Source organism: Suricata suricatta, chromosome 12 (genome assembly GCF_006229205.1).
Source record: "Suricata suricatta isolate VVHF042 chromosome 12, meerkat_22Aug2017_6uvM2_HiC, whole genome shotgun sequence".
NCBI lineage: Eukaryota > Metazoa > Chordata > Mammalia > Carnivora > Herpestidae > Suricata > Suricata suricatta.
Window position 1 is genome coordinate 3569067 of NC_043711.1, and position 69687 is coordinate 3638753.

The following is a 69687-nucleotide window of genomic DNA, read 5'->3' on the forward strand; positions in this document are numbered from 1 at the left end:
ACCTCTGCTCCTGACTTTGCCCTCTGACCTTCCAGTATCTCTCTTATAAGGACCCTTATAAAGTCGTCTTGCCATGCTGTCATTCCCATCCAGGAGCTGCGGGCACTGCCCTCTGAAGGCGGGAGAAGGCGGACTCCGGAGACAGGAGGTCACAAATCCCCCTGCAGTGCACAGGAGTTCAGCTTCTCCACATCCTGGCCGGGCTGGTTACTGTCTGTCGTTTTCCGTTCTGGCCATGATGCTCGGCGCGGGATGCTCTCTCATTGTGCTTTCGGTTTTTGATTCTCTGAGGACTAATGATGCTGTGTACCTTTCATGTTTTTGCCATTTGTGTGCCTTCTCTGGGGAAAGGTCTGTTCGAACCTCTTGCTTATTTTTAAGTTGGGTGATTTGCCTTGTTATTGAGTCCCTGTATATTCGAGATACAAGTCCCTTACTAGATACAATTTGCAAATATTATTCCATTCTGTACATTGTCTTTTCACCTTGTTTTTTAAAGTTTGTTTGTTTTGAGAGAGAGAGAGAGAGAGAGAGTGCACATGCAATTGGAGGAGAGGAAGAGAGAGAATCCCGAGCAGGCTCTGCACTGTCAGCATGGACCCGGGCTCAGGGTTCAATCTCACAAACCGTGAGATCATGACCTGAGCCAAAATCAAGAGTCAGATACTCAACTGAACACCCAGTGCCTGGCTTTTCACCTTCGTGAAGGCACCCTTTAAAGCAGAAAAATATTTAATTTTGATGAAGTCCAATTCATCGACTTTTGTTTGTTTGTGCTTTTGATGTCATATATAAAGAAAACCACCACCTGATCCAAGATCGCGAAGACTTACCCCTGTTTTTATAGCTTCAGCTTTCACATTTAGGTCTAGGATCTATTTTGAGTTAATCTTTTGTGTGTGGTGTGAGGTAGGGGTCCAGCGTCATTCTTTTCCTGCACGTGGATGTCCAGTATCTCAACTCCATTTGCTGAATAGATTACTCTTTCCTCCACTGAGTTGTCTGGTCCTTTTTGACAATCGATTGACCACAAATGTCAATATTCCCTGTTTGCTACCATTGATCTGTATGTCCATCTTTGTGCCGGGAGCAGACCATCTCTATTACCCCAGATTTGCTGGACACACAAAAAGTGTGATTTCCATATGATTTTTTGGGATTAGCTTGTCGATTTCTAAAAAAGAAAATATAGGGGTGCCTGGGTGGCTCAGTCAGTTGGGTGTCCGACTTCGGCTCAGGTCATGATCTCACGGTTCGTGGGTTTGAGCCCCACGTCAGGCCCTGTGCTGACAGCTCGGAGCCTGGAGCCTGCTTCAGATTCTGTGTCTCCCTGTCTCTCTGACCCTCCCCTGCTCCCACTGTCTCTCTCTGTCTCTCAAAAATAAATAAAAACATTTAAAAAAAGAAAATATAAAAGTCAGCTGAGATTTGATAGGCGCTGTGTTGAATCTATAGATCAATTTGAAAGTATTAAGAATAGTACATCTTTTTTTAAAAAAACCAATAGTATATCTTCTGGTGCTGAACGCAGAATAACTTCATTCAGATCTTTCATTTCTCTTTCTTTTTTTTTTTTAGAGAGGAGAGTGTGCGCACACACACACGTATGCACACACACGCAGATGTGAGAATGGGGCGGGAGCAGAAGGAGAATCTCAACAAGGCTCCGCGCCCACCACCAGGCTTGCTCTCACGACGAGGAGATCATGACCGGAGCCAAAATCAAGAGTCGGACGCTTACCCGACTGAGCCATACAAGCATCCCTCTCCTTTCTTTTCTTCCTCCACAATATTTCGTAGCTCGCAGAGTTTATGTTTTGCTCTAAGAATTTACTCCTAAGAATTTTACTCTTTTGGATGCTACTGTAAAGGTAATTGCTTTCTTAATTTTATTTTCAGGATACTCACTCCTGATGTATAGAAACCTCTGGCTGTTTGTGCAGTGACTTTGCCTCCTGCAGGGCTGCTGAGTTCACTGATTATCTCTGGCATTTGTGCGCGTGCGTGTGTATCCTTTAGGATTCCCTGTATATGAGACCTTGTCATCTGCAAAAAGAGATAGTTTTACTTCTTCCTTTCATTCTGAAGAGCTTTTATTTCCTTCCCTTCCCAATTTCCCTGGATAGAAACTTCAATTCAAGGTTGAATAGAAATAGAGTGGACAGCCTCGTCTCGTCTGTGATCCTAGCGGGAAAGCATTCATCAGAGGTGAGGTTCGCTGTGAGCTCTCTTTCAAAATAGATGCTCTTCTTCGGGGTTAGAAGTTCCCTTCTAGTCCCTTCTCTTTATTGAGGGTTCACATCATGAAAAGGTGGGTTTTGGCAAATGCTTTTTTTATACCTCTTGAGACGACAGTGTGGTTTTTGTCTTCGGTTCAACGGGCATGGAATATTAAAGTTCTATGAAATTTAATACACACATATATTCAGTCAGCTAGTCTGGATACAGAGCAAACCTTCCCCGTCCCCTCCCCCTCCTCCCAACGCCCCTCACGCCTCACCCCAACAGTTCCAGAAACCAGAAGTCCGAAATCACCCTGACCAGGCCCAAACCGAGGTGTTGGGAAGGCTATACTCCTTCCAACGCACCTGGGGACACGCTGCTCTGTTTTGAGAAAGAGAGAGAGACCCAGAGCACGAGTGGGGGAGGGGCAGAGAGAGAGGGAGACACAGAATCCTAGGCAGAATCCAGGGTCCAGGCTGTCAGCACAGAGCCTGACGCGGGGCTCGAACTCACAAGCCACAAGGTCATGACCTGAGCCAGAGTCTGATGCTCAACCCACTGAGTTCTCCAAGCGCCCCCGCAGGGAGGTCTTCACCCCAGCACCTCAAAGTGCTGGAAGACTGGGATTGGAAAGAAGCAAAGTGAGGCCACACAGGTGGCTGGCATCCTTAGAAGAGGAAGTCAGGACACGGACAAGCGGGGACACGAGCGAACACAGCCACCTACCCGCCAGGGAGAAACCACACCTGTCCACACACAACCCTGACCCGAGGCTGCCGAGCGCGTCCCTGGGGTCCAGTCACCCGGGCTGTGGCGTGGTGTTCCGGCTTCCACAGCTGCTCGCAGTCCTCGGCTGGTGGCCACATCGCCCCGACCTCTGCCTCGATGGGCACACGTATAGTCAAGTCTCTCCCTCTGCGCTCTGACAGGGCCGCCTGGGAGCGCCTCAGCTGCCCGGATTCCAGGATCCGCTCCTCAGCTCAAGGGCCTTCCTTGAATCCGTCTGCAAAGACCTCCTGTTTGTGGGCCATCAACACAGGAGCCAACACCTACGGGTTCCAGGGATTAGGTCCGGAGTATCTTCGGGGACACCGTTGCTGCGCCTCCCACAGTGTCATCTATGCGGAAAACCAACGTGTCGTCTTTTGTGTCGCCTCCTGGCACTCGGCACAAAGCCCCTGAGAGTCACCCACGTTGCGGCTCGAGTGACTGTCCTTCACGTCACTGAATTCTGTCCCATTGTGTGGCCGGGCCACACCTTGTTTAGCCGTTCATCCTCCCCAAGACGGTTTGCTCCTTTCTGGTTTGGGGCGGCCGGGCAGGAAGATGCTGCCAACGTACGGCCTCTGTAGGAACACGAGTCTCCATCTCCCCTGGGTAGTTCGTCTCGAGCTCAGGTGCCGGGCCGGGGCCCCGCGGGAAACGTGGGTTCACCCTGACAGGAAACAGTGGTTTTCCAGAGCGGCTAAGCCACCTTACCCCGCGGCCCGCACCGCGTGAGCGTTCGGGTGCCGCCGAATCCTTGCCAACACTTAGGATTGTCCTGTTTCCCGTCTACCACTCGAATACGTAGCATTTCATGATGGCTTTCGTTTGAGTTTTGCTAATGGCTAATGACGCTGAACATGTTGTCACGTTTTTACTTGCGATCTACATATCCTTTGGCGAAGAGTTTGAGTCGCTCACCACCTCCCTTTTGCTACTTTTTATTCTGAGAAAACTGTACAACAGACAGTTATAAAAAATAATATAGGAACACATGGGAGCAAATACTCATGACTTTGGGTGCAGCAATGATATGATACTCAGAGAACAGTGACCAAAGGGGGTAAAAAAAGAGAAACCAATTGGATCCCAAATTAAAATTTGTGTGCCCAAATTAAAGTGGGGTGCCTGGGTGGTTCAGTCAGTTAAGCATCCGGCTTCAGCTCAGGTCATGATCTCAGGGTTCGTGGGTTCGAGCCCCACGTGGGGCTCTGTGCTGACAGCTCAGAGCCTGGAACCTATTTTGGATTCTGTGTCTCCCTCTCTCTCTGACCCTGCCCTGCTCGCTGTCTCTCTCTCTAAAATAAATAAAAACATTTTAAAACGCTGTATAAATGATCTCTATAGTAACCTTTTGACCCCCTAGCTTCACTCAGCACGATTCCCTTGAGGTCCACCCAGATCATCACACTTGTGATGAGTTCCTTCCTTTTCTTTACTGAGGAGTATTCCTGGGGGCCAGGGACCCCAGGGGACTTCACCTATTGAAGGACATCCGGGTTTTTCCCAGGGTTGGGCTATTTCAAGTGAGGCGACGCCGAACATTCCTGGACAGATTTTTGTATCAACACAAATTTTCACTTCTCAGGGATAAACGCCCCCGAGGGGCACCGTCGGGCCACACAGCAGGCACGCGCCTCGTCTTGTAAAACAACACAAAGCTCCGCCCGACTCCGCTGCAGAGAAACATTTGACATTCCCGCCGGTGGCGCGGTTTCTCGGCACCCTCGCCAGCGCTCGGCATTATCACGACTTCTTGTTTCCCCCATTCTGACCGGTGCGCAGGGCTATGCCGGCTGCCGTTTGCGAGTGCGTTTCCCTCGCGGCTCATGACGTCGGCATCTTCCGTGCACCTACTTGCCATCGGCGGGTCTCCTTCGGCGGAAATGTCTGCTCCTGTCGCTGTTGATTTTCTAGCCGGGTTGATTTTCTTACAGTTGCGTTTTGAGGGTCCTTTTCTCTATTTTAGAAACCTTTCCTCTGTCGGGTATTTGCAAGTGTCTTCTCCCCTCCGCAGCCTGTCTTCCTGTCGTTTCCACGGTCTCTTCCTCAGAGCCAAGGTTATTAATTTTGAAGGATTCGAACATCAATGCTTCCGTTTAGAGATCGCCCTTGGGTGCGCCGTGCCTGTGATCGCTCCCTAACTCCGGCTGCTGAAGCCCCTCTCTTGTTCTCTTCTAAACGTTGAATGGGTTTACACTGTGCAGGTAGATCTGGGATCCAGGTTGAGTTATATTCTGAGCGTGACGTCAAGCCTGGGAGCGTTTTATGCCTGGTGAACACAGGGGGCCACTGGGAGTTCTTGAGTGAGAGGAGGTATTGAAGGGAAGAGGACAGAAGGGGTCAATTAGCTCATGACAGCCTTGCTCTGGGCCTCAGTTTCCCCCCTCAGCCAACAAACGGACCAGAGGACAGATCATTGTAATTAAATGAGGCCATGTCCCCCCATATTTGACCCCAAGCTCCCCCGGCCCCTGAAGCAGACTCAGGTCATACTCCAGCGCCCCCAGAACGTGTGTGAGCCTGGCACCCAGTGCTCAGGGTTTAAGTGTGACTGGGGGGGGGGGGGGATGTGACTCAGTGGGACAGGGCAGGACTCTGAAATACCATGGCTCCTTTCTTCCCGGATGGCAAACGCAGATCATTTTTCAATTCAGTCATTCTCCTTCATACATAAAATTTGCCAAGAGCCACTTTCCCGAAAATCTAAATTGAAAGTAAATAGCACGGGGACAATTCTCAGCGATAAAATCGCCGATTCCGGAGCTTCTTGGGATAGTATTTATTCTCCCCTCTCACTAATGGCTCCAGCCGCCTCCCCAGGTTATTAAAGTAATGCGTTTGCTTAACCTGACTAGGGCCACATCCCACCCGGGGCTGACTGGACCCCGTGTGGAGCCCCCCGCCACTCCCTTCCACTGGACAATTATATTATGCACTGCTGCTTTGCAATTACTATAAATCAGAAAGAGCTTGGGCCCGGATTTGTTTTTCTCTATTGAAAATGTTTAAACTTCATGCATTGCAAATGTCACCGCCCCAGACTGGATGGAACTCCTTCTTCGAGACTCCAGACTCAGAAGGTTGGTTCTCAAGGGACTTTTCTGGGGCTGGTGCTAGGATCACCCCCATTCTCCGGACGGGCACACGGCGGCGCAGGAAGGACCCCACGCCGCTGGCAGGGCTCTGCTGCAAAACCGCCCTGAGAAACTTTGCGTGCGCACCAGCGGAGTCACACTTCCGGTGGGGACATCGGAAAGTACAAAGCAGTCTTCAGGAAACCCTGGCATCGCCGGCCATCTCCAAGTTAACAACCTCCAAAGTTGGGGGTCATGTCCATCCAGGTCTGTTTCTCTCTGCATCTACATTCGCTCACGAACCAGACATTGAGGGGTTCTCACTGTGTGCCTGGCCCTGTTCTGGGTGCTGGGGGTCCAACGAGAAATAAAACAGGCTTCTGTGAAGATCGCACCAGACAAAGGGCACGGCACATGCAAAGGCCCTGAGGCAGGTCGGTGCCTGGATGTTGGAGGACCAGGGGGAGGCGAGAGCAGAGGGCAGGCAGGGGTACTGGGGTGAGAGATGAAGGCAAGGAGATCTGTGGGGAGCAAGCAAGGCGGAATCACGGGGGAAATGAGTGAAAATGTAATTCCTAAAGGCGTCTAAGGTTTGCTGCGTGTCTCCGGGATCCAGGCTGAGCAGCTACCTGGCCAGGGCTGCCTTCAGCTAAGAAGGGGGGTGCGGAAGAGCACGTCTGGGGGGCGTGGTCAGGCCCAGGGCAGCCCTGTTGAATGCAGGACCCCCAGGACCCCCCCATGCAGACACCGCAGGGCGGCCCTGAGCTCAGGGAAGGCCGGGCCTGGAGACGGGACTGTCTGCGTCGTTGGGGCGTCAGCGGTCAGAGTCCAGAGAGTGGAGCGTGCTGGGGCCGAACGTGGAGGTGCGGGAGGGGCCGGCAGTGCAGGGTCCCTGACTCCGCCCAAGGGGGTGAGGAGGGTGCCGCCACCACTGGCCTCGACCAGAGGGGGCTTCAGGGATGGAAACGAGAAGGTGAGAGAAGCGCCTAGGGAGGCGGAGTGGAGGTGAGAGAGAGAAAGAGGTGGAGACAGCGGGTGGAGACAACTGTTTCACGGAGTTCTGCGTGGGAGCCGGAGGGCACGAGAGATGACAGAGACCCTGAGAGACAAGAAAGGCACCGCCGAGCCAGAGGCGCTGTAGGAGAGGGGACCCTTTCTGGAACCACATCCTTGAGTGGCGCCCCATGACCCTGATGCTGGGTCCATCCGCCTCTGCAGTCCTGTCTAAAAAATGGGCAGAGCGTAGGGTCCCCACCAGGGCGCCGGTCCCGCACGGCCCAGGCCAGGCCACACGCCCCTGTCCCCGAAGTGCACCCCGGAGGTGAGGGCCCCTGCCTCGGCTGGGGCCGGGTACAGCTGCCCCCCCCACCCCCAGGGGGGAAGCATCAGCCTGTCCCCGAGGAAAAACACGGAGAAACGCGGTGAGATCCCAGTGAGAAAGGGCCCCACAAGTCAAAGCGCTTTTTCAAAAATAAATAGCCTGATTAGCATAAGGTATGCAAATGTATGCTAATGTGACAACTATTAAAAGATTCCAAATGTCATCGAGGGAAAAACACACCGGTCCAGGGGGCCGGGAGGGGGGGCCGGGAGGAGGGGCCGCAGCCCGGACTCCGGAGAAAGGTCGAGGCGCTGGGCCCCATCATCAGACGGGTTATTTACTCCAGGTCCCATCCCGGGCAGATCCTGAGCTCTCTCGCCTCCTGGGTACGCGGTGCCCAGCAGGTGGGCATTTGTCCAGGGCGCACGACCATCCTACTGTCCGGGAGCAGAAAGCCAACAGAGGTGATAAGCCACACCAGCTTTCTGGGGAAGACTTTAGAACCAGAGTATCCCCCACAACCAAAGCCACCCCCAAATCTCCCAAGGGCCCGGACCCGTAAGAGTCGTTTGTTCTCCATCCAGACCCTCCTTCACTTCAGGAGAACATTTCCATCCCCTCCTTTTACTCTGAGCCCAGCAGACAAAGCAAAACCCCGAGAGGGGAAGGACCTATGTCCAGGGTCACCCGCCCGTGCCAGCTCACCTGATTGACAAAACTATCCCATGACACGAGGGGTACTGGAAAGCATTTTCAGGTGAGGAAACAGCATCAGAGAGGCACAGCGGTTTTCCCCAGGCCACACAGCAGCTGTGAGATTCTCCAAGCCTCAGAGTCCCAGGGTGGAGTACGTTTCCCCCCACCTTTCTGCCACCTCTGCTAATGTTTCCCAAATATTTCCCTCCAAATGGACCCACTTCTTAACGTCTGAGATCTATTTAAAAAGAAATGGCTTATCATGACTGTAAATGAAAAGCCAGCATCGAGGACCATAAGTAGATGCTAACTCCATAAAAACGAAATCATAGTATTAATTTCTGACGGAGAGATGGTTGTCTCTGAGGTTCTGAGCTGGGGTGTGCGCTCTCTTTGTCCAAAAGGGAGAGTCCCAGGTGTCCAAAAGGGAGAGTCCCAGGTGCTCAAGACTGATTAGCACCCAACTAGGACCTTCTTCTCAAAGAAGTGACAGGAAGAACTCTTTCCCGATGAGAGTCAGGGAATAAAGGGCTTTTGGTGTCACCTAAAACGATCTCCCGGTCACCAGGCTGGTATCCATCTCCCAGACAGACAACGGTCCTGATACCGAGAATTCTAGAATAACGGCCGGGGATCTATTTGGAGGTTCATGCTATTAGCTTCTACGGCTGTATCACTGCAGCCCAAAGATGGAGAAGGGATGGTTTCACTCATAAACACGCCCACCCACCCACCATCTACCCACTGTCCATTTCTCCACTCACCCAGCCACCCATCCCCCATCCCCCTCAGCCACCTTACACCCATCCAGCCACCCATCCCTTCAGCACCCATTCGTCCTCCACCCTCCATCCTCCCACTCAGCACCTGCCGAAGTACATAACCAGCCCCTACTGTACACCAGGCACTGTTCTAGGATATGTGGACACAATCGTGACAAAGACAAATCGCATTCTTACCCGATAGGAGCTTCGCCACTCCTGAGGACATCTGAGCACCATTAGGAGATGGATTAGAACATCTCAGCGGATACTTTAGAGGCAAGGGTCACGCCAGTGGACGTATGTGGCCCTTCCCCACCTGCCGGCTTCGCCCCACGTCCGGGAGGCGGCAGCGCCCTGGTTTCGCCGCCGCCCGTGGGTTCTGCCACGCGTTCCCGGCGGCCAGAGCCTCCGCTCAAGCCGCGTCCGCTTCCTTCCACGCACGCGGCCACGACCGCCTTCCCAGCACCCTTTGCAGTTGGGGCAGACACGTGACTGAATTGAGCCAATGGACTGTGGGGGGAGGGACGAGTCATCCCTTCCAGTCCTGGCCAAGCCCTGTCTGAATCAAAGACGTAGGAGGAGCAACGAGTCAGAGGCGGCGAGTTCCTGAGTCACCGGGCGGAGCAGAGCTGCCTCCTCCGCAGGAGCATCTGTTGGCGCCTCGCGTGCGCAACAAACGTGTGGCGTCAAGTCACCGAGCTTCGTCGCTTTGTCACGGTGCAGTGTTACCGCGAGCAAGCGATGTCTTCCCGCTTTCCAAGCCTGTGGCTTCGCTGGCCCGCCCCCAGCTAGAGGCGTGGCTTCCGTGACTTCAACCAATCACCGAATCCTATTCCTACTGGCCTCGCGATTGGGGCAGCTGTGGTCACGTGGCCGAAGGAGGCGGGTGGAGAGGGTCGATGGTTTCCAGGGACCGGCAAGTCCAGGGACACAGGCGTCTGGAGCCGGGCACGAAGACAGAGAACGGGGTTTCTAATATTTGCTCCTGGGAAAGAAAAAAAGAACTTCTTTTATTATTATTACTGTTAATTGATGGGTTATTATTTTTTAATGTTCTGGCCTTTTTTCAGACTGGTCCAAATTCGGAAATTTGTTTCTGCAGCTCTGAGCACCGTGGCGATGCCCTGACCTCCGTGTCCCACCACATTTGCCCACCAGTTTCCCTGGGACACCTTCTCTTGGCCGTTCGCCAGGGTCAAGCTGACCAGTCCCCAATGCATCCACCCCTCTTCCTGACCCTTCTCTCCTCCATAACTCTCCATGGCTTCCCGTTGTCCTCAAGAAAAAAATCTAAATTATCTTGTGAAATGCCTCCTAGCCTCGCTACTCCGCTCTTCCTCGGCCCACCCCTCCTTCTTAGTCATCTAACTCATGTTTAAATGTCATCCTTTCAGAAAGCTCCGCCTAACCCCCTTACCCGGTGCTGGGGGAGCTGCCGTAGCGGCCTGAGCTTTGACCATCACAGGCCTGCCACTGCCTGGGTCGCGTCCCTGAGTTCCAGGAGACAAGGGCTGGGACTGTCCTGTTCGCCACTGTCTCCGGTCCTCGGCCCAGCGCCTGGCCCCCAGGAGAGACTTGAAGAATCTTCCGGAATGGATGAAAGGCGATTGGAACTGGAGAAGGCCGCGGTGCGCAGCGGGCGCTGTGGGTGCCGCACCCCTCACACCGGGGCCCCCGCCGGCGGCATCATCTGCAGCCGCCTGCCATTCGCTGGCTGAGGCTTTCTCAACCGGGGTGCCGCGCGGGCAGGAAGGGCCAGGGAGCTTTCCATCCGGTGGCCGGTGGTGGACAGGTGCCGGGGCGTAGGCACCCCCCGAAGGGCAGCTCGAGCGCCCGCCTCACTGGCTCCCAGGGGCTCCAGGGCACTGAGCCCCCGGGCAGCCCCTTCCCTGCCTTCTCTCCTCCTGGTGCCTCCTGGGATCGCTTCCCGCGGGTGCCCTTTGCCCCGGATCCTCCCCTCGGGACCCGCTTTCAGGAGGCCCCGCCTCTCAGCTGCAGTGAAAATCGCTGAGCCCCAACTCCCTGGCGGCACTTGCCGGGAGAACTTTGAGGTGCTTCGGGGGCGGGGGCCCCAGAACAACAAAGCCCCTGCTTCTTGCTCCCTGTCAGCCACGGACCATGCTGTCTGCGCACACAGACTGCGACATTTGTGGTTGTGTTTAATTGCGGGTTGTTTTTTTTTTTCCCAGAAGGAGATGCTCTCCTGCAGCGTGTGTGTGAGTGTGCGCTTAATGACTCTCATTTTGAGATCGGGCCAGATAGCTTTGTGAAGAAAGTCTGCCCAGGGCCTGGAACATATAGAATATTCTCCCAGCTTCATGGCCTTCCCACCGCCTGCCCATCCATCACAGAAGCACCGCGGAATGAAAAACAAGCGCATTGATTGGATCTGTTTCTAATCGACAGCCTAAGATACTGTTTGAAATCTGCTATTAGTTGGAAGAAGTTGGAAGAGACTGTGTCTCATTTCTCAAGGGCGTGGGGGGCCGTGGGAGGAGAGAATCGGGCCAACGTTCAGCGAGCATGTACTGGGCACCCACTGGGTGCCATGTCTCCAGCTGGCTGATGGGGACACAGCGGTGACCACCCCGCCCTCCTCTTGGGGGATACAGTCAGGTCCCCTGTGACCCGCGATCAGGGTCATGACGGAAGGTGCTTGGGCAGCTCTGGGGGTCACAGAGAACGTGCCTGATCCAGCTGGGAGATCAGGGAGGGTTTCCAAGAGTCCAAAAAAAACTGAGAGTGGAAGGCAGAAGAGGAACCAGATGTCAAACCAGGATGTGACAAGGGAAGAGGGCTTTGGGGAGGGCGGACAGCATGTGCAAAGGCCCGGGGGCAAGCGAGGGTAATTTGGTGTTGTGGGAGGGTTAGGAGTGAGACATTGGCAGCCCCTTGAAGGCACATGGGAGGGTGTTTGGAATTTCCCGTAAATGGTAGGCAGCTGTGGAAGAATCTAGGACAGGGGAGTGAGTGACGTTTGTTAAAAATCATCTTGGCATAGAATTATCTTAAGACTTAGCAATTCTGCTCTTAATCATATCCCCAAAAGAAGTGAAAGCAAGGCCTCGAATAAATATTTGGAACCCGTACGTACAACAGCACTGTTCACATTAGCCAAGAGGCAGAAGCAATCCAAGGGTCCTCTCTGAAGTGTCGATGGATGAGTGGATCAAGATGTGGTCCACCCAGACCGTGGGATTATCATTTAACCCAAACAAAAGTGAGGCACTGATATGTAAAACACGGAACAACCTTGAACACATTATGCTCAGTGAAATACGCCTTCCCCCCCCCCCCGCCCCCCGCAAAAGGGCAAAATTTGTGTGATTTCACACTGCAGAGTTACTGCTTAATGGGTACAGAGCGTCTGTTCCGGGTGATAAAAATTTTTTGGAAATAGTGGCGACGGTTATACAACATTGTAAGTGTACTTAATGCCACCGAATTGCGCACTGAAAAATGGCGAAGATGGTTGAGTTTTATGCGATGTATATTTTACCACATTTTTAAAAAAAGAGCTACAGTTAAAAAAGAAGAAGAAGAAGAAAAATCATTTTGGCTGCTGTGGGAGATCCGGGATGGATCAGCAGTGGTTCGGAGCCAGACCAGAGTGGAGACCGGGGAGCGGGTGAGAAGTGGGTGGCTGGGGGCGTGTTCTGGAAGCGGGGGCCGACAGGAGGCCGCGAGGAGGTGTGATGCCAGCTTCCTCAGGGCCCCACCTCCAGAGGTGGCCTTCGCAGGCAGGGGGGCCCAGGCACCCACCTTCCCTGCAGGATCCTTCCACGGCCTCTCCCCTCCAAAGGCCACCCTCTGCGGCCCACCCCGGGGACCCCATGCAAGGAACCCCAGACGGAGATCAACGCCACTTCTACCGCGCAGAAACCAGAGACGCCGGTGAGAAACTCCATCTCTCTCCTCCCACCTTCGCTTACAAGGTGCAGATGTAATACCTGCTTTTAAATTCAATTAAGTCAGATTCAGTTCTGCTCTTGGAATCCATCACCCAGCTGGAGACGGCAGGGGGAAAAAAAGACAGGAAAAAAAAACCACACACACAAAACACAACACAGACCTATTTAGAGATTTCCCTCTAAATGGATTTTAATTCTCTCGATTTATCAGAGGCCAGAGGAGCTGCTGACAGCCCGCGTTCATTGTCTGCGGAACCGGGTTTCAGCCACAGGGAGGGGTGTGGAGCAGCTGACATTCTGACAGTCACTTCCGGGAGGTGGGGGGAGGGGGCGGGACCTGGGGTCACCCAGACCAGGGCTCCAATCCCAGCTTTGCTGCTCACTCACTGGCTGTGTGACCTCGAGCCTCAGTGTACGCATCTGAGACATGGGAGCAGTCGTGCTGGTCTCCAGGGACAGCTGGTGAGTAACGGACTGTCACAGGAGATTTGGGGCAGGCCCTTTGTGGGATGCCTGGCACGTTCTGGATGTTCAGTAAGTGCAAGGGTGATGACGATGACAATGATGACGCAGAAGGCTGTCATTAACTGACACTGCTTTCCAAGTAGAGCCGCAGACCCGTGCTAGGTCGCCGCAGGGGAGACACAAAAGAAAGGTCAGGCTGAGTCCTGATTTCCAAGGCCACCAAGAGGCTTGGCGGGGGGAAGGGAAGGAGGGGGGAGGGGGCGGGTGGCAGGGTGGACTGGCTCAAGCAAAGGAGTGGAAATTCAATCCCAACCAGAATGGACTGGGGACACGGCGCTGAACAGGTTATTGGGTCCAGAGAGGTTGGCCCAAATCTTGGACACAGAATCCGACAGCGTGAGCTCCCCTTTCAGAAGCCCCGTCCGGGTCTCCATCAAGAGTTATCCATTCTGTGGTTCTGGGTCACCAGGGAAGGCGCGGACACACCCGTGATGCCAGCCACCAACGGGAGACTGCTCCACGACCCGCCCTCTGTCCTGGGAAGCCCACATCCGGCCTCGGGCCTCGCCAGCGGGAAGAAAGTTCTGTCGCTCCCACAGCATTGCACACCTGAGTGGGGGGCGGGGGGCAGGGCCTCGTGAGCAGGAAGAAGCCTGGAAACCAGCATCACTAGCTCAACCTTCGGCCCCCCCATTTTCACAGATGGGGAAACAAACTCAGGAAAAAGCAAGGGCCATCCTGAGGCCTCAGAACTGACACCTATGCCCAGGAGACCTGGGTCCTAACACAATTAGGTCGAGATACACTGCATTCTCTGACCTAGAGTAGGCATCCGTGCTGGGCCTCGGGTGTGGCCATTTGTCCCTCACAGGCCCCTCAAGGGTCCTTCAAGGTCCCCTGTGCTGAAAGTCCCCTGCAGGCCTTTGTCTTCCTAAGAGCCAGGTGAGCAAGAACGGGAACTTGTTGGACCAGCATCGATAAGTTTTTGGACAAGAGGCGCCCTGACTACAATAAGGGCCTCCGCTCTCCTGGGCCCATGTCCCCAAGGCCTCCGCTGGCCATACGTGGCTTCTCAGGAGGGCTGCTTCGTCCACAGGGGGCCTCCCCAGACCCGGGGCCCACAGCCCCTCCCCTGGCCTGGACGGCCCCCTGAGGAGGGGAGGGCGCGGAAAGGTACTCTGTGACCAGGATCCGGAGAGGAAAAGCAAAAGCAAAAGACAAAATACAGTTACCCTCAAGGGGGCCCACCGGGAGCGGCACAAAGTGGACTTCAGAGGGCTAGAATATTCCATACCATTATCTAGCGTTGCCTACGCAGGTCTCTACCTGAGTCATGATACCTCTGGCCGCACACTTGACTTGCGCTGTAGGAGGTACAGGTTGTACGTGGACAAAAAGGAGGCAAAAGGACTCCGAAAGATTGGCTAAGACGACAGCCAAAGAAAGCAAATGGGTGAGAGGCCCAGAGACAGACACAGCGGGACAGGTGAAGACGTCAGAGATGGAAACAAATGGAAAGAGACCTAAGTGGTCTGAGGAAATTGAGAAATAGAGACAGACAGACCAGAAAAAGACTGATGCAAAGAGAAGGGGGGGGGCGGGGAAATAGAATAATGTTTCAGGGCAGAAAGGTGGGAAGGATGAGGAAGTAGGGAGGAAAACAGAGAGGGAAGGCCAAAGCCAAGGACAGAAAGAGGAAGAAACAGGCAAAAGGCCTGAGAGAGGGGGAGGGTGGCCGGGAAGCCTTCACACGCCGCCAACATGTCCTTAATTGTAATTACACGGGAACATTCAGTTTGTAGATGCGGCAGAAATGAAAACGCGCCCAGCCCATTAATCTAATGGCTGTTAGTCAATCACTCTTCAAAAGGGGCTCAGCAGAGGCTGCGTGGGGGGTGCCCGAGGGAGCAGATCGGAGGAGACGTTTTTAAACTAATGATGCCCTAAGGGAGAGGCTGAGGCAGCTCAGGGGAGAAAGTCAGAGCCTTGCAGGGAGCTACCCCCCTGGAGGTCTGGCCGGCCTGGGCTGCCGGAGTTCTAATCCGCAAGGCTGGGTTAGGGGAGATACAATGTATCCACTGGAGGGATCAAGTTAGGTTTTTTTTTTTAATGTTTTATTTATTTTTGATAAAGAAGAGACAGAGCATGAGGGGGGAGGGGCAGAGAGAGAAGGAGACACAGAACCGGAAGCAGGCTCCAGGCTCTGAGCTAGCTGTCAGCACAGAGCCTGACGCGGGGCTCGAACCCACGAATGTGAGATCTGACCTGAGCTGAAGTCGGAGACTTAACCGACTGAGCCACCCAGGCGCCCCTCAAGTTAGGTTTTTAACTTGGGGGAGGGGCGGGGGGGGGCGAGGAAGGCTTCCCTGAGCAGCGGCTGCCTAAAATGAGGCAGGCAAGGGATGCCCGGGTGGCTCAGTCGGTTAAGTGTCTGACTTCAGATCAGGTCATGATCTCGCAGTTTGTGGGTTTGAGCCCCACATCAGAATTTGTGCTGACAGCTGGGAGCCTGGAGCCTGCTTCGGATTCTGTCTCCCTCTCTCTCTGCCCCTCCCCTGCTCACACTTTGTCTCAAAGATAAATAAACATTAAAAAAATAAATGAGGCAGGCAAGGGATAAAAGAAGGGAGAAGGGCCTTCCAAGTCGAGCGAAGAGCTTGCGTAAAGGTTGCGAAGGAAATACACAGACAACCTTAAGTGTGAGCTGCAAAGCCAGACCACACAGGACCTTTGATGGCATAGTGAGACCTTGTTCCCACGGGGATGGGGTCAAGAGCAGGTTTATAGTTTTAGAAGACGCCCCTGCCGATCGATGGAGACAGATTTGGGGGTGGGTCCTAAGATCTTTTACTAACTCAAAACGCGTGAGCTTGGGGCGCCGTGGGGAGCTCAGTTGGTTAGCCACCCAGCTTCGGCTCAGGTCATGATCTCATGGTTTGTGAGTTCAAGCCCCATGTCGGGCTCTGTGCTGATCGCTTGCAGCCTGGAGCCTGGTTCAGTTCTGTGTCTCCCTCTCTCTCTGCTCCTCCCCCACTCATGCTGTGTTTCTTCCTGTCTCTCAAAAATAAATAAACATTAAAAAAAAAAACCAGCACCCGACTTTTGATTTCTGCTCAGGTCACGATCTCCCGGTTTGTTTGTGAGATCGAGCCCTGCATCGGGCTCTGTGCTGACGAGCCTACTTGGGATTCTCTCTCTCTCTCAAAATAAATAAACTTTTTTTAAAAAGGAGTGAGCTTCCAGTCCCAAAAGTGTGCAAGCAAAAGCCAAGTAAGCCCTCCAGGGGACATGGTGGGGACTTGGGTGTTAGGTGCAGGCTGGAATTCAGAATTAGGGTTCTCAGGCAGGCAGGTGGGAGGACCCTGTAGATAGGGGTGCACTGTGTTACTCATCTGAGTTGGGGGGGCCCACCTGGACCCACAGTGAGGAGCAGGGGGTGTGAATGAGTCAAAGAAGCCTGGGCGGGAGGCTTGAGTCAGTGCCCAGTGTACACCCCTCCCCGCCACTCGCAGGGGTGACTCACTCATTCATTTGGTCTGGGCTGTGGAGGCCTCGGGGGAAGTGGGGGAGGAAGAGGCCACCCAATCATCCGGTCACTACTCACTCCTGCTCGCTGAGTACCCCCTGTGGGCCAGGTCATGAGCTGGAACCAAATTTCTGCCTCCCTGCAACACACCACCTCTGGAAAGAAATCTCTTGGGTCCGAAACATACCTTCACCCAGACCACTTATCACAGGGACCCACGCAGGCCCCTCCACCCTTGCCTGCCCCCATGCCCTCCCCAAAGCGGCCACCAGAGGGCGTCCCTGAGCATCCGAGTCACCTCCTGCCCTCCTCCATCCACAGCCCTCCAGGGCTCCCACATCCCTCTAGTAAAAGCCCAAGTGCTCCCAGTGGCTCCCAAGGCCCTATATGCCCTGCGCCGGCCCCCTCCCCACCCTTCCCTCCTCCCTGTCTCCTCTTGGCTCACTCTGTTCCAGCCACACCGGCCCCTTCGCTGTTCCAGCATCGTGCCAGGCTCTGTCCTGCCTCAGGGCCTTTGCACAGGCTGGTTCCCTCTGCCCAGAATGCTATTCCTCCAGATCTTCTCGTAGCTTCTTTGTATTCAGCTGGAGCATCACCTCTTCAGGGGGGCCCTTCTCGACTGTTGGGCTAACGTCTCTCCTTCCATTTCTCCCTTGCTTTCATGTCCCACGCAGCACTCCGGTTCTCTTAAATGAGTGCGTACCCGTGGACCTTTGTTTCCCCCACTTAAAGTCCAGGAACTGAGCTGAGGACTGCCGTGGTCCCCCGTACCCGCACTGCTCCGCACAAAGTAGCCAGTACGTGTCTGTCAGCCGGCTGAAGGAATCTTTGCAGCACCTCCCTGGCGGTGGGGGCTTTTGTCAACCTCATTTCACACAGGCGGGGCCTGAGGCTCCGGGAGGAGCAGCCCGCGACCTGGGGGCGCTCCAAGGCTAAGGCTGGTGGCTCCTAATCTAGTGGCGAGGACCCTGCCATTCCCCTTTCCTGCTTTCTGTCTAAAAATCGGCCCTGGGATGGCCAGGCGAGGGGCGACATCGAGTAAAGGGCAAAGTGCTTCTTATAAAGACACATTCCCAGCCCAGCAGATACGGCAAATTCCTCACCCCCGCGCCCCCGCGCCCCTCCTCCCCTTCCCTCGCCTCCCCTCTGTCCCCTGAGTCCCTCCCCGAAGTCCCCAGCACCCTCCCGCAGGTCTCTAAGCGCGGAGCCCGGCGCCCGCCCACCGGGAGCGCTCAGCCAATGGCCGTGCTGCCTGATGAAGTAATGCGCCCCCTCCGCGTTCCCATTGGCTGGGCTGGTAGCCGGTCTCTCTGCGCCGCGTGTGGGGCGCGGGAAGGGGTCCTCGCAGCCTCGCGCGCGCCCCAGGGTGGCACCTGAGCACCTGCCCCCTCTCCTGACTGTGGGACACCTGCCTGCCCCAGCATGCTTGTCCTAGAGACCCCCGCGCGCCACCTCCTGCCCACAGGGGCACCCCGGCCCTTCTGTCCTAGCAGGAAGCCTGGGAGACCCCCAGCCCAGCCGACCCCAACCCCCCTCCAGCAATCCAAAGACCCCAGAAGTTCTGATCGACCTTTCTGGATAATTGCACACGAATTCAGCGTCTGCTGTATATGCCAGCCCGGGCCCCCCCCCCCCCCGGGGACAGAGTGGTGACGAAATGACACCCGGGTCCCCGTCCCCAGGGGGTCTCACAGAGTCGTGGGGGAGAGGGACACAGCACCACAGTCGCCCCTGCAGCCCCTTCCGAGCCAGTGCGGCTGCGCACCGAGGGCGGAAAGGGTAGGCCCCTGGGCCGAGCCGTCCACTGCGGCCAAGGGGTTGGCAGGGAGGCCAGAGGCGGGAGGAGGGGGGAGGCAGGAGGGGCTTTCCTCTTAATTATCTTGTTCTCTTGTTTATTTCCTGGGAGCTCGGCTCGTCAGGGGCTGCGCCTTGTTCACTGCAAACATTCGACAAACATTTTTTATCTGGTCCCTCCCAACACACACACGGTTCTTTTGTGTACTTTCTCCTTTCTCCGTCTGCCTCTTGAACAAGCCTCATGGCCTTTTTTTTTTTAAATTGTAGCCGTTCTCGAGATTAGATTTCATCTGCCGTTTTTCTTAACTTTCTTAGTGGGGCGTAGGCTTCATGCCACAAACGCACACGCCTTTTCACCGAAGCACAGAACTGGCCGCCAGCGTCCAGTGGGGGACGTGAGTTTTGCAAGTGCAAGGTCCGACCCTGTTACTATTGGGAATTTTGATACTTTGTTCATCCTGGATATTTTTTGCATTAATTTTGATTTTCAAAAATTTCTGCATTCTTTAAAAAAAGTGGGGGAAGGGGGCGCCTGATGGCTTCGTCGGTTAAGCATCTGGCATCAGCTCAGGTCATGATCTCACCGTTTGGGAGTTCGAGCCCCTTGTCAGGCTCTGTGCTGACAGCTCACAGCCTGAAGCCTGGAGCCTGCTGCAGAGTCTGCGTCTCCCTCTCTCTCTGCCCCTCCCCAGCTCACACTCTCTCTCTCTCCCTCAAAAATAAACATTAAAAAAATTAAAAAATATATTTGCAGTCAAATATTCCTTAATTTGACTGCTGAGTTTTGTGGTGCTTTCTGGAATTTGGTCACCGAGAATGGTGCCTCCCCCCGCCTCCCCCTAGTTCTGACTCTGTAGAGAACATTCCACCTCCCAGTGGGCTGGGGTGGGAGGTGGGCCCCCCCCTGCCTGCCCCCCTCCCAGGGAACTCTGGCTTCATCATCACAGATTTCTCTGCCTATTTGGGGGCTCCTTCCACTCCACGTCCTGCTTTCGAGGTGCCCGCGACTTGCCCCACGTCAGAGCAGCCCCTTCCCTTCCGTGGCTGGCTCCGCAGTGTGGACGGACAGAGCCGGTTTGTTGATCCAGCCGCCGGCTCATGGCCATTTGGGTTGTTTCCTGTTTGCCTGTTCCGAGTAAAGCTGCTCCGAACGTTGTCACACACGTCTCTGGGTGGACATATGTCTTCATTTCTCTCGGGCAGACACTCGGGAGGGGGCTGGGTCATGTGGTAGGTGTGTGTTTAACTTTTGAAGAAACTGCCACAGTCTCTCGGAGCGGCGGTACCGTGTTGCCTTCCCGCCGGCGGCAGCCCAGACAGTGCCTGCAAGCCTGGGTTTGGCATGTTCGTATTTTTTTTTTATTTTTTCGTTATTTACTTATTTTGAGAGAGAGAGTGTGTGTGAGCAAGAGGGGGAGGGGCAGAGAGGAGGGAGAGAATCCCAAGCAGGCTCCACGCTGGCTGTCGGCACAGAGCCCATCGCGGGGCTCAGACTCACCAACCGTGAGATCATAACCTGAGCGGAAGTCAGGAGTCAGGTGCTTAACCGACGGGGCCACCCAGGTGCCCCAGGGCGTTCATGTTTTGGAGCCTTTCCCGAGGTGTCATCTGACAGCTCCATGAGTTCTGACAAATACACACACCGTGTAACCTCTGCTTCCGGGGACGGTCAGCATTTGCATCACCCCGGAACATTCCAGGACAGGTGTTCTAATTTGCAAAGGGAAAGCCCGAGGGAAAAAAAGATCTCCTTTTGTCTCTTGTTTTCCTGTGCTTCGTGCTTTGTTTCAAAGTTCCACCCGCCGGCCTTGGAATGAACAACTCACCCCATCACGGCTTTCTTGGGGAGCAGGGTGCCCATAGTGTGAATTCTTGTGGGTGGTCTCTGGTCTATTTAATGCTTACTTTTAAAATTTGACAGATAGCGATTGAGTACTTACTGCGGCCAGGTGACAGTCCAAGCACTTTATAGCAATTAAATATCAAGGAAGGTATACATTATCATCCCCATTTTACAGACGGGAAGACTGAGGTACTCCAAGAGGGTGTCTCCTGCCCTTGGCCAAAGTCGCAAAGTGGGCAGAGCGAGGATGTGAGCCAGGCCGTGTGTGCCCCGTGATCTTGACCTTCGCAGGCCCCTGTCCTGTGGCTCCCAGGCCCGTGACGGCACTCCCTAGACATTGGCCACGGGCCCACACTCCCTGGCCCACAATCCCAACAGCGAAAAAGCTCCAAAAAGAGGACTGCCTGGGGAGCCCGGCTGGCTGAGCCTCGGACTTGATCTCGGCTCCCGTCCTGATCTCCCGGGTGTGAGTTCAAGCCTTGCACTGGGGTCCGTGCGGGGCATGGAGCCTACTTAAAAAAATAATAATGGGCGCCTGGGGGGCTCACTCGGCTGAGCGTCCGGCTTTGGCTCGGGTCATGATCTCACGGTTCGTGGGTTCGAGCCCCGCGTCGGGCTCTGTGCTGACCGCTCGGAGCCTGGAGCCTGCTTCCGATTCTGTGTCTCCCTCTCTCTCTGCCCCTCCCCTGCTCGCTCTCTGTCTCTCTCTAAAATAAAGAGAGATAATAGTCATAGTGATCAGTGAGCTTTCCTTATCTCATTCATTGTGAATATTCCCATTATATTGCTACCGTGTTTGACCCGGAGGGGGAGGGGGCGCCCCAGCCCTGCGGGGGAGGGGGGTCTTGCACAGTGTATGTTGCGTGTCTGTTATCACTGCCCTCAAATCTAGGATCTTCTGAATTCCAAGACGTATCCGGTCCCAAGGGTTTCAGATAAGCTCCATTATTATTTACTGTTAAATAAAATGCTTTGAACCTACTGCATGCCGCCAACTCCTAGGCGGTGGGGACACCGCAGCGACCAAAGCAGGCCCGGCCCCCGCAGGGCAGAAGAAGGCGGGCGCCACACCGGGCACCCTCCTCCTCCATGTATCAGCCAATCCTGTCACCTCTACCTGCAAAGTTTATCCTAAATCTGCCCTCTTCTTCCCCCACCCCCAAACTCCACCTGGTCCAGCCTCCAGAGCGACTAATCCTGCCGCAGGGCCTTTGCACTGGTTGTTCCCGCCTCCTGCGTATTCGTCCCCCAGCGCTACCAGCTGCATTTATTTCCTTTGCTTTAAAAAGTGTATGTCAAGGATGTCGGCTTCGAGAAAGCAGTGACTTGGGTTTCCTTCGGTGACCGTTGGGTCCCCAGCTACCGGCACAGTGCCCGGCACCCGGCAAGGGCTCAATAAAAATTCCTCCCACAACACAAGGCGTGGGTTCCCGGAACCCCAGGAAACAGCCTGCTTGTGTTCCCAAGTCCTGGACAGGAGCGTTTAGCCGTGGACACAGATAGAGATATTAGTGGGAAAAAAGCCTCCAAATTTTGGTTGCCTCCCTCTGCCTTTAATTATTTTGTCGACAAGGCTCACAATTCAGCAAGTCAAGGTGGCATTTGAGAGGGACGGTTCCCTTTAGCGTCGCTGACAGCTAATTTGTGGGAAGTTTAATTACAGGCGGCGTTAATTAACTGACAGAATGCTGGGCGAGGAAGGCAGCCATCTGTTCCTGAAAACGTCCTCCCCTTCTGGGCCCGGCTGGGAGGCTGGGAGGGGTGGGCATGGGAGAGGACAGGGCGGAGAGAAGAGGCGGGGACAGAGGAACCGGCAGAAAGGAGGACCGGTGATGAATCACAGGCTTCTCACCCCTCCTCCCGATGCCCCTGGGGTGAGGTCTCAGCGCTCCGCCTCCCTGTGGCCTCCACCATTTTGCAGTGGCCTCCAGTAGCCACTGGGAGTGGCAGTAAGTTCCTTGGAATCTGCTTCTTACTGGTTGTATCATGAGGAGCAGAGGGTGTGGAGTATGGAGGTGAAGGGCATGCCGTCCTCAGCTCACACTGGAGAGGACTGGCGCCCGCCACCAGAGGTCGGGAAGGGAAGACAGGACCGAGCCCGGGGTAAACGATGCCCCAAGAAACCTGGCCCAGGAGAAGCAGATCCCTCTGCCCCTCACGCTACCGGTCACGCCTTCAACCGTTCCCCACGAGGATGGCACGCAGGTGATGCCAACAGGCCTCCCAAGATGGGCTTTGGTGGCTCAAAACCAAGCCCAGCTTGGTCCCTTCTGAGCCGTTTGCCCCGCGGCCAGCCACTTACCTCTTGGAGCCTCAGTTTCCTCATCTGAAAAATGGGATTGATTGTAAGGGGACCTACTTCCATTTGTCTTTCGAGAAGAGTCGAAGCCAGGCGCTTTCAGGCCGCTGAAGAGAGCTGTTATAACCTTGAAGTGTCATTACGTGTAATGACTAAAGTGCGCATGCGTGTTGAGGCACGGGGGGTGGGGGGGGGTTGTCCCATCAGGTTAAGAGCCTTTGTGCCTTTTAGGGCTCTGGGTCCTCGAATACGCTGTTCCCTCCCCCTAGAACACCCTTCCTCCCCTGCCCGACTGCTTCCATTCTGTGCGTTCGGTCTTGAGGGAGTTGCCCCGTGTGGTAGACTCAAGTGTCCCTCTGGGTCCTCACCCCCCCCCCCCGCCCCGCGTCCCTCAGACGCAGCCTTGGTCCCCCGGCCACTGCCTTGTCACGGTCCGTCCCCGTCACCGGGCTGGGAGCCCCAGGCGGGCGGGCGCTGGGTCCGGCTTGGTCCCTGCGGCGTCCAGGGTGCCCGGCAAGGGCTCAGACGGGCAGGTGGCCAACGCGTGTTGTTGTCCAGACAGGTGAAGGCTATACCCGCGGAGGGGGGCGCAGCAGACGCAGCATCCAGAGTGACAGCCCTTTAAACCTGGGGAGGACCGTCTCAGGCGTGGCAGAGAGCTGCCGGGCGTGCAGCCCAGCGCTCCCCGAGTCCTCGTCCATGGGCTCAGTCTCTCCCTCTGGAAAATGGGCATCTGCACAGGAACCCGGCTCAAGGTGCAGGGAGTGAGTGCGGAAAGACCGTGGCCCCCCGCAGGCACCCCCGGTGGCCCCCGCTGTCCGGAGTCCGGCCCATCCCCGGAGCTGCTCCCCGTCCTCCGAGCCTCAGTCTCCCCACCTGGCCACACCCCTGCCCTGGACAACACAGATGGAGCACCGTCTCGGAGCAGGAGCCAGGGCAGTGCCGACCGGGCTGGCGCAGGCCGGCCTTGCTTGCCCGCCGGACCTTGGCAAGGCCCGGCCTCCCTGAAGAGGGCTGGAGAAGGGCCCGGGCCTGGCTGTCGGGGGAAGGGAAGAGGCCCCTCCCCAGCCCAGGCAGGTTCCGATCTGGGCAAGGACTCCAAGTCCACTAATTAAGCACCTTCTGGATGCCAGGCCAAGTCCCTGCCCCCACTGTTCTGGCTGCCAGGGTCACTTTGCCTTCTCATGGTGCTAAGTCCTGCTCTTTCTGCCCTCGGTGGAGAAGACACCACCACCAGGGAGCCCCCCATTCTCCGGGCTGGCCCAAGCACCTCCCTTCCGGCTGACACGGTGCTGAGTTCACTCAGTATTACCGCCGGGCTGTGGGAGGGTCACTTAGTCAGTTGACAAACACAGTTGGAGCACTTAGTGTCGGGCACGGTGCTCAGGCACCATCCATGCTTAGAGAACCCTGCGGGGCCATTGCTACCACTGTCCCCGCTTGACAGACGGGAAGACTGAGAATCAGGAGGGGTTAGTAGGGGAAGCCAGGTGCCCTGAGCAGTGTAGCCTCTGTTTGTGGCATTGGGCAGAGCCAGGCGCAAGCAGCCCACCCCCGCGCATGCGCGCTGCGGAGCCAGGACCAAGACCCTGTTCTTTTGCCGTCATCGATCCAGAAAGGGAGAGAGGCTTCCGGTCGGAGGGTCCCAGCTGCGTCAGGAGGGGCGGAAACCCTCTCGTGTGCGTCGTGCGGGAAGCCTCGGAGCGCGCACGCGCACACACACACACACACACACACACACACACACACACACTCACACTCACACTCACACACGCTCGCCTGTGGACCAGACTCCCGGAGCCAGATCCCACCATCACTCCTACGCCACCCGACCCCAAGCACGCGGCGTGGCGTCTCCGGGCCGCCGCTGCTGCGCCTGGAAAGCGGAGGCCTAGAAGCGGCGCCAGGATTTTCTCCGAGCGGTTGTACTCAGCGCCTCAGAATGAACACCACCTTCCTTCTCCGAATTCACGAGGTCCTGCGCGAGCGCCCCTTTCCTCCCTCACGCCTCCTCGTCTCACCCTTGCTCCCCCTGCTCCGGCCACAAGGGCCTCCTTGCTGCCGCTCCTCCAACACGCCAGGTCTGGTGCCGCCCCAGGGCCTTTGCACGGGCTGTGCCCTCTGCCTGGACCACTCTTGCTGCGCACGCACCTGCGCCCCGCCATTCCAGTGTCAGCAGAGTCAGATCGAAAGTTCCCTCCCCGGCCTCCGGATCACGCCTGGCACACAGCCAAGAACCGCCCTGCACTCATTGCCCAGGGGCCCCTGGCTACGGCGGGACCCCTCTGATGGGGTGGGGAGCACCTTCCCTGCTGGCCTGAAATCTCAGCCACGCCTGGGCTGCCCTCTGAATCCAGCTGCAAAGTCATGGGAGATGGGGCACTGGGACACATGATCGGCAGCACCCCAGGGACACCGCTCTGCAAAACCCCGGCTGGAGGGGTCATCGCGGGGTCGGGACCCAATGGCTTCGACGAGTAAATTGCAAGGCAAACGTAAGGGAGAGATGGAGGGGCTGTCTGTTAACTGGGGCGCCCGGCTGGCTCAGTCCATGCAGGGGGCGACTCTCGATCTCGGGGCTGTGAGTTCGAGCCCCACGTGGGGGCAGAGATCACGTAAAGATAGAACCTGTAAAACAAAGACCTAGGAGACCACCTACCACTCTAGGCCGTGAGCGAGACAAGCTAGCGGGTGTCTCCTGGACGCTGTTAGGGAATTGTTCTTCTGAACGGTACTGAAGTGCGTGGGGTTTAAAGAAAATTATTTTAGAGAGAGTGCGCGAGTGGGGAGAGGGGCCGAGGGAGAGGGAGAGAGAGAATCTCAAGCACAGGGCTGGGCACAGGGGTCGATCCCATGATCCTGGGACCAATGACCTGAGCCAAAACCAAGAGTCAGATGTTCAACCCGCTGAGCCACCCGGCGCCCCTGTGGGATTTTTTCCCGAGTCTTATCTCAGAGCAGGGGCTGTCCCCCAGTCACCGTGGGGAGTGACAGCCGGGTCACCATGGAGCGTCCTGGGCGCTGGGGGGGCAGGGAAGCGGTCTGAACAGCATCCCAGCCCCACTCAATGCCAGGAGCCCAGCCAAGCGTGCCAGCCACGGATGTCCGGGGACACCATTGCCCAGAGGTCCCCTGGGGACACACTCCCCACCCCAGCTGAGAACGCTGCTTTCCAAACAGCACTGTTTGCAGATGAAAACCACCTGGCACCTGCACCAAAACGACGAGGGAAGGGGCCGAGTGCCAGGGCGCAGGAGTGGAGAGCGGCCAGAGGTGGAGACTTGCTGACTCTGGGTAATGGGTACATGGGGGGAGGTCATTATTCTGTTCTCGCTTCTCGGTGTGTTTGACTTTCTCCACCAAGGAAATCTGCCACGACGGGGAAGCAGCGAGCTCACATGGCCCGAGGCGGAGACTGCTCCTGGTGGCACCCAGCGGGCATCGAGCGTATCCCTGAAGGCCGGTGTCAGGAGCGGCTGACCTGCCCAGGCGGCCTTGCTGGCAGATGACACTGAGGCCAGGAGCCCCCAGGGTTCTAGATGCCGCTGGCCTCTGTGACATCCTCCAGGTACATCTTGCCCCCAGGAGCCTAGGGCTGTGGCCTGGACAGAATTCCTGGGTCTCTGATCCGGGGGCCTGAGCGGCCTTGGAGAAAGCCTGTGGCAGGCTCAGAGTGTCCGCAGGTCCTGGACCCCTAAGCGTGGGCCCAGCACCCGTAAGCCTGCTCTAGACCATCATCTTCCGAGCCTCCCAGAGACCCACCAAGGAAGGTGCCAAGGTCACCCCCTTTTCAGATACCCAGAAGGATCCAGACTTGTTCAGGACACCCTTCCCCATGAGGTAGGTTCTGAAAGCCCAAATTCCAAACTTTCTCCCTCTCTCCCCCTCTGTTTTCTCTGCTCCAGCCACAGGGGCCTCCTTGCTGCCGTGTCCTGCCCCAGGGCCTTTGCACAGGCCGTGCCCGCTGCCTACAGTGCCCTTTCTCCTGGGGCTGGCTCCTTCTCAGGACTTAGGTCTGAGTCCATAAGTCCTTAGAGTTTAACTAGATGTGTTGGGGGGAGGGGGAGGTGCCTGGGGCAGGGTGGGGTAGGTCGGAGTGGGTGGTCCCTGACCCGCTGCCAGGAATGCCTTCGGTCCTGAGCAGCTTTATTCTCCCACCTCTGTGTCTGGCTCCAGCCTGGCCCCCAGTTGTGTCCCCATCCTCAGCCACAGCCCTGGTGTCAGCCCCCTGTCACCCCTACTGCTCACCCCCCAAGCCTCCCCCTGCCCCCCAGAGTCAGCTTCCCACTGGGCTAGGCAGATTGCCCGTTCTGCCGTTCGCAAGCTGTGTGACACCAGGTAAAGCACTCAACCTCTCTGGGCCCCAGGTTCCAGATCTGTAAACCGAGCACAGTGACGGGAGATGTGTCATAAGACGGTGGTGCGCGTGGCGCAGGAGATAAGGCACGCTCAGCGCTCGGCACCGGGTCCGGCCTCATCCCTCCCCCAGGCCTGACCTGCCTCTGCCTTTGAAATCTTTCTAGTCAGGGGTCTTTCTAAAACCCCAGTCCTCTGGTCTCCCCGTGCCCCCCACGGCCCTCCAGATGAAGTCCACGCTCCCCTCTGGGGCCCACAAGTCCCCTCTGTCCCCGGCCACTCACCACGGTCAGGACCCTGCCAATCTCTTAAGCCCGATGCTCTCGGACGCTCCAAATGCATCGTGACTCCTTGACCTCTAACGCTTTGCAAACGCCGCGTGCGATGCCCTGAAGGCCACACTGTCCCCCGTGGGGTCCCTCGGCCGCCCCATGCCTCCCAGGGCAGCCGTCAGCCAGCGACGGAGGAGCGACGGGGACACACCGGGAGGAGCCATGTGGCAACGGAGGCAGACCCTGAGCAGCGTGTCCACAGCCAGGAGTGACAGGCCTCGGCAGAAGCCGGGCGGCGGGGGTAGGGGAGGCCGCCCTGCCAACCCCAGACCCGGGAGAGCATGGGCTCCTGCTGCTGCAGGACCCCCCCAGCCCCGGCCGGGGGGTGGGGGTGGCAGGTGGTTACAGCGGCCCCGGGAGAGGAGCGGGCCCTGGAGTCCCTGTCCCTGCAAGGCAAGGTGACGTCGCTGAGAGGGGAGGGTGAGTGAGGATGCACTGTCAGAGGACAGAGAACAGCACGCAGGGGATGTGCAGAGAGGGAGAAGGTCCTGAGGGGAGGGAGGGGTGAGGGAGGAGGGAAAGGGAGGGAGAGGGAGGGGGGAAGGGGAGCTGAGTGTCTGGGAAGAGGGTCTGCCCCAGGGACAGGAGAGGGTGGGCAAGGCCACAGAGGAAGATGGGAGCCATAGAAAGCTGGAGAGGGAGGGCAGGGTCACACACGCCGCCTTTTCCGTTCCCACTCCCTCTGCTTCTGCGCTGCTTGGCTCTGGTGTGATGGGAACGAAGTCACTTATTGCTCCTGAAATAAAAAGCAATTTGTGTTTCTGCAAGAGGCCTCTGGCTGGAGGGCGGCCTGGAGGGGGAGCGGGAGGCTGGGGGGCCGCGGAGGGGACGGAGACGCAGGGAAGGGACTCGGAGGGGACAGCAGCCCGGAATGCGGGAGTGAAGCCGAGAGCAGGTGCTTGGGCCGAGTGACGTCACCGCCCCTGGGATCGCTCCCAGAAGTCCCCTGGTGCCCCCGCCTGTCACGTCATTCAAGCAGCCGCTGAGTTCCCTAAGGGACAGGGCCTTGTCCCCACTGGGATTTTAAAACATCGTTTTGTTTTCTGAGTCTTTGCATTTTGCAAATCGCGTCTCTCTGTGGCAAGAAATTGGGGCTTTTTGTGACTCTCACAGTTTCTAAAGAAAGACAACGGGAGTCGAATTCAGGGAACCTGTAGAAGCGGACGGACGGTGATGCGGGAAAGATGGAGAAAGCGGGTCTCCAAAGACCGCGGTGGGTGATCGGGCGTCTCAGATTCCCAGCGCCTCTTGTGACCAAGTGCCGCAAGCTGGGTGGCCGAGGACATCAGGAGTTAATTTTTTCAAAGTTCTGGAGACCAGAAGTCCAAGATCAAAGGGTCAGCAGCGGGGCCCTCCTCCGGCTTCTGGAACCTGCTGGGCCCATGTGCAGACATACCAGCAAATTAACACCCCTGGGGGCGGCCCGAGACCCGGGACCACGAGCCAAACAGCCCATCTCTCCCACTTCTCAACGGAAATGACTCTGGGGTGCACAACCGTCACCGCCTCCAGGAGGACCTCTGTGGGACGAGCTCCAGCTGCCCCCGTGACAACGTGCTCACCGCCGGCGCTCCCTTCCCCAGATGCCCTCCCTGTCCTGTCTCCCTCCCTCCCCTTCCAGAGTTTTCTGAAATCACTGCCAAAATAAATAATCTCTACCCACATTCTTGTCTCGGGGGCTGCCTCTGGGGAAGCCGAAACTAAGACTTGTCTAAGAGGGGCAACAGCTACGAAAGCAGAACAATGAGACCAAGACAGGTCCTGAAATCAGCATCTGAACACCTGGATCTAGCTGAGCCTGAAGGCTGTCAACACCTGTCCCCGTTAGATGAACAAATACGTTCCCCCCCCTTTTTTTTTGCTTAAGAGGGGCTTTCTATCCCCAAAGAACTAACCTCACAGGGGAGTAGGGAGGCTTCCAGAACCTGAGTCTTTCTGAGTCTTGCTGTGTTTCACCCACGTTTCCCTCCCACATGTATGTAGGTAGGGGGAGCCACAGAGGTGTGGTGGGGACACGCTGAGGGTGAGTGGCTCCTCAGACTATAAAACAGATCAGCTAGGGTGGTGGGGTGTGTGCTGTGGTCACTAATTTCCTGGAGCTCAAGGTCCTGCCTCCCTCCCTCCGACCGTGGACGCACGTCCTTGTGCATTCAGTGTCAGACTCGCCCGAACGGGGTGGGTGGGTGTGGGGTACACACGCTGTGTCTGAGACCCTGTGGCTCCTGGGGACTGGGACCCGGAGGAGGATCTGGAGGTGGCCCGGGGTTCAGTGATCAAATACCAGTGACTGTCACCCGCGGCCCCACCGGGGCCCCCCATCTCTCTCTCTCCCCCTCTGTGCATTTCTATTCCTGTCTCTTCCTGCATCTCTGCCTCCCTCCCTCCTTCTCCATCTTTCCCTTGCTGTGTGAGCACCTCTTTCTGTCTTGGCCTCTGTCGCTCTTCCTCTTTGTCTCCGGGCCTCCGCTCTCTGACCCCGCTCTCTGTCTCTGTCTCTGTGTATCTCCCCCTGTGTCCCTGGCTCCTTTCGTGTTTCTCTCTGACTTGATCTCTCGTGTTTGCTTCTCTGGGCCTCCGTGTCTGTCTCTCTGTGTCCCTCCCTCCGCCCCCCACTCCCCAGCCCTGCTCCTGGCCCGTAGGAGCGGGTTTTGTCAGCCTGACAGCACACACCTCTTTGGACCCAGACGAGCCTGATGTGGTGAAGCAAGAGCCAAGGTGGCCCTCGCTGGCCAAGCGAGCACGTCCTCGCCCGTCCCCAACACGAGGGTGACCGGCTCCGAGCACGGGCTCTGTGGACCTCTCTCCGCCCTTTGCACCTGGACTGTGCGTCTCCCCATTCCTCCCGGGAGGAAGCCCGCACGCAGACAGCGACAGTCCCTTCCCAAGGGCCGTGGCCAAGGAGGGGCAGCCCCGCCCCGCCCTGCCCCGGCCCCTGTAGGCCCGCAGCCTTGCTGTCCAAGGCCAGGCTCCCTGTCTCCCTGCCTTTCCTGCTCTCTCGTGTGGCGGTAACTGAACTTGTGGAGACAGAAGACGTCTCTGGGAAGGAGGTGGGGAGAGTGACCAAGACAAAACCCCTGACCTCACGGAGATTCTGTTCCAGCCGAGAAGACGGAAGCCAGCCAAGCAACGAATTAACCAAATGAATAAACCGGCCATCAGGTGAAAGCATGTCAGGGTCTGAAATGCAGCAAAGGAGATGAAAGCAGGGGCAGCGTTGGGGGTGGGGTTCAAGGAAGGTCTCCCCAAGGCAAGTGCGTTTGAATGGAAGCCCAAAGAGAGGGGAAGACCTCTGCTTCTAGAACATTCTTGGGGTGCCACCAAATCACACTCCACCAAGTCGACCTGGGATTTGCCGGCCGGCGTCATTTCATTTTGTTCATTTGTTCACCAAATATGTGCTGGGGACCCACCGTGTGTGCGTCCCTGGGCTGGACCCTGGGGACACGGGGCAAACCCAGTCCCCGGCATCTGGGGGGCTCCGTCCAGGGGAGGAGGAAAACCCCCCAACAAATGAACGGGCCTGTTCCAAATAGCGGTGAGTCGCGGGCCAGAAGCGAGACGACGGAGAGGCAAGGTCAAGGTCCCCCAGACGGGCGAGCTGGGCCCACGGGCCGGCAGGGGCTCAGCACCCACGGGCCGTGGCTCTCCCGAGATACGAACTTGAAGAGTAAGACGGTAACTTTTCAGGGGCGGCGGGGGGCGGGGATCCTGGCAGACACCGTGGGACCCGCAGGATGGAGGGAAACGTCCCTGGGAAGGACACGCGTCAGCCTTGGGCGGCGCCTGGTCTCCAGCACGAGGAAGGACGCGGCGTCCCTTCCGTCGGGTCCGGCCCACAGCGCACGACCCGGCCTCCTCATGGGCGAGGATCAGACCCGAATGGGGCAGGGGGGTGTGTGCATAAAACTCCCCCAAAGCGTCAAGGTCACGGAAGATGAGGCGAGACCCAGGAGCCGCCCCAGGGTGGAGGGTATGGGAGGGGGGAGGGGGGCCAAGAAAACGCAGCGTGTGGCTCTGGGCGGGATCCCGGGCCACCGTGGGAAAACCTTGGGAAAGTGGGTCAAACCCAAAAAAATCTGCGAGTTTGTTGGCAACATTGTGCCCACGTTAATTTCCGGGGTTTGATCATCCTACTTGGTTATGTAACGTGTCTAAAGTGTCGTCACTAAGGGGGGCTGGGTGGTGGGTGCACAGGACAGGGAGGAGGGGGAGGGGGGCAAGCAGGAGGAGGAGAAAGTCTCCGAAGGAGCTGGTGGCTGGCGCAGGGGGTGGCCAGGGGCGGCCAGCCTCTCTGAGTGGCTGTCACGTGAACCCAGACTTGAAGGAGGAGCCACCAGAAGAAGACAGGGGTGAGAGGGTGGGGTGCGGAAGGACCAAAGTTCCAAGGAGCAGGGACAGCACGGGCAAATGTCCTGTGGCAGGAGGGGTCTGGTGTGTCTGAAGACACGTGAGAGAGCAGCGTGGCTGGCGTGGGTGACCGCCCTGAGCACGCGGGGTCTCGCGGATAGAAACGGATGTTTGGCTTCTCCTGGCCTGTGCCGGGTCCCCGAGACAGGGAGTCGGGTACAGGTGGATTAAGGGTAAGTGACTCCGGGAAGCCCAGGAGGGCCGTGGGGAAGCGAGAGAGGGAGGGGAAGGAGCCCAAAATGGAAGGGGCGGGGGGTGATTTACGAACAGGTGACTGGGTAGGTGGGTGGCTCAGTCCCTTCAGGGACTTCTGGGAGACAGCATAGGGATGTCCCGTCGAGGGAGGAGCGAGCTGGGTATTTGTGCACAAGCTCCTGCGAGAGGGAGGAACAGGATCCTGCCACGCTTCCGGCCCGCATGGGCGCGAGCAGAGACGGCTCAGGAGGGGGTCAGAGCTGGGACGCCAGCAGCGCAGGGAGCTGGCGGGGGCCTCAGGGACCCGGGAAGGCCACCAGGGCATCAGCCACAGGCCTGCTGAGTTGCCCTGACCTACATGGCAGCCGCTAGCTACACGTGGCTATTTAAACTCATTTCCAGGGCTCCTGGGGGGGCTCAGTCCATTGGATGTCCGGCTTCGGCTCAGGTCATGATCTCACAGTTTGTGGGTTCGAGCCCCGTGTCGGGCTCTGTGCTGACAGCTCAGAGCCTGGAGCCTGCTTCCGATTCTGTGTCTCCCTCTCTCTCTGCCCTTCCCCTGCTCATGCTGTCTCTCTCTATCTCAAAAATAAATAAACTTAAAAAAATTTTTAAACGGAAACTGGGAGCCTGGGGAGGGAGCAGGGGGCACGCATCTGGGCCGGATGTAACAGAGGCTCAGACCTGTGCAATAGCAGGCAGGGGCCGTCCAAAGCTGTTTGGTCACCGGGGGAGCCGTGTGACAGCTGGAAGGTAAGAGGAGGGAGGCGAGGGGAGCTGGGACGCTGGCGTGAGCCCCAGCTGGAAGCAGGATGGCCGTCCCCCAGATGGAGACCCAGGAGAAGACGGCAGTTTGGGGACAGACGCTGAGTTCCGTCTGGGCCCCGCTGGGCCTGAGAGGTCAGGGGACACTCAGGGCCTACCGGCCTCCAGTGGCAGAGGCCCAGGCAGACGCGGGGATCCGGGCCTGCCGGCGCCCACCGGGCCGTGATGGAACGTGCCGGAAGCGGAGCCGCGTCCCCAGGCTCGAAGGCACAGCTTGCCTAAATGCTAACAAGTTTTGCCTCCAAATGGTGACGGGGTGTGTGCGTGTGTGTATGTGTGTATTTAATTCTGGAATGAATTTAATTCTAATTCCGCCGACTTTGGGGATGGGAAACAGCTGTCTTAATGAGTTAAACAGTGGGTTTAAAATAGCGAGCATCTGTTCGCCGTCTGAGCCAGCACCCGCCAAGGCCACGCCGAGGCTCCACGCTCACAGCTCGGGGGCCCTGGCTGCGGCTCTGGGGACGGCAGGGAACACGGCCCGGGACACGGGGTCACATCGGCCCTGCCACCGGCCGGGTCGCCACCCCTGACCCCCAGGCGTTTCCGCTGCCGGGTCTGTGCGCCCACCACCCCGAGCTGTCCCTGGGCTGGACCACAGCCGTCACACGGGTCCCACGGGGCGGCGGACCATGAGCACAGACACCTGGCCGGGCGGACTGGATCACCCCGTGCCTCAGTGTCCTCGGCTGTAAATGGAGATAATGATAGTTCCTAATGCAGGGAGTTGGGGGGAAAGTTGGGATGAGCTACTGCAGGTTGAATGCGTGTCTGGAACAGTGTCTGATAGCAGATAAATATATAAGTAAATAAATACATAGTAGGATTTCAAAGAGCAAAGAGGGCTAGGGGAAGGACAGAACAGGATGGGGTGCCACAGAGAGGCGGGGCTGACTTGGACAAGGAAGACAGGGAGGTGAGCCGTCCAGGCCCAGGAAACAGCAGGTGCAAAGGCCCTGGGGCAGGACCACGTTCGGAGACACCGTGACCAAGGAGGCCAGTGTGGCTGGGACGGAAGGAGCAGGGCCAGAACGCAGACCAGGCTTCGGTTGCATTAAAGGGGTTTAAGCTTTGTCCCAGAGGCACTAGGGAGCCACTGCAGGTTTCAGGCAGAGGGGGACTGAATCGGATTTGCAGCCAGACTGACAGCTCCCGTCTGGGCTCCTGTGTACATGTATTGAGCACCTACCAGACACCAGGGCCTCAGGGGATAACGCCAGGCAGAATCAGACTTGCTCACAGCCACGCTGAGAGAAAGGGAGGTACTGGAGACGCCCACGGGCTTCTGTTCACCACTCTGCGTGTGCAGATGCTCTGGGCACAGGCAGCCCCGGGTCTGAGTCCCAGCTCTGCCACCGGCCCCTGCTTATCACCGAGTTGTCTTATGGATGGAGCCAGACCTCCGCCTAGACTTCCACTTGCATGGCCATCAGATTTCAAACACTCAGCCCTCATCTCTTAAAAAGTGGATCATGCACCAACTATATGACCCAGGAACTCCATGCTGGGGTCTACTTGGGGAACAGACCCTCGCTCCCCCCATCTACACAAAGACATAGAGCCTCCTGTTCAAGGCAGTAGATTCCTGGTTTCTTTGTTTTTTAAAGGAGGGGTTTTTTTAATCTTTATTTTTGAGAGAGAGAGAGAGAGAGAGCGTGCACGTGTAAGCAGGTGAGTGGGGGAGAGAGAGGGAGACAGAGAATCCAACGCAGGCTCCGAGCGCCGGGCGCCAAGCCGGATGCAGGCCTCGAACCTATGAACTGTGAGATCATGACCTGAGCAGATGTCCACCGCTCAACCGACTGTGCCCCAGGGCGCCCCAAGAGCGGCAGAATCCCTACCAGCCCAAACCGGAAGCCCCCCAAATGTCCTCCAACAGGTGACTGAATAAATAAGCAGTGGTTCACGCAAACCGTGGAACATTCCTCGGCCATGAAAAGAAGCCAAGCCCTGAGACGCACAACAACACGGACGCACCTCAAGGCCATTCGGCTGGGCCAGAGGAGCCCGTGCAAAAGGCGCCCCCCTCCACGACAGCTAGAAAATGCGAACTCGCTTATAATGACCCCAAGCAGACGCGCGGTTGTCTAGAGAGGGGTGGGGTGGGACAGCGCGGAGGATGTCCTGGGGGGAACAAGGGAACTTTGGGGGGAAGGAGTGAAGGACCCATTCTCTGCCCTGATGGTTTCCCCTGCGGCCGGGGGTGGTGCGCATGCGCGCGCGCTCACGTGCAGGAGCCACCAAGCGCACCGGTCAGACGCTTGCAGGTTAATGCGGGTAAAGCATCAGGAACAAACGGAAGTAACTACGAAACATTCACTTAGCTCAGTACCCAGGGTGCACGGGTTCCGGCTGGGTGGCAGAATGGCCCCTAGTGATGAACTTGCGTGGGGTGGGGGGCGGGGCATCCAAGGAGAAGCTCGGCCAGGGTCATGAACTTGAACTTGGCCCCAGTCCTCCCCCTCGGCGCCCCCTCGCCCCGGAGAAGGAGCCTGGGCCTCGCCAGCTCACCCGGGCCGCCGAAAGTAATTTCTTACCGCGCTGCGCGCTGCCAACAAGACACAAGATTAATTACAGCCACAAACACACTGGGCACCGCGTAAATATTTCACAGATCTGCGCGCGCGCGTGCGCACTCACGCAGCCTGCGGGCTGGCGCTTTTTTTTTTCTTTAAACGGGGCAGCAGGTAGACAAATAGGGAGACCCCCCCACCCCTCCCCCTCTTCGCTCTTGTGTCTCATTCCTGCCCCAGCCCCACCACAGGGTCTCCAGGGAATGGGGAGCCTTCTTAGGGGTCCCCGAAGGGATCCGTTCCTCCCCACCCCCACCCCCGCTGCGTCGTGCGCAGGGCGGCGGCTGTGCTGGGAGAATGGAAGAGGTAGCAGGGCGTCTTGGCCATGACCTTGCTCTTGGGGAAAACTGGAGGCCCCATGTCATTAGGGGAAATGGCCAAGAGCCCCCACCCCACCCCAGCAAAGAGCCGGTCCACATGCACGTGTTCACGTGACAGACGTTCCGTGGGGTTCTGAGTGTGACAAAGAGACCCAGGGCCAGTTCAGCCCCCTCAACTCCTCGGCTGTGTAACCTTGAGTTCGTACCTTCCCCTCTCTGGGTCTTGGTCTGTAAAACGGGGAGGATGATAGCTCTCTCTGTCACAGGGCTGCTGGGAGGCCAAAAGTAGATCTAAAATCCTTACAGAGTCCTCAGCGTGAAACAAAACATACACATTTGAGGTGCAATCAATGTCGCTACAGCGAGGGAGGGATGAACACTGTCCTGGGAGCTGGAAATGGAGCAGCAAAGGAGATAGCGCAGCGCTTACACCCAGCCCCGTGCCCACACTTCACTGCTTCTGTCCTTGCTCTTAACATATGGAGGCTCACAGTCAGTGCAGAGCGTGGACAAGGGAATTCAAAGATACCTCAGCAATCTCAGCACCTCTTCTTTTTGCTGTTGGGGAAACTGAGGCCCGGTGAGGGGGCAGGAAGGGCTCCCAGGCCTTCACCTCCCAGCCCAGCCCTCAGTCTCAAGAGGGGCTCTGCACACTCCCAGTCGAGTCCCTGCCTGTCCTGGCCCTGCAGCCGTGGGAGCTGCCTGCCTGCAATTTACCAAATGTGACAGTGTCTTGGCCCCGATGCCACAGCCAGAGCCAGTGGCATCTGCAGAACTGTCACCTCCCACTCCGGGTCTGAGTGATGGACCAAGGGAGCGAGAGGCGGGCAGCTGCTGTTTGCCAGAGTCCCGCTGGCCAAGTGCTTCTGCAGGCGCAGGGGACAGCTAGGGACTCTTGCCGCCCCAAGGGGGGACAGATCAGGGCCTCACTAGACAGCTGTGGAAACAGAAGCTCCGAAGACAGAAAGTCAGTTATCCTGGTCACACGCATATTCCTCTGGGTCCCCCTGGTCCTGGGCCCTGAGACCGACCTGGGCCTGCCTTCCTGGGGCGCATGTCTCATGGGGAGGACGGGCAGCGAGTGGGAAACATTGTAAATGATTGTGTGATATGTTGGTATAAATGCTATGGGGAAAGGGAAGCAGGGAGGGGCCGGGGCCTCACTGAGGAGGGGACATCTGAGCAGACACCTGCGGGAGGTCAGAAAAGGAGCCAGGTGAGTATCAGGAGGAAGGGCATTGCAGCCAGAGGGTCCGCCCATGCAAAGGCCCTGGGGCAGGAGTGGGTCTGGTGTGTTGCAGAAACAGCAAGGAGGCCAGTGCGGCAGAGGCAGCGGGAGTAAAGGGGAGAGAGTGGGGAGGGGAGGGCAGGAAGGGGACAGGAGCAGGTCCTGTAGGGCCTCGGGACTGCAGGGAAAACTTGGGCTTTCCCCCCAGGAAGGTAGGTGGTAGCCCTGGAGGGCTGCTGGCAGAGGGGGCTGTGGTGACCCGGCTCGGGTGCTCATGGGCACCCTCTGGTGGCCACTTCGGGGAGGACTGACCATAGGGGGCGGGTCACCGCAGGTGCCCCCTTCTCCCAACGGTGTTCTATTAGTCAACGAAAGTGGAGGAGGGGGCAGATTTAGCACAGGTGGTCTGGGAAGAACTCTCTAAAAAGCTGTGCTTTGGGCTCTAGGTGAGTGAGAAGCCACCATGGAAAGATCTAGGGTAAGAAAGGGCACGCCAGGCAGAGGGCACAGCCAGAGCAAAGACACTGAGGCAGGAACGAACTTGGACTGTGTGGAGTAGCACCAAGATGGAATGAGATGGGAGAGGACACGGGAGGAGGGCTCAGATCCGGACCACGCAGGGCCCTGGGGGCCCCAGTGAGGAGTTGTGGTTTTAGTTGAAGGCAATAGGGAGCCATGGGAGGGCTTTGAGCAAGGCAGGCAGGTAATATCCCTGAAAGGATGTCTTCACCCTAATCCTTGGAACACATGAATACGGCACTTTCCCCCCCTTCCCCGCAATTCAGGTCCAGTCATGGGGTCTGCAGATGTCCTTAGTTCAAGGTCCCAGCACGAAATTATCTGCATCCATAGTGAGCCCTGAATCCACTGACTGGTGTCCATGTAAGAAGAGGAGATCACACAGAGACAAGGCTCCCAGACATGTCTCCTGGGATCAGAGCTTGTGTTTGGGTGTTCTAATTAGTTGGCCATCTCTGATCTGGAAGTTTTATGCGAGAATTGGGGCCTGATGAGAAGGATGACGAAATTCAGGGGCGCCCAGGGGGCTCAGTCAGTTCAAGCATCCGACTTCCGCTCAGGTCATGATCTCGTGGTCCACGTGTTCAAGCCCCATGTCCCGCTCTGTGCTGAGAGCTTGGACCCTGGAGTCTGCTTTGGATTCCTCTCTCTCTCTCTGCTCCTTCCCCATTTGCACTGTCACTCCCTCTCTCAAGAGAGGGGGGGGGAGGGAGAGAGAGAGAGGAAGGAAGGAAGGAAGGAAGGAAGGAAGGAAGGAAGGAAGGAAGGAAGGAAGGAAGGAAGGAAGGAAGGGAGGGAGGGAGGGAGGAAGGAAGAAAAATACTGACAAAATCTGGCCATGCTGAGCCCACATTTTCTTGTGACAACAGGCTGGTGTGAGAGGCACCACCCCCCTTCGTTGAGGCTAGGGCCTCAGTGCCCCAGGGAGCCCACTCAGCGGGTTGAGAAGCATCACCCCCACACGCTGCCCTGGGAGACCTCCTATGGTTTAAAAGTGCTAATACTGGTTTGGCGGCTCCTGGGTAAGTTACCCATAAAATTACCATATGACCCAGCAATTCCGCTCCTGGCGGATACACCCACACTTGCACACAGATGCTCATGGCAGCGTTATTTACAACAGCCGCAAGACGGTAACACCTGAATGTCCAGCCACCGATGACTGGATACAGAAAACATGGCCCATCACAGCCTGGAATATTATTTAGCCGCGAGGAGGAGCGAGATGCCCACACCTGCAGCCCTGCCGACGGACCCTGAACACACGTGTCCACCGCGCGTGCGCATGGTCCTCAGGTGCGTCGACTGCGCACGCGCACGTCCCTCAGCCGTGAGCAGGAGCGAGGCCCCCGCACCTGCCGCCCCGGGGATAGACGCCGAATACGCGACGCTCAGGGAGGGAACCAGACACGACAGGCCACGCGGGGTGGGAGTCCACGTGCGGAACCGTCCGGAACAGGCCCGTCCACGGACAGGAGGGGGCTTGTGGATGCGGGGGGCTGGGGAGGGATGGGAGGGGACTGCTAATGGGGCAGGGTTTACCTTGGGGTGATGGAACATTCTAGAACTAGATAGAGGTAGTAGTTGCACAATGTGTGAACGTACTAAATGCCACCAGTGGAACATTTTATGTTATGTGTATTTCACCACAATAAATTACTTTAAAATGTAAAAAGGGGGTGCCTGGGTGGTTCAGTCGGTTGAGTGTCCAACTCTTGGTTTCGGCTCAGGTCTGATCTCGTGGCTCGTGAGATCGAGCCCCATGTTGGGCTCTGCGCTGACAGCGCCCCGCTTAGGATTCTCTCTCCTTTCTCTCTCTGCCCCTACTTTGCTCACAGTGCCCTGTCTCTCTTTTAAAAATAAAAAAAATGTAAAAAAGTGGGGCGCCTGAGTGACTCGGTCTGTTAAGCATCCAACTCTTGGTCCCTGCTCAGGTCCTGACCTCAGGATCATGAGTTCAAACCCTCCCTCACTGGGCGTGGAGCCTACGAAAAAAGAAAAAAGAAAACAATGTGAAAGAGGTAATATTTGGGGGTCCTGAGTTTTCTTTTGGGGTGACGAAAGTGGCTTGGGACCGGTGAGAAGGAGGGCCGCCTAGGGATGCACTCCAGTGAGCGGGTTCTTTCCGTGTTACGGATAATTTTGTGGTACATTTGTGAATTTCACCTGGATTAAAAAACAAAAAAAGGAAAAGTAAAACAAAACAACGTGAAACCCTGCTGCAAAGCCCCCCGGCCTTGGGCGGACCCCACCGACAGGCGGTGCGACTGCTTCCAGATCTTTCTCCTGCCATGGCCTTGTTCTGCAGCTTCCTCTTGCCCCACCCGAGTAACCCAGACGTCAGTCCACACGGCTCAGAGCCGACTCCAGCCTTTACTGAGTATCTGCCCACGTCAGGTTCCCTCCATATACAGGTAGCAGGGGCCCTCCCTCCCCGTGGGGGGCTTTCTTTCTAGTGGTTTCCAGTTATTTGCACTTCAGAGATGAACAGGTCTCTCTGTGGCTGTGGAATGCGGGCAGAGGCCGAGTTTGGTTTGAGATTCACTGAATGCCCACGCTGACATCTCCCACTGTCCCCGTATGTGTGAGGGTGTTGCTCCATGTGCTCCTCCCCTCCTCCCCTGCTCCAGATCCCCCCAGGGCTCCCTAGTGCCCCTGGAATAAACCCCAAAATCCTCCCTGCGGCCCAAAAGGCCCTGCACGAGCTGCCCCGTCTCTTCCCTCTCTCCCGCTGCCTCCCTCTGCTCCAGCCACGTGGGCCTCCTCTCTGTTTCTCCTTCATGCCAGGCCCGCTCCTGCCCCAGGGCATTTGCACAAGCTGCACTCGCTGCCTGGATTTCTCTTGCCACGCACCCCGTTCTCCAGGCAAACTCCTCATTTTTGCAAACCGCAGCTCCAAGGCGGGGGTGTCTGAGTGAGAATGTGGGGCTGGCCGAGGGGAGACGCCAGGCAGAGAGACTGGAGAGGAGGGGCTGGGGAGCTGGGCCTGGGCCCCAGGGAAGGGGCAGAGGGGGCTGGAGGCCGAAAGGTCTGCTGGGCCGTGGGGGGGCAGCTGGCCCCTGTTGTGTGGAGCCCCCCAGCCCCTCCCCACGTGTTCCTCTCACACATCAACACTCGCTGGAGATGCAGGAAGTATTTTCTCTCCGCTGACACTTTTGGCAAAATACAATCGCTCCAGCTTTTTTCTGTGCAAAAAACATGTCCATCAAAACCATCCCTGCGGTGCCTGCGGGAAGAGGAGGCCGCTGGATCTGGTCCGGGGACTGCAGGACGGGCTCTGGGGAGAGGGAGCCGCAGCTGCCTGCACGTGGAGGGCGACAGAAAAGCAGTAAGAACAGCGGTGGAAACGGCGGCTGCTCGCTGAGCACTCGGCTACAGCCAGATGCGCCCCCGTCCGCCGGCCCGTGTGCCCGCACAACTCCACCATTAGGATGATCCCCATTTTTCAGATGAGGAAGCAGAGCCCAGAGAGGGGAAGACACACCCCCAAGGTCACACAGCGGAGCCAAGATGTGAAGCCAGAGCAGGCCACTTCCCCAGAGACGCAGGCACCAGCCCCTTCCCAGGCGAGAGAGGGCAGGAAAGGCCGAGGGACCAGCCTGCACCAGGGCTTCCAGCAGGATCCAGCAGCCCTCAACTAAATCAGTCTGTGCCCATGTGGAGCCCAGGAGACGGAGTGCTCTTGGCGTCCCCTCGCGGGCCAGTCATACCTTCCTCGACTCCCTCCGTGGTCCCTGTCACGCCCCAGTCCCCACAGGCCCCTGAGCCAGGGGTGAGTGCGGCCGCACAGCTGTGCAGCCTGGAGCGGGGTGCTTCACCTCGCTGTGCTGCAGCTTCCCCGTTGGTTAAAATAGAAAACCATAAATCTCCACCTCCCCGTTAGAACAGTTAATGTTCCAAAAACACTTCGGACAAGGCCTGGCACACCGTAGGGGCTTGCAGGGTGGAATATAATTAGACAAGTGATTCCTGACCGGGACGGGGCCAGCCCGGGGCGTCTTCCCCTCTCCCCACCCACCCACGCCAGGGAGAGCTCCGACCTCTAGCAAGGCAACGGGAAGATGGCCCTGGGCCGGGAGTCCCAGCTGCTGCCTGCTCTCATGGCAAAGGACTGACTTTTCTAGAACGTTGCCCCTCCTCCCAGTTTCCATCGGAGCCAGCACTGAGCATAAATCCCGCTTTACGGCCGTTATTGACAGGAAGCGGAGAGAGCAGCCCTAGCAAGGCCCAATTAATTTTCCCGTCTGGCGTCTGTGCGCCGGGTGAATTTCTGAGCTCCTGGAGGGAGGGGACAGAGCAAGCTGGGGACAGGCCAGGCTGAGGACAAGGTCGTGGGCTGGCGGGGGCATTCTGGACCCCCGTCCTAGGAGCACTGTTCAGGGAGTCCCAGATTCTGAGCCCCATGCTCTTGTCTGGAGTGTAGAACAGGACATGGCTCTCAATCCTGAGGCTAGGGCAGGATTTGCGATTTTTAATTAGGATAAAAGTGGGAGTTTTCCTGCAGAAACATTTGAGCGAAAAACACAAAGGAAGTGAAAGAGGGAGGAAGAGCTTGCCGGCGGCCAGAACATCCAGTGCAAAGGTCCTGGGGCAGGACCCTGCTAGCAGGTTGGAGACCTCGAGGAGGCACTGGTGTGGCTGGAGCAGACAGATGGAGGGGGAGAGAGGGAGGAGGGCAGGGGAGAGAGGGGATGGGGCAGGTCACACAGGGGCTTCTGGGCCTCTGAGAGGACTTCTGCTTTTAACCTGAAGAAGGTGGGAGCCCTGGAGGGCTGTGGGCGGAGGAGGGCGGGACAAGGCTCGGGAGCTCAAAGGCGCCCTCTGGCGGCAGTGAGGAGAACAATTCAGAGATCCACAGTGAAAAAACAACACCCAGCACTACATTCCCCCATTTCGGGGGCCCCATGCTGTAAGCCCAAGACCCCCCCTCTCTTCAAAAGGAAAATTAGCGTGTGTGACAGATGGTAAAGCACTCCTGATGGACTTTCTGGAATAACAGAAATGCCGTGTATCTGTTCTGGCCGCTATGGAAGCCATCAGGGTTCTGAGCAGTTGAAAGGTGTCTAGGGCAACCTTGGAGCTGCCTTTCAGACTTACCTCACTTTCCCATTATTTTTTAAAAGTTGTCGTCAAGGGGCATCTGCGTGGCTAAGTGTCCGACTCTTGATTTCATCTCAGGTCAGGGGCTCACGGTTGTGAGATCGAATCCTGTGTCAGGCTCCAAGCTGGGTGTGGAGCCTTCTTCGGATTCTCTCTCTCCCTCTGCCCCTCCCCACCTCTTAAGAAATTCTGATAAAGTACATTAAAAATCACCATCTCAACCATTTGTAGGCGCACAGCTCAGCGGCACCAAGCACACACACACTGTCGTGCAGCCACCCCCGCCATCTGTCTCCAGAACTTTCCATCTCCCCGGACTGAGACTCTGTCCCCACGAAACACAGACTCCCCACCCCCAGCTCCCACCGTCCACGCTCTGTCTCTGCAGCCGGGACTCCTCCGGGGACCTCTTGCGAGTGGGGTCCCGCAGGACGTGTCCTTCTGCGTCTGGCTTATTTGGAGGAGGATGAAGTCCTCAAGTTCATGCACGTTCTAACATGTGTCGGACTTTCTTCCTTTTTAAGGCTAGCAGTCCACTGCGTGGACGGACATTTCTATCCACCCACCTCTCAGTGGACACTTGGATTGTGGTGAACATCCTGCTGTCAACAGCGAGCGTACAGATACATGGTCGAGTCCCTGCTTTTGATTAAATTTGATTTAGTTTTTTTAATGTTTATTTATTTATTTTGAGAGAGAAAGAGAGAGAGCAAGATCCGGTTGGGGAGGAACAGAGAGAGAGAGAATCCCAAGCAGGATCCACACTGTCGGCGCAGAGCCTGACACAGGGCTTGATCCTGGGAACCATGAAATCGTGACCTGAGCCGAAATCAAGAGTCCAATGCTTAACCGACTGAGCCCCCCAGGTGCCCCAAATTTTCTTTAATACTGATGAACTTAAATTTAAAGAGCCACATGTAGCTACTGGCTACTGTACAGGATGGTATGCTTCTAGGATTGAAAGAGAGGGGCGCCTGGGGGGCTCAGTCGGTTAAGTGTCCAACTTCGGCTCAGGTCATGATCTTGCAGTCTGTGGGTTCGAGCCCCGCGTCAGGCTCTATGCTGACAGCTTGGCGCCTGGAGCCTGCTTTGAATTCTGTCTCCCTCTCTTTTTCTCTCAAAATAATAAATAAACATTAAAAAGAATTTTTATTTACTTATTTTTGAGAGACAGAGAGAGACAGCATGAGCAGGGGAGGGCAGAGAGAGAGGGAGACACAGAATTTTAAAAAAGTTTTAGAAGGATTGCAAGAGAACTGAAGAGAATCTATGTTCCCTTTAATTGGCGTAATGCGATACCCGTCTGAACCAACATCCGGTGCCTTATGAGCCCCTACGCTTATTAGCAGCCTACACTACAACCTGTTGCCCAGTGCGGACACAGCCCAGGGGCTTTGGAGGCAGTGGAATTTTAATTCTCCTCGCCAGGCAGGTAGCCTACATCCCACAGGCATGGAGGTGATGGCCACCGTGTCCTTGGCCACCCCTCTCTGGCTGCTGTGGCCCAGCCCTGCCTACGAGAGGCCCCTGCACAGCCGCTCCCCACCCTGTGGCTTTGGGACTCACTAAGGCCCAAGGAGGTTGAGTGGGAAATCTGTATCTCCTAGTATGTTACCTGAGCTGTAGAAGATCTCTGAAGGGCAAGGTTAGGTGGCCGTGTATCAGTTAGCTACTGCTGCGTGACAAATTACCTGAAACATAGCAACGTCAAATTTTTTAATGTTTATTTTTGAGAGAGAGAGAGAGAGACAGACAGACAGACAGACAGTGCATGAGTGGGGGAGGAGCAGAGAGAGAAAGAGAGGGAGACACAGGATCCAAAACAGGCTCTGCGCTGTCAGCACAAAGCCCGATGCGGGGCTTGAACTCCTGGACCGCAAGATCATGACCTAAGCTGAAGTCAGACGCTTAGCCGACTGGGCGCCCTGAAACATAGCCAGTCCAAACAACACTTTTATGATCTCTGTTTCTGTGGATGGAGAATCCAGGCATGACCTCGTGGGGTCCCTGCTTCAGGGTCTCACAAGGCTGCAGTTTTGGTACGGCCAGGACAACAGCGCCATCGGGGCCGGGTCTGCTTCTCAGCTCCCTCGGGTCTGGCAGGATGGCTTCCTTGGCGGCTGTAAACCTGATGTCCCTTGCCTCCTGCCGACTCTTGGCTGGATGGATGCTGTCCTCAGCTTCTGGAGGCCACCCTGCTCCTTGCCGCATGGCCCTCTTCATGGGCTGCCCCTACAGGCCGCTTGCCAGGAAGAAAGGCAAAGAGCATCAAGCCTGCTCCAAGACAGAGTCTCCTATACGGTAACATACGGCGGATGTGACGTCCTAGCACCTCTGCTGCATTCTATTGGTCAGAAGCAGGTCACAAGTCCCACCCACACGCAAGGGGAGGAGTCACGTAAAAGTGTGAACGCCAGGAGCCTGGAGTCGTAAGAGACACCTCTGATCTGTCTGCCAAGGGAGAGACTGCTCCCAATGGCTCTGGGCCCCGAGGGGTTTCAGGGATGGAAGGAAGGAAAAAAAGAGGAGGAGGGAGAAGCTGAAGGAAAGAGCCATTGGGAATTGGGAGAAAGATGTCACATCTTTTTGCTGTTCGTCTTTTCCCAACCTTCTCTGGCCAGAGAAGACACAGACCTGAGTTCCTTTGTTCCAGCACTGGTTTTCCCCACCTGGCATGACATGTGCTGAGCTGGGTGCCCAGGACCTGAGGGGCGGGGGGAGCCCAGAGAAGGTCTGCTTCACCCCGGGGGGTCAGGAAGGGTTTCTTAGAGGAGGGAGACACAGAACCCGAAGCAGGCTCCAGGCTCTGAGCCGTCAGCACAGAGCCCGATGCGAGGCTTGAACTCACAAACCATGAGATCATGACCTGAGCTGAAGTCGGATGCTCAACTGACTGAGCCCCCCCCCCCCCCCCCCCGTGTCCCCGAGCTCCCTCCTTGTTCTCATCCCCCAACTCTGAGCCCCCCTTTATGACCTCAAGACTAACAACAGCGACAATGGCAACAGTGACATTTGTTGAGTGCTTTCTTGTGCTAAGTACTATTGTCCATGCTACAGAGACATCAGGGTCAGCCCAAGGGCAAATACAGCCTCTCACCTGTTTTGTTTTTACATTTGTAAATGGTGGGGGAAGAAAAAAATCAAAGAATAACATCTTGAGCCACACAAAAATGATATGAAATGGACATTTCGGGGTCCATGAATAAAGTTTTATCGGCACACAGCCATACCTGTTTACGTATCACTCACGGGCCATTACAGGGTGGCAGAATGGACCGTGTGCCCCGCAGAACTGGGCCTTTCTGGCCCTTTTCAGAAGTCTGGTGGCCCTGCTGTTCGTGTATTAACTCTTTATGACAGCTCTATGAATCAGATGCTGTGGCTCTCTGGTTTCTGCACACAGGGAAACTGAGGCACGATGGGTTGTGTGTCTTGGCTGAGGTCTCAGTGGATGCGCGGCCAAGCATGGCTTCCACCCCAGGTCTGTCTGTAAGGCGCTCTCCGCTGGGCACCATCGCCGGCCCTCCCCTCGGCACTCAGGGCTGGGGGGTCTGGCTCTAGCTCTTTCTTTCCACCCCACCCCCAGGCTGGGGAGGAAGTGGGTGGTCACGAAATGCCCAAGAGGAGCTTCCTCCGGACCATCCGGGAAGGCAGCCAATTAAGAGCGAATCAATTAAACAAGCTGCATGCCGGCTTCTGCCCTGTTTTTCTGACCTCGGCCGAGGGGCTCCGTACTGAACGCAGCCAGAAGTCCGTTTGAGCAAATGCATTTGTGGGCGGGCCTGGGAGGGGCTGCGGGTCAGCAGTCTCTCCCGGGATCTCAGACCCGGCCCCCTGGGAGCCTGGGCATTGGATCCTATAATTGGAACCCCCCTTAGGGAAGGGGGCGCCACACGGGGGGCACTGGGAGCGGAAAGCGTCTTTTGCAAAAGATGAGCTGCTCGCTGGAACTGGCCGCGTGAGGGAGCGAGGAGGAGGGCTGTAATTTGCTCATTTTACCTGTCAGTCAAGTAATGAAGTTTGCTGTTTCTTTGTCACATGGCGCTGGAGAGATGTGACACCTGGAAATGGAGTGTTACACTGCAGACCCTTCCCAAGGTGCCAGGGGTGGAGGTGGGGTAAGGAGGGAGAGCGGGCTCAGTCGGTTAAGCGTCCAACTTCAGCTCAGGTCATGATCTTACTGATTGTGAGTTTGAGCCCACGTCGGGCTCTGTGCTGACTTCCCGGAGCCTGGAGCCGCCTTCAGATCCTGTGTCTCTCTCTGCCCCTTCTCAGATCGCACTCTGTTTCTCTCTGTGTCTCTCTCTGTGTCTGTCTCAAAAATAAATACACATTAAAAAAGTAAAAACAGCACAGGCGCTTCCTGCTGAACACAAAGCTGGGCTGATCTGAGGGTATCACTGCTTCAGGCATCTTCCTGGAGCAGAGAACAGAGCAACGCAGAGACAGCCGAGGAGAGACACCAAGAGAAATGAGTGCCTGGATCCAGCCATGCCTGAAACCCACACACACCTGGACTTGTCACAACCTGGGGTTTTACGCATACGGTCATGTGTGCTAACACAGAATGCTCTCACCAAGCATTTCCTGACCTTCCACTTCTAGGATCTGGAAGCTGACCTTATCGTCGACAAATTTCATTCAACCTCTTCCCAAACTCCGTGGGGAGAATTCTCCCCTGCCCCCCTGATGTCAGCCCCAGCCGTGTGACTTGCTTTGGCCAAGGCAATGCGAGCAGAAGTGACAGAGTGACAGTTCTGAGCCTGGGCCCTAGGGGGCGCCGTGTGCTTCTTCACGCCCTCTCCATTCCTGCCTTTAGCCAGGAGACAGAGTCGCCTCAAGAAGCCACTAATCCAAGGAAGATCAGAAGCGCACCAACCAGATCGGGACTCAGGTCGCGGATTAGAATGGAGTCCAGCTGGCCTGAGGATGCGAGGATGAAGCAAGTGTTTGCTGTTGTGCCAGAGATTCGAGGTGGATGCTCGTCACGCAGCCATAGCTGACTGTTGCATGAGCCTGTGTATCCGGCATCTGAGACTGCCTGGACCCGTGGGGCTGGACGGCTTGTTCCGGCATACCTGACGGGAAATGACCTGTGTCACTTCAGAACCGTTACTGCCACGTAGAGACCCCCCCAGGGCTCTTTCTGTGTGCCGCAGAGACCACAATTTTCTTTTTTTTTTGATAAAAAAATTTTTTTCTAGTTTTACTTGAGAGAGATAGCAAGCAGGGGAGGGACAGTCAGGGAGACAGAATCCCAAGCAGGCCCCACACTGAGGACACAGAGTTCGATGTGGGGCCTGAACCCATGGACGGTGAGATCATGACCTGAGCTGAGGTCAAGAGTCAGATGCTTAACCGACTGAGCCACCCAGGTGCCCCAATTTTCTTTTTTTTAATAAAAATGTTTAAGGCTTATTTATTTTACTTTGTGAGAGAGTGTGTGAGTGGTGGAGCAGAAGACACAGAGAGAGAGAGAGAGAGAGAGAGACTCCCAAGCAGGCTCCACGCTGTCAGCCCAGAGCCCAACACGAGACTCGAACCCACGGACCATGAGATTGTGACCTGAACCGAAATCACGTTGGAGGCCCAACCGACTGAGCCCCCAGGCGCCCCCAAACCAACAATTTCCCGGAGCCTGCTGCGCGAGCCGGGGTCCTGGATCCGGTGACCCGGGGCAGGTCCCCGGCCGGCGGAGAGCGCTCTGGGGCGCGGCGCTGTGGATGCCTGGGAGGGACCGACGTTCGGGACGGGTCGGGTAGAAGGAGGTGCCGCAGATTTGGGGTCAAGAGCAGACTTCCTGCCCTAGGAGGGGGCACCTTCCCAGCCTTTGCTATATTCGGGTGCTCTGCTCAGCAGGGTCCCTGCGTGACCGCACTTTACCCGCCCACCCATGCGGGGGTGACAGCTGGTGCCAGTTTACGCGCCAAGACGCTAGGCTGGGGAGGGGCCGTCACTGGCTCGAGGCCACTGGGCCAGGAGGTGGCGGAGTCAGCGCTGGCCCCCACGACCTGTCGGACCTGTCCACATAGGCCCTGGAGTTGCTCAGACCTGCCTGGAAATTTATACATATGTTCTTTTTAAAATATTTTTAATGTTTATCTATTGTTTTTTGAGAGAGAGAGAGAGAGAGAGAGAGTGTGTGTCTGTGTGTGTGTGAGAGAGAGAGAGAGAGGGAGCAAGGGAGGGGCAGAGAGAGAGGGAGACCCAGAATCTGAAGCAGCTCCAGGCTCTGAGCTGTCAGCACAGAGCCCGACGCGGGGCTCGAACCCACAATCCGTGAGATCATGATCTGAGCCGAAGCCGGATGCTCAACCACCGGAGCCCCCAGGGCGCCCAGTCCACTTGTTGGAATTTAAATCAGCCAAACTACCTTCCCCAGGGCGAAGGCCTCATGGAATCCCTGCCCAGTGCTTCCAGTTCTTTCCGGGAGCAAACCAGGGTCACGGGGGAGGGGACCTCCTACCCCACCTCCACAGCCAGAACCCCGTCCTCAGGGAGAGTCTGAAGTAAGTGCCTTGTCATCATGTGACGTGACGTCCGGGCTGTGTCTGCGGATGTCCCCACACGCGGGCCCTGGGGGTGGGGCAGGCTCCAGGATTCGGGGGCCCCTGGCAGAGTCCCAAAAACACCGTCTTTCCGCTGTGCCGTCTCCCCGGCTCCGCTGGCCTTTGGAACCCGGCCTCCCACGCCCCCGCGGACGGCTACCGCCCGGGGACTCCGGGATGTCACGGCACAGAAAATCTGCCTCTGTTCCACTTCCCGCAGAGGAAGAGACGGCCCTGGGGGCGAAGACGACACAACCCCCCCGGGTCGCAGGGGTGTTCCGATGTGGCGATGGCGCACCTCCAGAGCAGGACCCGCGGGGTCGTTGACTCGCGGGGTCGTTGACTCGGGGCTGCGTCTCTGCCGGACCCGGGGGCGGAAGTCACTTGTCTGGTCTCTGCAGTGTCCCAGCTCATTTCGCCTTATCTCCCCCTGCAGGCACCAGCTCTCCGCATTGTTCCAAGGGGAAACTGAGGCTCCTCAAGGGACGGTGACTCGGCCAAGGCTGCCCGGACACGCCCGACCCCCTGGCCTGAGGCCTGCCTCCGGCCCCTGCCTGCGGCTCCGACGTCCCCCCACCCGTCCCCAGGACCTGCCTGGCAAAAACCAAATCACGGCCGCCTGAAAGTCGACATCGGAATTACTGCCGAGCCCTTGACTCGGGGTAATTAAGAGCATTTTGGGACGCCTTGGTTGATTAAAAGCAGATCATCCGTTCAGAATGAAAATTCAGAAGGCAAATTGCTTTTGTTGCCTTCACGATGCTATTTTAGACCCATGAGGCTCCCGAGCTAATAAAGGCCCGTCACTCGGGCTGTCGCCTGCTCAGGCCCCATTTGCATGGCTCCCCGATGCAGCACCCACACCTGGAGGGACCCCTGTGGGGGCCTCAGACCTCAGGGTCGCCCCCAACCTGCTCCCATTCCCAGGGCCCCCCTGATGTTTGCCTGGACCCCAGCTGACCCGCCTGCCCGCGCACAGACCCCACCCTGGCCTCCGGTCCGGCCTCGCCTCCTCCCTGGCCTCCCCACCTCCAGTCCCGAGCCTTCCCGTGCCCTGCTCCCCAAAGAGCTCCTAAAATCTGACCAGCATTTCCACCCAGCTCACCAGACTCCATGCGGAAGCACCTCCCTGACCTCCAGGCTCCGGGGTCCGCTCTGGGCGCTCTGGCTGCCTTCCTGACCCCCTAACCCCCTTATGGCTCTCAGCGCCCCTGTGGTAACTGCCCAGTCACGTGTCCCTCTGCTGCCCCCACCCAGACTGCAAGCTCTCCCGCACCGCAGGTGTCCCAGTGCCAGAACAGAGCACGTCACTGAGGGGTTAAAGAGTGAATGAATGAATGAATGAACGAATGAATGAATGGGTTGCTGTGCTGGGCAGGGAGGAGCCTGGACCGTGGATCTCAGGCGTCCGGCTCTAAAGCTCGCCGTCCACAGGACCAGACCCCCCCCCACCCCTACAACTTTGTCCCCTCTCGTCCCCAGCCTGTGACAGGGACCTTCATCAGAGCCTGGGCCGCCCCGCAGTCCCCACGAGGCAGGGGTGTGGGGCAGAAACCGCACCCTGGGCCGCTGAGCCTGCCTCTGGGGACAGGAAGGCTCATAGGCAGTGGCAGGGCGGGGGGGGGGGGTCATCTGTCCCCCACCTCCACCCCTCAGGGGACATTTGTAGGTGTCACAACTGGGTTGAGGGAGCTCCGGGCATCAAGTGGGTGGGGAGCCAGAGATGCTGGCCGGGACCCCCGACAGTGGCCCCTCCCCCCACAGAGAATGACCCGCTGGATGTCAGCAGGGCTGAGGAGGGGTGGGGGGCCCCTGATGCGAGCTGATGTTTAGGGACCCTGACCCTGCGCCAGGCTTTTCCAGGGGCTTTTCTGTTTTAACCTCCTGGGAGGTAGGCTCCAGCAGCAGCCCATTTTCCAGGTACGGAAAACCAAGGCCCAGAGCCGCAAAGTCATGAAGGTCACAGTCAGTTAGAAGGTCAGCTGTGCAAGGGCAAAGAGGGTGGCCTCTGTCGTCTTGGCTGCCGGGTCCCCGGGGCCTGGCCCAGAGGCTGGTGCAGGGCAGGTGCTGGGGACACGCGGATGCCAGCGGAGCCGGGATGCCACCCCAGCCGCGTGATCCTCTGGCATCGGGCGCTGTTCTGACTGGGGGCCTCTCTTCTGCCTCCTCCCTCCCCCCAGCCTCCCCTCCCCCGCCCCCGCCAGCTGAGCCCCGTGGGCTCCAGGAGGCCCGGCAGGAGCTTAACCGCCCTATTGTGGCCCCTGAAAAGGGGGTGGCTGCTGGCAGCTCCGGGGCCTTTGTGCCGAAGCCCAAGGACCCAAGGACCCTCTGCACCAACAAACGGGCTCCTTTCAATCCAGGCCCCACGTTCCACCTTGGCTGCCACATTCTCGCCTGAAAATCCCTCATTCGGCTCGGGCAGCCCGAATGCGCGTCTTTGTTCCTCTACTCTCGGCCTTGCCTGGTTAATCGCTTCCCCGGGAGCTGGGAAGGGGAGGGGGGTGGCGAGCATAAATAAACACGGACCGAAAATAAAAGAGCTGCTCCCAGCTCCGGGCGGCGGCTCGGGGAAGGGGATTTGCGGCTGGCTCTCAGATACTGACAAAGAGGGGGTGCGGCGCGGGGGCGGCGGAGAACGGATTCATCCGGCCAGTCCTGCCAGGCGTCCGTGGCCCGGTGCCTGGGAGATGCCGGCGTCGCCCCCGGGGCTGGGGGCGGGCGTCAGGCCGCGGTGGGACGGGGTTCGGAAGCAGAACCCACCCAGGCGCCAGCCCCCTCCTGTGTCCTCTCTCTCTCTGTCTCTGTCTCTCTCTCTCTCTCTCTCTCTCTCTCTCTCTGTGACTGCTGTGTGACCTGGAGCCATCCGCCTGCCCTCTCTGTGCCTTGCGGGCAATCAGCCCTTTCTGCTCCCACCTTGGAGGGCGGAGCTATCTGGGGGTGCTCAAAGCTCTGAGATGGGGGGGCGGACGGCTGTCCGGGGTACCGAGGACCCGAGGGCCCTTCCTGGGTGGCCTGCGTCCCCGGACCTTCTCTGTCATAATCGTGTGTGTTGACTCGTTCAGCTTTTCAGGCCAGAAGATCAGCTGAGCTGCTGTCGGTGCGGGCTCGGTGCTGGACCCCGCAGGGGCAGAAGGTCCCGGACTAGCCTGGCGGGGGGCTCCCAGTGGTCACGTGACAGGCGGGTCCGCCCCAGAGGCGACCACGCACCCAGAGTGGGGGCTGCGCTGCCTGAGCTTCAAGGCTTGAGAAACACCTCCGCTTAGTTACCGCACAGTTATTATTTTTAAGATTTTATTTATTTTGAGAGAGAGCGCGCGCGACCCCGGGCAGGGCAGGGGCAGAGAGAGGGAGACAGAGCCCCAGGCCGGCTCCACGCTGTCCGCACAGAGCCGCAAATCGTGAGATTGTGACCTGGGCCCACGTGGGACGCTCCGCCGGCCGAGCCCCCCAGGCGCCCCTGGCGTCGCAGGTTCTGGAAAGTATGAAGTCCAAGAGTCTGCTGGGCCGGAACCCTGGTGGGGGCGGGGCTGGTTCGTCCGGGGAGGGGGCCCCACGGAGACCCCGTGCCCGCGGTTTCCGGCTCCCCGAGGCCACGCGGCCCTTCCTCCCTCCCGCCTCCGCTTCCGTCCGCTGACCCTCCAGCCCCCCGGCGCCCCCCCCCCCCCGACTCCGCTGACGTCACCGGCCCGGCAGCGCCATCTGGGACACCCCCATTTGAAAATCCTTAGCTCGATCCCATCATCAGAGGCTCCCACCTCCACGCCCGGCCTCTGAGGGATCATGGCCCAGAGGGAGTCAGAATAGAGGGTTTCTGGGCAAACCCTCGGTGTCAGGGGACCTCAGTGTCTCCATACGTAAAATGGGCATCAATCATACCCTTTGACTCTTAGCATTGTTGAAAAGTTTGGCACCACCATTTAACACCAAATAGACAGCAGTGGACAAGACACGTGGTCCCGTACCCAGGGGCAGGATGACGGACATGAAGTATGGGGTGACACTGGGGACAGTGGTATGCTGGAGGCCCTCTCTGAAGGGGGGAAGCTGTGAGCAGACAGTCACATGGAGAAACAAGGGGAAAGGTGATCCAGGAAGTGGGGATAGCAAGTGCAAAGGCCCTGAGACAGGTCCTTACCTAGTGTCTTTGTGGTCCAAAGAGGAGACAGGAGAAAATGGTCTGGGCGGGACTAGCTCAGGGCCAAGACTAGTCTAGAGAAAACCCTCGGAGCAGCCCCAGGGCAGCTGAATGGACTGAATGGAGAGGCGAGGCAAGCTCCCTGAGTTCCCACATTCAGAGCCTCTACTTTGCCCTGGGGCAAGCCTTTTAGAGGGTTGTAAGCAGAAGGACCTCCCAGAGGTAGACACCAGCCTGCCCACCTTTGTTTGAATCCCGGCTCTGCCACTCCAGCGCTGTGTGACCTTGGGCAAGTCACTGCCCCTCTCTGGGCCTCATTTCCCCCATCTGTAAAATGGGGATAATGATGGTACGGTTCACACAGTTGCGTGAGGAAGACATGAGGACACTCATGACCCGCTCTGGGCTTGGGGCACAGGAAAGCAGCTGCCCCGGGCTCACGCACTTCCGGCAAAACTCGCCCCTAAACGTGCTGCCCCCCTCCTCTCCCGCCCCCTGCCTGTTATTCTCTTTGATGCTCCACATGCCCGTGTTCCTGGCTGCGGGGTCTTGTGTCGTCAGGAAATGAACGGGCCACCGCGCCCCAGGATCCGCTCAGGACCGGGGAGAAGGGGGGTGCAGGGGAGGTGCGGGGGGAGCACGGAAGCCCCAGCGGGAAGGGCAGAATTAATCACGACTGTTTGCAGGTCTTTTTAATAACACACACGCTTGTTCAGTCCCTTGAAGCCACGGAAGGAGGCGGTTCTGTTGGGATTTCGTTTCTTCTGCTGCTGAAGAAAGTGCGGACTCCAGTCCTGCTGGTGCGGGCCCGGTTCTGGGTTCAAGCCGGAGAAACGCACTCTGTGGAAATGGGGGGCGGGGCGCGACGGGATCATCAACCCAAATCCCGGGGCTTCGCTCCCCGCAGACGCTTCCTTGCTCTTCCGTCCCGCCCACAGGCTTCGGTCCTTCTAATGTCCCCTCCAGCCCTGCCCCGGGTCCTGCAGGGACACAGATGCGTGGTCCCATGGAACTGAGTGCTGCAGGGGCCTGGGAGTAGACCCCGTGCTGTCTCTCCAGTGGGTGTTCCTTCCAGTAGATATTTAGTGAGCGCCTGCTGTGTGCTTGAGCCCGTGCGGAGTATAGGGGACCCAGAAGAGACTGAGACGGATTTTTAAAAATGCTTGCCCTTGTGTAAGGACAGGGACAGGCTCGATAACAGGGGGATGGGGGTAATTTGGGAGGTAGGTGCACAGGGTAAGGGTCTTGACCCAGTAAGGGAAGGAAGGCATCACAGAAGGCTTCCTGGAGGAGGTGAGTCTGAGCAAAGACCTGAAGGATGTGTTAGGAGGAGCCAAGAGAGGGGATTTTAGGGGCTGCAGCCAAGTCCCAGAGGGGAGCCCATCACTGCCTCGGGTGATTGGAGGGTGCATGCGGGGTGCTGGGGGCCAGGGAGGAGCGCGGGTGGGGGCCCCGGTGGAGGCAGCGCCGTGGGGGCAGAAAGGAGACTGATGGCTTGGGCAGAACCTGGGGACAGACAGGCGTGAGAGACTGGCCAACATCCAAGTCTCCAGTGTGGCCACCTCGGAGACGGGAACCCACGAGGAGAGACACGGAGGCCAGGTTGGGGCCTAGGATGGAGGCCCCGGGGGGCATCCCGGGGAGAAAACAGCCCAGGGGAGCATCTGACCCTGCAGGTGGGGGGCTGGGCTGGGCCAAACCCCAGCCTTCAAACCTCCACGCTTTCCCCCAAACCTCCACCCAACTGACATTCTCTTCTCCCTCCAGCTCTGGGCCTGGAGGATGCCTCCACCAGGAAGACCTCCTGGGATCCCCCCCGCCATGCCTAAGCTTCCCCCATTACTGCTTTGCTTTGCCATCACCCCTGGCCTGCTGGCAGTGAGCCCCTGAGGGTGGGGCCGCGCCCACCTCAGTCCCCCTGTGTCCCCAGCACCCAGGCAGCACCCTGGACAGGTCTGCTCCAGCAGCGGCGTGCCTGGCTTGGTCACCAGGCCGTGCCCAGTGCCCGGCCGTCCACTGCCACTCCGCGGAGCCCTTGGGGTGAGTCCTGGCCGGGATCCCAGCCCGTGCGCCTCAGGCGTCTCAGATGCAAGCAAGACCACAGTCATTTGCTGCCCACCAGGGCCCTGGAGGAGAGTGAACCCTGAGGACGCGTCCGAGCCCTGGGACAGAGAAGGTTCGCAGGTTCATCCTGAGTAAGTCAAGGTGCCCCAAAGGCGGGACCCATCCTTCCACTGATGGGCAGGAGCTGAGCGCCGACTGTGTGCCAGGTAACATCCCTAGGCACCGTGGATGGGTGGCGGCCACGACAGCCTCACTGCCAGCCCCCGTGCGGTCCAATCGGAGAGACGGGTAAGGGACACGTAAGCAAATACACAGACGAGGAAATATCAGATGATGGTAAGTTCAGGGCCAAAATAAATAAGATGATGAAGTCGAGAAACCCACGAAATCAGGGAGGGCCTCCCAGAGGAGGTGATGTTGGCGCTAAGAGAGTTGAGAGTTGAGATTGGAACCGGCCATGTGGATATCGGGGCAGAGGGCATGGCGTGTGCAAAGGTCCGGGGGCAACACCATGCCTGGCATGTTGGAAGAACAGAGTGGAGGCCCGTGTGGCTGGAGCAGCGTGGGCTATGGGGGGGGGGGCAGCCGGCACAGGGCCTTGTGAGCTGCCCGGAGGATGTGGGCCTCTACCCTGAGGGACGTGGGTGTCCTGGTGGGTCTCCATAAACACCTGTCCCTCCTGGGTCTGTGACTGTCACATGTAACCTCATATGGACAGAACCTTGAAGTTGGCCTTTGAGGGTCGGGGGAGGGGAAGATGACCTTCACCTCCACGTGGCCCTGGGCGGACCCCAGCGCCCCCTCTTGACCAAGCCCCTGCCTCGCCCTAGACCTCAGCTTGGCTGCCCCATCCCCCACAGGATGACCCCGCTGTCCCCCATGCTGTCCCCACCTCTGTCCTTGCTCCTGTCCCCACACACGGCCCAGGACAGAGCTCATGCAGTGCCCCTCCCCATTCCGTCCCTGTATCCTTTGGGCCAGGGGACGGCACTGGAAGAGAAGCCACTGTCCCCAGGGCCCCCCCTCCCCAGTTTCTGGACCCCTGGAGGGACAAGGTCATGACCACAAAGAGAAACACAGTGACTGTCCCAGCCGGCCACTGGGGAATTCCTCTATTCACTCAGTAAACACTGGCCTGATATCCACTTTGAGTCAGTGTGAACCAGGCCGAGCCCCAACTCCGGCGGGACCCTGGCTCCAGGCTGCCCCACTCGGGGACTCGGTTTCCACGTCCATCCCTGCGACCGATGAGCCCCCCTCCCAGCCCCACCGCCTGGAAGTCCTAAACCTGAGCAAGTCTCACTATTGGGCCTGGGGCCACAGAGCCGGTGGGAAGAGCGGGGGTCCTGCCCCGCCTTCGCCCTTCAGAGCTCCAGGGCTGGAGGTTTCCAGGAGCCCCGCCAGGTCCTGGAGGTTTCCAGAGACCCCAGCAGCCATGAACCAGTTAGGGTTAAGGCCTCGGCAGCGGTTGAAACTCCAGCGCTTGTCTGGGAGGCCCTGCCGGGAGCTCCATCTCCTGCCCAGCGGGGGCCACATTAGCCGCTCAAAACCCATTCTGGGAAATTAGAGCAGAGGCCTCGGCGACAATCACGGGTCATTCTCGTCTCCGGTTGCCGGGCTCTCCCGCAGGGATGAGAACCTGGCAGCCGGTCTTAGGGGGGATGTGGGAGGATTGGGGGGGTCCCAGCCGGCCGGCTCCGGGCCTGAGGCCTTCTCCAAGCAAGTCAGAGAAAGAAAAGTGGAATCATTGAAGGATCGAAGGGGGTCTGTTCTCTGCTCCGACACCCTCCATGGCTCCCAGCTGCCGAAGGCTTCGGTCCAGGGGAGAAGCTTGCTCTACCAGCCCCCCATCTTTCTTCCCAGAGAGTGTGTGGTTTTCCTGAATGTTCCCTGGCCTCAGCATCCCACGAGGCAAAGCGGGGCCAGGTCTGCATTTATTTCAGAAGGAGGGTGAACTTCAAGAGCGGCTTGGTCCAGGATTCCAGCTGGTCCGCAAGAGTCAAAGTTCACTCTCTCTTCTGAGATCCAATCCCAGCCTCTTCCCCAGACTCCCCAAGTCTCCCCCCGACCCCAGGGTTTCGCTCACGCCTGGCAGGCCAGTCCCACCCCCTCTAGCGACCCCCTCCCCCTAAATCCTTGGCAGAAATGTCATGTCCAAAGACAGCACAGCCGCGGAGTCCCTGGAAAGAGAGGTCAGGACGCTGTCTGCCACCCAGGCCCACTCTTGTCTGCCCTTCTCCAGGCCTCGGCGTCCCAGGCCGAGAATCAGAGGACGTGGGTCCAGGATCCTTAGGACCTCAGCCGACGTCAGCACTGCGTCCTGTGAGCCAGCCGGCGAGGAAGGAGCAAGCCAGGTCCCCTGGTCTGTGACGAGGTGGGGTGTGAGTCCTCAGGCCCCGTGTGAAGCGGGTACCAGGGCTAACCCCCTTCACGCCTTGAGAGGCTGGAGATCAGAGACGTCCGTCCCCTTGCCGAAGGTCACACCGCGGTGGGCGGTGGAGCTGGGACTTGACGGTGCGTCCCGTTCCAGACGCCCCCTGGCGGCAGCGCCTTTGGGTCTCCTGGCCAAGATTTCTGGGTTCAAACCTTTAAATTCGGGCAACCAGGATAGGGGTAGAGGAGGCGTTTTCTCGCGTGAATGCGTCCCCAGTTCTGTAAAGGAGCCAGGGGACTCAGTTTACCTCCTGGGGAGTGCCCCTCCCCCCGCAGGCTCCCCCACGAGGCACCGCCACCTCACGGAAACCTCGGGCTCAGCAGGCAGACGTGGTCTTCCCCAGCTCACCAGCCAGCCAGCGCCATGGAGGCGGGACGAGCTGGCGGCAGGGTGACACGTGACCCTGTGGAGCCAGCCCGCTGGCGGTCATGACCCTGTGAGGGTCTCCTGCACTGACCCCAGGCTGCCTCCCCAGGTATCGGCGGGATCCAGCGGAAACATCAGGGACTCATAAAAGACACCGCAACTTCTTTGCTGCTTTTTCTCTCTCTCGCATCAACCGCGCAGGGGCGGGGGGTGGGGGGAGCTAGCCGCCATGTTGTGGGGAAGCCCAGGCAGAGCCACGAGGCTGCGCATGTGGTGCGGAGCTGAGGCCTCCTGCCCACGGCCGCCTGAGGAAGCCGCCTTCCCACCAGCTCCCCCGGCCCCAGTCGGGCCTTCGGATGAGGCAGCCCCAGCGACAGCCTGGCTGTGACCTCGTGACTGGTCCCAGGGCAGAGCTTCCCGGCTACGTGGCCCCCGAACTCCTGACCCGCAAAACCATGGGCAGCAGCGACACAGAGTTATTTGGAGCCGGTACATGTTCAGGTGATCCACATGGCAGTAGTAACGAGGGCCAATCCCCAGTTCTTAGTGGTTTTAAAACAGCTAAGGTTCAGGGGCGCCTGGGTGGCTCGGTCAGGTAAGCACCCGACTCTTGGTTTCAGTTCAGGCTGTGATCTCACGGTTGTGAGATGGCGCCCCGCGTCAGACTCTGTGCTGAGCACGGAGCCTGCTTGCGATTCTCTCTCTCTGTCTCTCTCTCTCTCTCTCTCTCTCTCTCTCTCTCTGCCCCTACCCCACTCGCTCTCTCTCTCAGTGCCTGCTGTCTGCGCACCTCTCTACCAGGCCCCCACAACACATGCTTGCTCATTCGCCTCGCAAGACAACCCTGCCGAGTAGGGACTCTCACCCCATGTTATGGTTGAGGAAACTGGAGCCCAGAGATAGCAAAACACTTACCTTATGTTGCACAGCAACTCAGAGGTAGCACCAGAGAAACATCCGTTCCGCCAGCTCGCCATCCTTCTTCCCATCGAGTCTGTGGGGTCCCTGAATTCCCTCCGACCTCAGCAGCCTGTAAGGCAAAGGGGGGCCAGGTTTGTGTCTAATTCAGAAGTGGGGTGGGCTTCAGGGAGGGTTTGATCCAGTATTCCAACAGGTCGGCAAGCACCCAGACCCCTTCTCTCTCTCCCCTCTGTCACATTCACCTTGAATCTGCTTCCCTCAGGGCTGCAGGGGGAGCTGGTGACAGCTAAGGGAATGGGGGGGGAGACACAAGATTCGTGAACTGCCTGCACTTGAGTCTGCCCTGCTCCACTTATTTCCGCCTTCCTTATCATCTATGCGCATAATTAATTCGTCGTGCTTTTGTTTGTGTCTCTTTCTCCTCCCACAAATGGTCAGTTTGTGAAGGCAGGGGCCTTTGATGGTTTGGCTGTGCCCCGTGTGCCCAGAACAGTGCCCGGCACATAGCGGGTGCTCAGTAATATTGGCGAATGAATAAGAAAGGCAGGAGCCCCCTGGCAGGTCACGTCTCTCTACCGGGACCCAGGGCCGGGGTAGCTTCTCCTGAGGCACGTGTCCACGCAAACGTGGAGCCTGTGCGGTGCAGAGACCTGGGGGTGTGTCCCTGGCTCGCTCCCTGTGGGGCTGCTCTGTCCCTTTCCCGGGGGCTTGGGGCTCGTCACGTGCCCCCCCCAGCTCCCGCTGGGCTCCAGCAGCCACGCCCTTCTCTTGCTCGCTGGATCTTGAGGTAGGGAGGGCTCCGCGGTGCGCTGGCCTGCAGTAGGACCAGCCTGGGTGTCGCAATATCTGTTAGGGATTTCTCTTTGTCTTACCACCTTCTAGAAAGAGAACCTTTGGGGCGCCTGGGTGGCTCGGTCAGTTGAACGTCCGACGTCAGGTCATAAGCTCACGGTTTGTGGGTTCGAGCCCCGCATCAGGCTTCATGCTGACAGCTTGGAGCCTGGAGCCCGCTTTAGATTCTGTGTCTCCCTTTCTTTCTGCCCTTCCCCAGTCACCCTCTCTCTCTCAAAAATAAATAAATATTTAAACGTTTACTTATTTATTATTTTGGAGAGAGGGTGTGTGTGAGCATGAGGGGGGAGCGACAGAGAGCGAGGGAGACAGAATCCAAAGCAGGCTCCAGGCTGTCAGCACAGAGCCTGACGCGGGGCTCGAACCTATGAGCTGTGAGATCATGACCTGAGCCAAAGTTGGACGCCCATCCGACTGAGGCGCCCAGGCGCCCCCAAAATAAATAAATCTTTAAAAAAATAGAAATAATACCTTTATTCAACTCGCCACCAATTATTCAAATCCCAGTGGGCCAGTCCTCCCCCCATCCCAGGACCCCTCCGGCTCCCTCCTTAGTGCTCCCAGACTCTCCCCAAAGTCCTCCCTCTGCTCCCACGTTACAAAAGAGCCTGGTGAACCCAAGCCGAACTGGCGGGGGGGGGGGGGGGACTTGTCTGCTAGTAGAAGTTCGCACAACCTGCTAGACATCAATTCCGCTGGGCTCCACGCTCCGTGCTGTCCCCGTGTCACTGTCATTTAACCACCATGGCACCCTTGCCAACCCCATTTTACAGATGAGTAAACTGAGGCTCAACGAGGTCAAAGTAGCTTTGCCCATAGAAGGAGGAAGTCCCAGAGCCAGGTGTTATAGGTTGAATTGTGTCCCCTCCAGAAAGTTCTGCCGAAGTCCTAACACCCCATGGCCGTGAACATGACCTCATTTGGAAATGCAGTCATCGGAACTGTAACTGTGTTAAGAAGAAGTCATTAGGGGTGGGCCCAAGTTCAGGGTGAGTGGTGTCCTTACGAGAAGGGGGAAGCTGGGGTCTGGGCCCACACCCAGTGAGGACAGTGTCACGGGAAGATTCACAGGGAAGACGCCCGTGGGAGGGTGGGGACAGGGACAGAGGTCGGCTACCACACGCCAAGGATGCCTGGGGCCACCAGAAGCTGCAAGAGGCCGGAAGCCTCTTCCTCGAGAGACTCTGGAGGGAGCAAGGCCCTGCGAACACCCTGATTTCAGACTTGCGGCTTCCAGAACTGCGAGAGAATGCATAAGTGTTGTTGAAACCAGCGGGTCTGGGACCCTTTGTCACAACGGTCACAGGAATCATCTAAAGCGACAGACTGAAGGGTCCATGCCTGTCACAGACGATGCCCCTAACTCTGCCCCTCCCCTAGAGCCACGCAAAGCCCAGAAAATAAAAGTTGTGTATCTCTCATCACCCTTCTCCCCACCCCCACCCCCGCCCCCACGCGCCCCACCCCCGCAGCCTCACCCCCTGGGCCACTAGAGCAAGGTTGCAATGCCGCGTCTGGCCAGCAGAGGCCGCTCACACACGCAGCTTCCGCCCGGGCCCCTAAAGCCGCATCCCGGCCTCGGTTCGAGGACTAGCCTGGTCCCCAGACCGGGTCCTCGCCCTCCGCCGCCACCCGCCACCTGAGGGCTCCTGCAACAACGTCGCCTCCTCAGAGCAGCCTCCCATGATGGTTCATTCCCAGGGAGAGAATTCTCTCTCCCTCCCTCCCTCTCTCCCTTCCTCCTTCCCCATCATCCCCCTGTCTCCCTCCCTCTCCCCTGAGCGGTGGGCCAGGGACAGCAGCCTTCTGCTCTCCCGACTGGGACTTACACCACGGCTGTCCTCGGTCTCCGACGTCCAGGCCACAGACAGCAGGGCTTCTCAGCCTCCGGGAGCACAGGAGGCGAGTCCTTACGACGAATCTCCTTCTGGGCATGAACACATCGTGTGGGCTTTGTGTCTTGGGGCACCCTGACTGGCACGCAGCCCCGCCACCTCCCTGTCCTCGCCGCCCCGTCGTCACCCACGTTATGTCCTTCACGGAGCTCTGAAATCACCACCCTCCTTTCCTTATTTACGCTCTGACCCTCTCTCGCCTGACTCGAATTTAAACCACACGAGGACAGGCATTTTCTCCTTCTCAGGGGCTGGGTTCCCAATGCTTAGCATGGTGCTTGGTATACCGTAAGTGCTGGATCAAATCAATGGCTCCAGGAGCCGAGGACCCGGAGACACCTGTGACGGTGGAAGAAATAAACAGCCCATTTTCCAGGCGCCTGGGGGGCTCAGTCCGTTAAGCAGCCAGCTTTGGCTCAGGTCATGATCTCACGGTTCGTGGGTTCAAGCCCCGCGTCGGGCTCTGTGCTAACAGCTCGGAGCCTGGAGCCTGATTGGGATTCTGTGTCTCCCTCTCTCTCTCTCAAAGATAAATAAACATTAAAAAAAATTTTAAACAGCCCATTTCTCTGGATTATAACCGTCGGAAACAGACACAGGACTCGAACCCGGGTCTCTCCACTATGGCAGCAGCCTGGTCCCTCCCAGCTTTGGAATAATCCTGAAACAGGGCTCAGAAGAGACTGGGGTGCCCCAAACTGCCCTCCACGAATGACCTCCCAGGCAGGGTTTCTCCACCTCCGGGGCTGCTGACGTTCCGGACGCTCACTCCCTGGAGGGGCTGCCTGGGCACTGGGGGTGCACATCCTTGGCCCCCCACACTCGATGCCAGGGGCTCCCCCCAGGTGACGCCCACGGATGTCCCCAGACATCATTCAGTGCCCCCTGGGGGTGGGGCACAGAACTGTCCCTCGGCGAGATCCCTGGCCACCTCCCTGTCTCCATCCTCTGTGCCCGTGGCAGGCGGGAAGGGGGGGCGGGGGGTGTCACGGGAAGATGGGGAGCCCATGCATTTCGGGCTGGGCCAGGCTGGCAGCCCCGTAGCTGCCAGACCCAGGGAAATTGGATTAACTCGGAGAAGCGGGCCAAGATGATCCGTCACACCATCTGAAGGACAGTGTATTGATCTCCACGTTGCAAAAAAAAATGAAATGATACCCTTTTTGTTATTTAAAATGCTGCTTAAGCAATTTCGTAATGGAAGAGTCCGGCCCGGGTCCAGGAGCTCCCTGGCCGGCCGGCTGCGGCTCCGGATCGGGTGGAGGGCGGGCGGGGGGAGTGTGGCCGGCGCTGTCTTCCCCTGGTAATTGATGACCCCCAGGGAACAGCTCCATTTTGCCGGCGACGCGCGCAGCTTTGATTTATTAAAGACATAACAATTATGAAAATAGCTGATTTATAATCAACTTGCCCGGGGCCCTAATTGATTTCTGGGGCAAAATTTAGAATGGGAGGTATTGACACCTGGGGAAGGGAGGCGCCAGGATTGGGGACCGGCCATGATGGGGTGGCCGCCCGCCAGCCATGGGGACAGGGACGCGACTGGGATCTGCATTGCTTGTCACTTGGTGAGATGTTGGGCTTCCCGCCAGCTCTGCCGGAGGCGGCCAAGCTCCTGGACGCCACCATTTCCACAGGCCCCCTGGTTCCGATGGAGAACCTCTCGCAGCTTCTGTGTTTGGAGACCAGATGCCCCACGATGTCCAGAAGCTTCCGTCCCTTCAGAGCCACGTGCAAGGGTGGCCAAATGTGGCCAATAATAAAAGTACAGGAGGTTCCGTTAAATCTGAGTTTCAGAAACCACACGTGAATTTTGGGGAGAAGATAGCCCATCCGTAGTGGGACATGCTTACGCTCAAGAATTCTTTGTGACGTATCTGGGCATTTTGTATTTTATCTGACAATCCTACCACAATAGGACCCCAGCTCCCAACGGACCCGCCCACGAGGGCCCATTCACCAGATGAAGAAGTAGAGGCAAGGGAATGTTCAATGCCTCCCCAAGGTCACACAGTGGCTGACTCAAGATTCAAACCCAACCCTGGGGTCTGAGCCTTCCAACGCCTCCAAGACTTGAGCCCTGCGCTCAGAGGGAAAGGATGACAGGCTTTTCTTCCTGCGCAGGGACAGGTTAGGCTGGTTGCAGGGACCAGGTCCGGTGACAAATGAACATAGCTTCAAATGTCCCCAGTCCAGCCTTGTTATTATTGCTGGGTGCCCTTGAAAAAGAGCCTTGGCTGTCTGTGCCTCGGAGAAAACTGTAAAATGGGCCTGATTGTGCTATCCGCGCTACAGGGTGTTGGGGAGGATCAAATGGAGTGTGGACGCCCACACTGGGTGAGTAGTCGGCAGGGGTCACTTGGGTCTCCTCAAGTACTGCTAAAGACAGAGAAAGACAAAGAGACAGTCAAAAACAGAAAAAGACAGCAATAGAGGGAGTCAGAAAGACAGAGTCAAGGCAGGAAGCGCGCGCACGCACCATAGAGAGGCAGGCGCTCCCTTTGGAGGTGGGGTAGCCCCAGAGGAGGGGATTTAAGTCTACAAATCGGAATGTTCCAGCAGCTTCTGTAAGGCAGGCAGAGAGCAAATCATAAGCCCGTGGGACACAGAGCTCACGGCCCAGCGGCCGCCCGCGCCCACTCCCCGTGATGGTCCCGCTGAGCACTTTTAACTATCGTTAAAGATAAAATAATTTTTCCCCCTCCGAGCCGTGTGATTGACGAGGTAATGGGCCCCGCCGACAGGGAGAAGGTCAGGCTGGAATGTAATCAGTTTTTTCCAGAGCAATGCATAAACATGAAGGCTCAGAGGCTGGGGAAGGAGGAGGGACTTGTCCTCAAACCCTCTGAGCTTTCAGCTGCAGGGCATGAAGAGCCAGTGATAGTGGGGACAGGGAAGGCTTCCTGGAGGAGGTGTGGCTGCTGCTGGGATTGCAAGAAGGCATCACAGGCCCCGGGGAGACTGCAGAACCAAAGGTGTGGGGGTAGGACACGACTCTTCAGGCACCTTTCTGTCCCCAGCTCGTCTTACTGCGCCAAACACTCAGCTCACTGCATGATTCCCAGCCTCCACATACTTTCTGTGGCCCCCAGCCACCCACTCCGGGGTTCGAATCCTGGCTCCCGCTCCTATGACCTGTGTGATCTTGAACATGTCAGCTGGCCCTCCCAGCCTCAGTCTCCTGATCTGTGAAACGGGATGGGTACAGTCCTTCCTGGCCCGGGCAGATGGTGGGAGAATGCAAAGAAAGGCACACTCGTGGCAGCGTTTTTGGCTGCAAGTTTTAGGAAATCCAAGTTATTCTGCTTCCACGTTAATTTTTTATTTTATTTTATACAACAGATCACTAAGGTCTTTATTCAAAACAGTGCTTCTGCCAAGAACCAAGCGGCCCAGTCCTCTGCACTATCTCTTTTACGCTTTTTCTTTTCCTCTAACTCTTATTTCTTGACACTGTATCTGTTCATTACCTCCTCCAACTGTCAGCTCCCCGAGGGCAGAAATGTTTGTTCGGATCACGTGTTCGCAGGGGCAGGTCGAAGGTGTTCATTGGACACCTGGTAAATAAATGGCTGGCTTGCTTATTCATCCGGGGATGAATAAGCTATTCAAGAGCACAGACCTGAGTCTTCCTCAGGACTTCTGCCATGGAGTATGTGCTCCTCATGGATCTAGAATGATTGCCAGAGCTGACCATCACACCCTTGTTCCAGCCCCAGGAAGGAAGAAGATGTGGAAGGACAAAGGCTTTCGCCAAAGAACTGTCCCCTTTAAGGAACCGTCCCAGAAGCCACTCCCAAAATCTCATTGGCCAGAACTCAGTCACATGGCTGCGCCCAGCTAGCTGGCTGCAAAGGCGTCTGGGAAATGTAGTCTCTGACCGAGGCCCAGCCCTCCCCGCCCTCCAGCCAGCCGTGATTGGCAGGTGAGGAAGAAGAGGCGTGTGGGTTTCAGGAGGCAGGACCGGTAGTCGTTTTCTCCGGCTGCGGTAACAAATCACCTCACGTACGGAAGCTCTTAGTAAAACAGGAAACTGTATTATCCTACACTTCTGGACGTCAGAAGTGAGACACCGCTCTCTGGGCTAAAAGCAAGGTGGCAGCCAGGGCTGGTTCCTTCTGGAATCTCTGGGGCAGAACCGTTTCCTGCCTCCCTTCCCGGTGCCAGGGGCGTCCACATTCCTTGGCTCCGGGCCCCTCCTCGCATCTTCAGAGCCAGCAAAGGCTGGTTGGGTCTCCACACAGCCACCGCTCTGCCTCCCCATCTCCGCCCCCGCCCCCAGTCTTCCACGTTTTAGGACCCTGGGGACTATACTGAGCACCCCCTTCCCCCCCTACACACACTCCAGCCTATTCTCTCCCTGAAAGTCAGCTGGCTGGCAACCCCCAGCTCTCTGCAGCCTTACCACTTGCACCCTGGGGACTGCAGGCTTTGCCTCTTGGGCCTCCACAAGGGGAAAAATACCACTGCACCCATTGCGCGGGTCAGAACACCGAGGCCCCCAGACACCAAACAACTTGCCCGTGGTTCCCTCCAATCCCGAGTCTCATAAATTCCAAAGGCTGGAATTTAGACTCATGTATGTGCGATCACAAAGCCGTGTTGTCCGACCACTCTTGTGATTCGTATCATTGCGATTATGGGGGGTGTCACTCGCTGCGTTGGCACCAGCCTCCAGGATTCACGCCTGCTGGAGGAGGGTGTGACAAAGGAGAGTTACAGGGAGGGCTAAGGGCATCCCAAGGTCATCCAGTGGGTGCCAGAGCCGGGACTTGAACCCACGTCCACCTGGCTACGACCACGGAGGAGAGGCCCCTGCCCGGTCAGCCCCAGGGGCCTCTGCAGGCCCCGTTCCTGGCAGACGCTGGGAAACGGCAGTCACAGGACGCCAGCCAAATGCTGAGTCTGCAAAGCGACATATCTCCACAAAAGCCACTGGCCACATGGCCACATGGGCCCAGGGCTCTGCAGATGATCAATCTCGCCCCCTCCCTGCCTGGCCACCTGCCGCACGCCCTCCCCCCCCCCCCGCCCCAGCCTCCACCCTGGCGCCCTTCATCCCTCCATCTCTTGGTCTCAGCCCAGCTTCCTGGAGGAGGTGTCCTGCTGGGGCACCCAGGCAAGGACAGGCCGCCCGCCCCTCACGGAAACACACAGCATCAGGGGGCACCAGCCGGAGAGCAGGGGTGGCAGCCCCAGTCTCGGGGTCCATGGCCAGGTCCTCGTCTCAGTTCCCCCTGTAATGCTGGGCTGGGAGTTAATCTTGCTACATCTCCGTTTTTGTCTGCAAAATGGGTTTGGGGGAAAAAGAATCTGCCCTGTCGGGCTGATGTGATGCTTATGGGAACTGTTGCAAGCCCTTCAGATATTGACAGTAAATACAGCCTGCATTCGGCCCTGGGAGATTTCGGGACAGCCCTGGAAGGCTTCCTGGAAGAGACAACATTTTCTCTGGGCCTTACCTTCCTCATACTCAAGGGATTTGGAGAAATTGGTGGGAGGGGGAAGTCCTGATGGACTGGAGCAGAAGTGCGGAGGCTGGAAGTTACACAGGACCTACACCCGGTGTTCGAGCACCAAGAGGAGACGGGGGAGTAGACCACAGGCCTCGAACACCGGGCGGAGAGGGCCGGGGCTCGGCCGCAGGGTCTGAGGAGCTGTGTGACATTCTGGGGCGCCCGGGGCTGGGCCGTGACTCAGTGAGGCCCTGGGGTGGAGGAAGAAGATAAGCATAGGCCCGCTCGGGGGCACAGAGAGGTTAACTGACTTTCCCGGGGCCACAGGACAGCCAGGTTCCAGGGCCGGGACTTGAACCTGGGGAGCCTGGCACTGAGGGAGGAGGGCCTCCACTGCTGGCCCCGGGTCCAGCTCTGAAGCTGCTCACTCAGCCGCTCTAGTCTAATGCCTCGCGGAGGGTGGAAGCCCGTCCCCTCCCCTGTCCGCCCCGAGGCCCCGGGGCCTCCCAGCTGCCAGGACCCACCAACACGGTTCTCCAGCAAAAGCGGGTCTGTTGATTCTACAGGCCGAGGTCGCTGGCTCGGTGCTATGGGCTGAATCGTGTGTCCTCACCCCCAAACTCATACGGGGAGGCCCCAGCCTGCGGGACCTCAGGATGTGACTGTATTTGGAAACAGGGTCTTTAAAGAGGTGACTGAGCTAAAGGAGGTCGCCAGGGCGGGTGCTGGTGCAGTAGGACTAGTGTCCTAAGAAGAAGAGATTAGGACAGAGACGCACAAAGAGGGGAGGCCGTGTGGGGCCACGGGGAGAAGGCGGCCATCTCCAAGTCAAAGAGAGAGGCCTCAGGAAAACAACAGCACCCCAATCCTCCCAACACCTGCACTCAGATTTCTGGCCTCCAGATTTGTGAGAAAATAAATGTCTATTGTGTAAGCTGCCCGGTCTATAGTACTTTGTGATGGCAGCCCCAGCAAGCTATGAGAGCAGCTTCCCCAGCTCCGGATCGTCAGGAGTCAGGGCTGTTTGGTCTGCAAGTCACACACACACACACACACACACACACACACACACACACACCCCTACTCCATTCATAGTCTTCTCAAGCCAGAGGACATCTATTGTAATTAAATTAACAGCTGCAGCCATGGTTTGATCAAGGTGCTCAAATCATGCCCAGGTCATCTGTTTCCCTTTCCATGAGCTCCATTCTCAGGGGAGTGTTTCCCAATGGGGACCAGAGAGCTGGTAGGAAGACGGGGCTCCCATCAGCTCAGCAAACGAGAGAGAGAGAGAGAGAGAGAGAGAGTGTTCTCCCCCATAGCAGAACTATAGCCCCCCCCCCACAAACCCAGGAGCTAACTCTGATTGGCCAGCACTGGGTGTCTTGGGTTGGACGTCCCCAAAAAAGGGACACTGAGGTAAGGGATTTGTGGGGGTGCGGGCAGGAGGGGACAGGTAGCTTATCAGTTGATCCCAGGAAGCAGCAAGGAAGGAACTGAGACCAGAAATGGCCAACACAGGGGGCTGATGAGCAGGTGGCTGTGGGTAGTCTCCAGGATCCGGCAGAGATGGTGACGTGGAGACAGCCCAACAGTAGGGTCCGGGGCCCACAGTATTTCCCCGCCCACTCGCCATCCGTAAAGGTTGAGGCTGGACTAGTTCTCCCGCCTCTAGCATGGCCTCCCCGGGGCTGAGTGGGTTTCAGCAGCCACGAAAATACCTCCGGACAGCAGGTTGTGCGTTTCCGCAGTAAGCAGGCTTGGCGTGCAAAGGTGAGTTCAAGTGCATGCACGTGCAGCGGCTGCACTGGTCCCCGGCTTCCGTCCCCGGCGCCCAGGCTGAAGTCAACCCTGCCAGAAGCTCATGGACCAAAACCAAGTCAAGGGAGGTCTTCCCCAGGGAAATTCAAGGCTCCGTTCCAGAAGGAGGGATGCAGGTCAGGTCTGTTCTCCTTTGTTCTTCCCACCAATCTCGCACATTCCCTCTGGCTGCCCTCTGGACATTTCCCTCAAATTGTCCAAGACCCTCCCCCCCGACCCCCTTCTCAGTCCCCAGCTGGGTCATGCTTTCAAACATGAGAGAGAGAGAGGGCCAGAGAGGGGGAGAGAGGGGCCATTCCTGCTGTTGTTTCTGTGGCTGCCTCAAGGTGGCGATGTTGAACACAATGTTTTGTGCAGCCTTGCTTCCCTTCCTCCTCCCCGCTTGTCTTAGATCCTCGCCCGCACCCAGGGGCCCCAGTGACCAAGCTAGACACCAGGACAGAAGTGAGTGATGCGGGGCTTCCATCCCCACCACACCCTGCATTGGAACCCAGGCTGCTCCCTCTTTCCTTGTGACTCAGTCCCCACTGGGACACCACTGAGTGCCCTTAGATCTCCATCAGGGCCACCTCAATCCATAGAGAGAACCACAGATGGGCAGGGGGAGCTCTGCACATCAAGGAGCTTGGGGGGAGGTGTATTAGCTAGCTATT

The 69687-nt window shown here is 57.7% G+C and overlaps 3 long non-coding RNA genes across 3 annotated transcripts; 2 read left to right on the top strand and 1 right to left on the bottom strand.

The window, feature by feature from the left end:
- The first annotated feature begins 31755 nt into the window (after window positions 1-31755).
- On the top strand, window positions 31756-38931 carry LOC115274809. Its single transcript, XR_003901263.1, has 3 exons — window positions 31756-31955; window positions 38312-38464; window positions 38566-38931. It is a non-coding gene; the product is annotated as an uncharacterized LOC115274809 (long non-coding RNA).
- A 10015-nt stretch (window positions 38932-48946) lies between these two features.
- On the top strand, window positions 48947-49820 carry LOC115274810. Its single transcript, XR_003901264.1, has 2 exons — window positions 48947-49051; window positions 49527-49820. It is a non-coding gene; the product is annotated as an uncharacterized LOC115274810 (long non-coding RNA).
- Window positions 49821-53916: 4096 nt separating this feature from the next.
- On the bottom strand, window positions 53917-59328 carry LOC115272995. The gene is made up of 3 exons (XR_003900597.1): window positions 59253-59328; window positions 59005-59119; window positions 53917-54065 (listed from the first exon to the last, which is right to left on the bottom strand). It is a non-coding gene; the product is annotated as an uncharacterized LOC115272995 (long non-coding RNA).
- Window positions 59329-69687: the final 10359 nt, after the last annotated feature.